We start from the raw sequence: 52,709 nt of genomic DNA, 5'->3' as shown, positions 1-52,709 counted from the left end.
AGCCCACACGCACAGTGCTACTGTGCAGTAAAGTGTCTACACGTGCGTTGCTGCACAGTAACTAAATAGGCATAAATTTGATACCTGCATGATGCAAGTATCAAATGTACACCCAAGTTGGCGTAAGTTGCCCAATTGACTGCGCAGTACAGGTGTGCACATGTAGACGCGTGCCTGTACTGAGCTGTAATTTCAGCCACTGTGCAGTACACGAGCGTGTGTAAATGCACCCACCGGGATGAAAGTCCTGTTGCTTGCACCTTCGAAGAGCTGCACTGGAGCAACCTGTGCCTGAGCCCGCTGGGAGGAATTTATGTCCATGGTCATTAAAAGTGGCATTTTGATTAAGCTGGAAGTGGCTCTGCTGACAAAGTCACTATATTTCACCCTGGGACGAGCCCCTTCCTCTCAGGAATTGGCTGGGTTTAATTCCAGTGCCTGTAAAAATAACATACAGCAATAATTAAAACCCCGTGGAAGCACTCCAGGCAGGCTCAATGAGGAATCTCTAAATGTTAATAAAGAAAGAAACAGAACGGAGGTTGTTTTTTCTCCAATAATGTCCTCTGCTTTTGGTCATTTATCATTGCAAGAGTAACGATGTTTCTAAAGCACCTGTCGGCTAAGGACACTCCTATGCATTTAGTCCTGCCTGTGCTGGGACGCAGGCTTGTTGCACGCTCTGCTCGTTCAACAGGTGGAGAAACCGAGGCACGGAGAGGTTACTGACTGCTGAGTTCATAGGACGGGCTGCGGCGAGGTCCCAGGCTAGCTCCCGCTGAAGTGAATGGCCCCGGTTTCTGGTTCCCTAGTGCAAAAGGGCCGTACAGCTCGCCTGAGTGGCGGGGTGGGAATTCGTCGAATCCAAAAGGCCGTCCCTGGGCACTGGGTAGCTGGCGCAGGGGGCATGGCCGGGGCGAGGGGTCTTCCCCAGGCCTTTCCACCTCAGAGCCAGCCCTCTCAAAGTGGTGGCCCCAGCCTACGCGATGCATTGCACCCGCTGATACAGCCGACTCTGTCTTCCAAGGCACATCCTGGGTTACTCATCAGGACATTAACTAATGTGGACTGCGGTTGGGAGAGGAGAAAGCTGTCTAGAGGGCTGTGGTCTGGGGCGTTTTCTTTGAATTGCCATTTCCATCCGGCCGAGCGTCTGCAATTAAGCTGCGTTCAGGAGCTCCAGCAAGCGGCCTCTCCCCCGTGCTGCAGGACACGTCACACCCTGCCAAAATGCCCCTCAATTAGACAGCCTCCTTTGTCCCCAGCTGTGACAATTCAGCACAGTATATTATCCACCAGGCAAAGCTGCCGTGTGGGTTTTTTCCCCGCAAATGGTATTTGATGTGCTTTACATCTTTATTGGCTTTTGATAAATACCTGTTGGCGCTGACTCTTTTAAAGAGCGACCTAAGGCCTGCTGGAGAAAGAGAGAGAGACCATTAGTGGAAATTAACTGGGGGTTGTCTGGGTCTAAACAGACACAAGTGCTATTATTACTGCCGCCTTTTATGATGCACAAGCACATTTTGTCTGCCTGGTGCCTGGCTTCTCAATGCAACCTCTGTCAGCCCCCAGCTTAGCGGAAGCAGAGATCAAAGCTGCCGAGAGTTGAAAAACAGGATCTAAATTGCTGCTCGAAGCACCCAGGGTCGCTCCTCGGGGGGCACGGAGCACAGGGCCCCGGAAAGGTGTCCATGGGCCAGGCCAGCCGGGGCTTGGTCTCACCCGCTGCTTCAGGGGACAGGACAAGTGAAGTGGATGGAAAAACTTTCCGGGTGGAACAGTTGGACAGGGGTTATTTAAGGCCTTCCTGAAGTGGAGTGGGAGGTTGAGAACCGGCTTCTAATCCACTTGCACTTTGCTTTTGAATCTCTGGCCTCTGGGACTAATTGCAATTGGAAAGCCAGGAAATCTGCTCACCTGACGGCAGCTTTCAACCTTTGGTGGCACCGGGTATTTGGGATGTTTGGGGTCACAACTGTACCCCACTCCCCTAATGAGAGCTGAAAGCCTGGCCATGAGCTGCAGCCCCAGCCTCCTTCCCCTTACATAATGCCCCAATGAAATCGTAGCATGGCGGCTTCTGCGCCATCGGTAACACGTCGTCATTAGTGCATCAATGTGTATATGAAACATCCTGCCACTGCTTTTGTCTCCAGCTCTTCACATGCTATTCAATTTGCCTGTGAATAGAACATTTTGTGTTTCTTAACAATAGTCTTATTTGGCACCGTGGAGCACAGCAACACGGTTGCATTCGATCGGGGGGGGGAAAAAATCGGCTCCTTGTAGTGGGGAGTGAAGTTTAAAAATAAAATGCCACTTGGAAAGTTTGCGCAGAGTCTTTAGCCCACACACGGCGGGGAAAGGAGCTGGATTTTGGTACACTTCCTTTTTCCAGCAAATACAGCTTCCCCTGCAGAGACGGAGAAAAAATATGGCACTCGTTTCAAAAACCCATGTGTCAAACTCCCCGTTCTTTTCCCTTCAGCTCATACGAATCCAGCCGTCCACGGGCTGTTTAGCTTGTCATTAGGTACAGCAGGGAAGGGTTATAAATAGAAGCAGGCTTAACAATAAGAAAACATGACAGTGAAAGAAACGGGAGAGATTAGCCCAAGAAGAAGACAGGGTAGTCGTGGCAGCTGACCCGTGCCAAACGGGAGAGGGTACAGAAGCTCCCCTTCCTGGCAGCGCATCCTTCCAGGGTGGCATTGCTCCCAGGACCAGCCGTCTCGGACTATCCAGGTTGGATCAGGTTTTTTTTTTTATTAATGTATTTTGTATTTCAAGTCAAATCAGTTCCAAATCGTGTTGATGGAGCAGAACCCAATCGCTCCAAAAAACGTATCGATCGAGCAGGCAGGACTCAAACTGTTCTAAACACCACGTACGGCGCTACAACCGGCGAGCATCCTCCACCCCAGGCTCTCACCCTGGCGCTTCACATGCTCCCAAATCCCTTGGCAGGCATCCTACATGCAAGCCCAAGGCTGGAGGTGTTGGGAATCAGATGCCCCCAGAAGCTACAGGTAAGCATCCTCCATCCCAGACTCTCAAGTCCGGGATTTCAGATATTTCCTACACTCAGTCTTAGCCCACAAGATGCCAAGAAGCGATCAGATGCATCGGGTGGATCAGGGTGCTGCCAGTGCCACATGCTTCAAGGGCAGGTGCGCTGTTACGGGATGCCCTGTCCTACCAGGGCGAGCTTCTTCCCTCCTTCCCTTCTCCTCGCTGCATGGCTACGAGCATCAGCACTTCTTGTGGCCTTGAGACCTGCCCCCAGAAAGGAGAGGTCAGGCTGACCCGTGCTGCACCCCAAGATGGATGGACAGCAGCAGAGATCTGCACCTCTCTCTGCAGACGGGCACTTTGACTGTTTCAAATCTTCCCCGTAGGGGTGGATTTGCACATGGCACCCGCTGTCTCCCAATGTCCTCCTTCACCCCGCAAGCATCCTATAATACTTGTAGCCTGTCTACTGGGGAGGTGTCCAGATGCCCGACACCCAGGCAAAATGTCCCTGCAGACCAAAGCGCAGGGAGACAACGGGCCGGGCGTGATCAGAAAGAGTTGTGCCAGGGCTCTTCCCCGGGAGGCTGTTTTGCTTGTGCCCCCCCAGGCAGAGCTTGCTCTTGCCTGTGGCTATACCACCGCAGGCTGTATATGTGTCAGCTCTCATCAGCTGAGTGCAGACGGCACTCGGAGCTGGGGATACAGGTAGAGCAGGATGGAGAGTTTTGTCATCCCGCGGGGCGAAGAGATCAACCCCCCCCAGCTGATGTTGCTGCCGGGGGTTGGAGGCTGTGAGCAGAGGGCTTCTGCCAGTCCGTGGGGTACCCAGGCAGCAGAAACCCCTCTTGGACCAGCACATGGCATGTCTCCTGGACTCGACTTTTCTACGGGCCTATGACACGGCAGCGGGAGGTCAAGACGAGCCTCAAGGTGTGACATTGTCCGTGCTGGACAGAGCAGGTGTCGTCTCCATGCTGAGAAGGTGCTGAGCTGAAAGCCTTGTGCCACGCGCCGGGCTCTGTCATCAGTGGGCCGCCGTGCAAAGCACCAGGGACACGTGGAGGAGCACCACAGCGGCCCCGTCCAGAATTGGCAGCCGATGCTGGGCAGGAACGAGCGAGAGGCAGTCTGAACAGACGCACCGGGAGGTGAGCCGCTTGCTCTGCTCACGTGTTGGTCCGGTGGTAGACCTGGGAAGGAGCCTCCGACCAGTGCCAGCACCCCAGATGACGGTGGTGCCTCGCAGCTGGAAGAGGTCAGGTCGCACCACTTAAAAATAATGACCCAATAACAGGCGCCGAAGTGCAGCTGAGTTGCTGTGTCAGCCCCGGCCTTGGTGAATGCCAAATTAATTCTCTGTGATGAATGGGGCTCCTGGGAGCGTGGTTTAGCGCCACGCGCGCTAGGTGGCAGGGCTATAAATCTGCGAGCGGAGGGAGGAGGCGGCAGCACAGGCCTCTCAGGTGCCGTTAGCGCGTTCGGCTCCTGCTCGGCTGCCTGTGGACACCCTTGCAGGCTCTGCTTCTGGTGGCGGAGGGAAGGAGGCACCGTCTAGCCACCTGCCCTCTGGCCCTTGGTGCCCGGGCTGCATTCGAGCAAGCTGAGAGCCTTGGCACAGCCCCATGTGCAGAGTGGGTGCCACTTATCTGAACCGTGCCCCTCAAGGCAGGCTGGGGCCGTCTCTGAGAAGGGGGGACTCATTTTGCACCCATCTGCATGAGGGACCTTGGCTGGATGCTCCCCACAAAGCGGTGTGGGGGTGGGCTCGCCACAGGAGAGCCCAAACTGGATCCTGTCTGGGGCTGGCATCAGCGACCTGCCCCAGCAGGAGCGACTGCGGCATTCCCGGCCCTCTGAGCCGTGGGTTGAGGCTCTCCGCAGACTCAGGCAGACCTCGCCGCTCGCTTGCCCTCACCTGGTGCTTTTGGGCTTTGCTTCTGCAGTGCAAGGGACGAGGCCTCCCTGACGCGGATCGGAGAAGCACGTGGACTGCAGTTTATCTTGCCTGGGGGTGTTGCCTGTTCTGGCTCTACAGCCTGTGATCTGGATCAGCAGAGGATCTGCTTTGGGTAGACACAGGTGACATGTGATGGGTGGAGTTAGACCTATGAGACACAGCTCTACACTGGTGTAAATCACCCCTCAGGAAGTGAGGAACAGCTCTACACGGCTGTAAGGTCCCCCAGGGCATCCAGGAAGCCTCCCGAGCCCGTTTCACCCTGCCGTAGGCGGGCGCTCCATGCAAGACTTTGCTGCCTCGCGCCCAGAGATGGGGACGGCGCCTGCACCAACAGCCAGCCCGGGGGCCGCGGCTGCGTGCGCTCCTTGCGACACAGTCAGTTGATTTGGGAGTAAAATCCAGGGTAAATCCCTTCAAAGTCGTCGTGTCGTGTGCCCTAGTCCTGGGACCTTCCCGTTCTGGGTGGGGAGGAGATGGGATAGATATTGCCTTCTTGACACGTCCTCAACAGCCTTGTTTTAATCGACCCCTCCAGCTGGCAATTCTAGTGTGCTAATGACACACCATCGTTGTCGTTGTGCAGCGTAACAACTCGGCATCGGGAACCTTTGAAACCCCAGCAAACGAGGGGAAAATACACCAGCACGGCAACAACAGAGGGACAAATTAAAAGTTTTTAAATGGCTTTAGTTGTAGGTTTTAATTCTTCTTCTTTCCCTTTTGACTGACCTGGGTGGGTATAAAGCTGTCAGGTGCTACATTAACTCCAGACTCAATTAAAATTTCATATCCACTAGTTCCTTCAATGTGGAAGCTGTCCCACGCTGGGCTCAGGGTGGAAATATCCCGGAGCAGGGACGTGTTATTGGATTGTTTCATTCCCTGGCACCAGACTTTATTTGTGCAGACAATTAGACCCAGCCCAGGCCAGCAGAGAGTCGAAGATGGCTTGCGGGGGGAGGAGGAAAGGTTGGTGGGGTTGAGGTTGCCTTGCTTCACTGTAGGCAGCACAGTGGCTTTGTGGAAAGGGGCGATTCCTCCGTTGCCTGGTTTGGAGGTTGCATTGGGAGGCAGTGGTATTTGCAAACTGTTTGCTTGTTGAAGGGTAGGCGAAAGGGGTCTGTTTCCATGGGCTGTCTTGGAGCTATGCATACAGCTGAGGGCCCAGCGTGGCTTCTTCCTTGTGCCTCAGACACCCTGCTTTTCTGCCTGGCCTGGACCACCAAACTCCCGCCTGACTGCTGCTAGGATCGGTAATTGCAAGGTGCATGGTGGGGGGAGAAGAGCTAAAGCTGCCTGTGCCCCATCTACCTCCTCCAGGGAGAGAACGAGCAGGGAAGAACGGAGCAAACCCCACAGTTAAGACCTGTGCATGTCTCGGAGGCTGCAGAAAGGGATTTAAATCTGTAAGAAAGGGATTTTAAGCCTGCATAGGAGGAATGGGCCAGAGAAAGAGGATAGTCGGCAGACCCAGAGGACCTTAAAAGCTCCCAGGGAAGAGAGCGGAGGAAGAAAGAAGGCTGCAAGGATAAAGGCAGCATCCGAGCCAGGGTTTTCTCTCTTAGGGTCTGGAAGAAACTGCAGGGTACAGTTCACTCCTTGTTGTTCATGTATTCGTTTGGTTGCTGGTTCATGTTGTGCCCTATGTGGAAGTTTGCCCAGGGAAATACAGACGGTGTTATATGACCTGACAACCCGCTACAGGGCCGAAGCCTAAAGCTTGGAAGACCCGAATTCAGTTCCCCGCCACAAAGATGTGCGTGGGATGGAGCTCATGTGAGGCCATTTGCTAGGTGAATAGTTCCCCTGATTCCTACCTGCTGGCTCCCAGTAGCTCGAAGAGAAAAATTGAGGGCCTTTTACTCCTTTGCACAGGCAGGGAGCCCAGGCTGAGCCCTCTAGCAAAGCTGGCAATTTGTCTTTATTTCCAGCCAGGAGGCTCAGGGAAGTGGGGGCAGGATTTGCCCACCCGTGCCATGCTGGGGGGCTGCACCTTCCTGCAGAGGGGAGGGGAGGGGAGGGGAGAGGAGCGGGGGGCTCGAGCCGTGGGGCAGAGCTGCTCTCCTGAGCCCAGGACACAGTCGAGGTCCAAGGGTCTTGCACATCCCGAGCCGTGGAGCTGCCGCGGATCCCTCATCATTTCTCCTGGCTTCATTAGCAGGTGCTCAGCCCCTAGCAATCAGGCCACGCGGGTGTTTTCAGTTCCTGTCACGGGTGATTTATGGCAGCCGCAGAAGAGGGAGTTTATTCGAAGCTGCCTCATCATCGGGCGCAGTCAGCTGCAGTCCAGGCCCCTTCCGAAGAGGGACGATGAACAAATCAGAAATGACCGCCCTTGATCCATCCATCGATCGACTGATTGACCTCGACTCCAGCCTGTCTGATCTACCCATCCGGAGTTGCCATTGGGATGAATATTTGTTTTATGCCAACCCCCCTTCCCTTCCCAAAAAACCCCAATAGTGTGACAAACATGCCCTAGCTATCGCTCATGGCAGCACCGAGGGACGCCGTGCTTACGTGGCTACTTTTCGGCTCAGAACCATTTTGAAGCCAGCAGGTCCATGACCGCGAGTGCCAAGTCTGATTTCTGATGCTCTGGGTTTGGGAAGGACGGGAGCTGCTTTATTTACTGCCTGATGTCTCGTCCTGACAAGGGAAGTTAGGATTTGGCTGCGGTTCCTGCTTGATCGCAGAGGCACGCAGCCCGGCTTTGGCAGGGGCAATCCAGCTGTGGTCGAAACCACAGGCTCGTGGCCTGCTTGGCACCCCTGCGTTTGTCAGAGAAGAGGTAGAAGATGCTGAGCGCTAACCCTCACCGGTGATTATACATCTCCTGGGGCTTTTCACAGGGCTGGGTGGGGGGTTCGGCTGTTTGCCAGCATGAGTCAGTCCGGTTTGCATCCACCTACCTCCAGTCCCCTGTTCCTGCCGCTGGAGACGGGATCCGTCCCTTCCCTGCCTATCACTGCAACCCTGGCACAGAGATAACCTTGGCAGGGGTTACAGCGGTGCAGCCCTCCCGGGGTCAGGCGGCCTGGCTCGAGTGCCACAGGTCGCGGCCTTGCTCGTGTCCAGGGGAGGTATTCCTGATTCACACCAGTGGGAGATCTGACCCAGGTGCCCGGGAACTTGCACTGACATAACTGAGAGCAGACTTTGGCCATGTAGAGCAGCGACTCTCAACCAGGGGTTGGGGAGCCATGGGGTGCTGCAGGCTCTCCCTTCCTGGCTGCTCCTGGCCCTGAACATATGCAAGTTTTGAAGTGGGGGGATGCTCTATTCACAGTTATGGAGGGGTCTCGAGTCCAACGAGCAGTGTCTTGAGCCTAGCGAGGAGTGCTTTGAGTCGAAAAGGGGTGCGAACGACCGGTCTAGAGACTTGCAGAGGGAACGTTTGCGATCTGTCGCTAGATGCAGAGCGAAGCGTGCAGTTGTGGAGCCTTCCTCGCTACGTCCACCTCCACCCCTCACATTTTCAGAGCGCTTCAAGTCAGTCGCCCTCAAACTAGGGGGTCACAACCCCAGACTGGCTCATGCACTTAGCCAGAAATGAAACGTGGGGGTCAAGCCAGGACCGGGAGTGACACCCTGGTGAGAGCATTAAAAGAACGGGAAGCGCTGCTCAGCCGTCGCACGTTGCAGTTCTCTTCCCTTCCTTTGCCCCGCGACTGACAAGAATACATTGCTTGTAAATTGGCCTCGATGAAAATAGGCTTATTGTTTTGTTTCTAAATGTCAGCAGATCTTCCTGTTTTCATACCTCGTTCTGTATCTACCGAGCAAGAACGATGCCTTTCCAACAGGGGAGTTAAAATTAGAATAAAGTTGTCTATCTGTCACCATTACCTTGGCTGGCTGGAGCTTTTCAACTTTATTTCCCTCGTGTTCTGCACTGGGACGGAGATCTCGGAGGCCTCCAGGTTAGCATCGTGCCTCCTGTTAAACCACTGGGGAAACTGAGGCAGGGAGCAGTAGAGTGATGCATTTAACGGGCCAATGTGAGTCTGTGACAGCTAGAAATTAAACTGCCTGACTAGGCTTCATGAGGGCAGTGTCAAAGGAGCTATGTATTTTCAAAGGGGACCAAGAGGACGAGGTTCCTGACTTGCATTGAACGTCAGTAGAAACTGGGCGCTGCGCCCTCCTCCCGGCCTATTCCTATTCACTAGGAAAACACTGGCGTTGCAATCCCCCACCCCCGCTTTTTTGATATCCTTCAATCCTAACTCATCCCACGCGGGCACCCGGGCTCTCGCGCCGTTTTCCCCCCGCGCCTCCATCTTCGCCTCCCCCCGCGGCTAGTCTAGCTCTGAGCCATCTGAAAACCAGAGCCTGTCTGCTATGACAGACAACCAGCTGGTCCCGAGCTGCGGTCCAGGGAGCATTAACTGCAGGAGAACAAAGCCTGCGGCGCAACTCAAAAGCGGCTCTCGGCCTCGCTGAAGTGCCTGGAGGACGCGTGTCGCTGAAATACGGCCTTCAGCCCGGGAGATGTGAAACCGCCTCGGGATTCATTTCCCCCCCCGTTTATTGTTGCTTAATTATTAATTTATTTCCAGCACCGCTGCCTGATTTCAGCTCTTTCTTCTCTCTCCCGCACAATGAGGCATTGATTGGAGGCTGGCAGCGCTCTCCCGCGTTTCAGGGCCCAGACGACAGGAATTGTTCGGCTGCATGCGTTAGGTCCGTTTGCACAAAGAAAGATCGAGCCGTCCTTCCCCGCGCCCCGTTTGCCTCAGCCTCCTTCTCGGATGTTGCGTTCCTGCTTTGGGCCAGCCACAATGGGAGGATGAGTCATCTCCTAAATGAAACATCTGAAACTGGAAATCAGCACCGTGGATGCTACCCGGGCAGAGCTGAGCGCTGCTGCCTCGGGGACGTAGCACAGGCGCCGTGCAAAGGGAAGAGCCGCGTGGAAGGCCAGCAGGCTCCCCGAGGATGGGGTGACCCCGCTGCCGACAGCAGATTCATCCCAGGTGTAAGTGCACTGGTTTCAGCCCAGGCATTTGGCAGCAGGGGAGAGAGGATGGAGTTGGGAGCGCTGATTCGCATTCCCCGAGACTCACATCTTGACCCTGGCGCAAGTCCCATCCCTGCTTTTGGTGCGTGAAGCACTTGGAGCGCTACGGAGGTGCCAGTGCCAGGTGCAATCTCCGAAAGCACCTCTCCTGCACCGTGCCGTGCACCATCCCCTCTCGCTGACCCATCTCTAACTCACATTGCTCCCTCGTACTTGTGTCAGCATCGGTGGAGAGGGATGAGCCCGCGGACACCTGACCCTGTGCTCGTATCCCCACGCGGGGCTGGGTTACACGTTCAAAACAGGCCCAGCCTTGCCAGGAGGTCTGGCCAAGCCGTGTGTGTAAAGACCCCTCTCTGGCTTTCATGTGCAGGTGATGTGTGTGCACGTACACAAGCTCTGTGCTTTGAAGCCAGGGTTGGACCCGCTCCCTTTGCCCCTCTGCTCCTGGATCCAGGTTGCACCATGCATACAAGTGCATGGGCGTTGCATAGGCAGTAGGACCGGGATCATCTTTGCTAGCCGTTTTCTTCGCAGTGGGTTGCCTAATTAATAAGGACGAGTCCCTTAGCAGGGGGTTTCCTTCCCAAGGCACCATTTCTCTGATCGGTTGGAGCTCATGGGCGGTGCCAGCCAGCTGATGGGAGAAGGGATGCCCTTTGAAAGGAAACCCACAGCAAACAGCTGGAACATCTCCGTGGTCTTGTACAGCTGTTCGCTTGGCTCTGCGCACCCCTGGGCACTTCACAAGCCCTCGTGTCATCCTGCAGCCCAAGATCAAACTGCACGAGCCGCTCAGAGCCCGTTTCACCCTGCGACCTGCTAGCCCTCCCCTGTCTCTTTGGTGGGGTTGAACCAAAAGAGAAAGTTTTCAAAGGTAAAGAAATGTTTCCTTTTGGGGTATGCCAAACCCCCCCCAAAACACAACACAGGACCAAAAAAGAATCTGGATATTTTTCTTTTCATTTTGGGGTTCTTTAGCCCTTTTAAAACACACTCCCTGGTGCTTTTTCTTAAATGGAGCCCTATTTTTATATGAAAAAGACTGCTTTGAAAAGAAAAGTGAAGCAATTGAAGCTAAAAATGGTCTAAATGACCCATTTTGATGTATTTTTTTCAGTTTCTCTCCCGTTCCCCTTCAGCTGGAACTAGTCACTGAATGTCACGACTTGGTCAGGTTGGGGAGAATTCTCCATTTGCTATAAAACCCCCAACCACTATTGCTGCCTGCTTTGCTCTAGGGCAGTGGTTTTCAACCCCGGGGGTCCACAGGCGATGTCGAAGGGGTCTGCAAACAATGACTATGATCAAGCAAAAGGATGTGAATCCCCACACTTACAATTCAAAGGGGTCCACACCTCCACTGGAGATTTCCAAAGGGGTCCGTGAATGAAGAAAACCACTGCTCTAAGGTGATGCTGAAGTTGGGTCCCTACTTGAGTTCAGTCTCTAATCTGCTTGTGTCTCTCTCTCTTCCTTCCTCCGTGCGACACTTCCCTTTCCTTTCTTCGCAAGTGCTGTCAGTGCAAATGGGAAACGTGGCGCTGGCTCTCCAGCACGAAGCCGTTCAGAGACAGTGGTGTGGGGGAGAGAAACCCCCTTTCCATCACTAGCCAAACGATGATGAGCCAGATGCTTGCCTGGAAGTCAGTGATGGGCAGTCCTCAGCCCAATCCTTCAGCTCTCTCGAGTTTATCCCTGCCTGGTACAATGGGGTTTCTTTTCATGCATTGAATCCAGGTCAGCCCTAGCCCAGGTAAAACCATTCCTGTTTCTCTCTAATTGATCCCCGCAATCTCTTGAATTGCAAAATGCCAGACCTGCTGTTCCCCTGCGTTCGCGTTTTGATGTCTCTCGCTCAAGGCTCCATCTTGAGACCTTTGTTCTTTCCTTTACTTATTCATGCTCCCCGAATGTTTGCCCAGCTCTTGATGCTGATGTGCTGATGCAGCATCATTAGCAGGGCTTGAGTTACCTGACAAGATGTCTTCGGTGCTGGAAAGTGCAGTAGGGCTCGTGAAATAACTATTCTTGGTCTGGAAGATGGAGATCTGCACTGAATGCAAAGACAAGGAAATCGATGTTCATTATTATGAAAAGGGCTTTGGATGACAAATTAGATTTGCATATCTCTTCCTTCTGCTCTAGAGTTGCTCAAGTGAAGTTGCTTTTGTGGCTGTCCCAAGGTGCTAAGGAGAGCACTGGAAAAATAATATATGGTTGTGCATGGGTGGGTTAATGGAGTAGTTTATATGCATGATGCAGGTGCATAAATGACAAGCTGAATGTCTGCGTGCAGTACTTACAAAGGGACATAGAGAAGTGGGGCTGGAAGGGACTTCCAGAGGTCACCTAGCCCAACCCCTGCCTGAGGCAGGACCTGCCCTGTGCAAAGCATCCCGGACAGCTAGAATCGAAATTCTACCTAGCAGGAGAATCGGCCCCAGTCAAAGTCCCTACCCTTAGCTGTAGCCAACACCTAGTGTCTTTGGGGAGGCTTAAAACACCCTGCAAAAGACGTTGCAAAACTATAGGAATTGTTTCATCCACCGCTGAATTGCAGCTCCTTCTGGGGTGGAACGTTGCAGGCATTTAGCAGCGCACAACAACACCGCTTGCTTCGAGCATAGCATGCCCTCACCAGCTAGTGAGGAGCAGTCATCACAGTTGGGGCTTGGCTGGGAAATGGGGCCTGGTGCCACGATGATGCTGAAGGACCACAGGATAGTCAAGACTCCTGACTCTTGTCTGGACCGGGGAAGAAAAATGCTGGTGATAACCTTTTTTCTAGGTTTTTGCTGTGGGAAGAGAGAGTGTGCCGTGAGCTGCTCCGGCGCTGAGCTCTCTTAACAAATCAGGGTGCTAAGCGCAAGAAGAGAGAGGCCTCAGCACCTTTGAAAATGTCCCCCGAAAGCTCTGTGTGCTGGGGGCAATCATTCATCTGAAGCCCGCTGGGGATGACATAGTGAATTCGTGCTTCTTGGCTCCTGCAGCCTTGGAAGGCACAGCAAAGCCCCCGCATAAAGGAAAAGAATTAGCAATCACTGAATGGTTTCTAAGAAACATCCAGAGGGAAACAGCAAGACTCATACAGCATTGTCTGTGTTGTCAGTCACTCCCTTCCTTGAAGACGAGAATCACCCCCGGCACGTTAACGGTATCGGGATACTTATCTGCCCCGCTCCCAGCCGTGCCCTTTCAGGGGTACCCTGCTAGTCTGCATAAGGGTGCAGCAGTAGGTGAATTTTATTTGCTCCAACCAAGACAGAAAGGAGTCAGGGCTTCTCTTCGGGTTTGAAGCCATGGTGGTCTAGGGCAAGGGAAGAGCCAGACTGGGAAGGAGGTTTGTGTTGTGCCCTGGTTGTGAGGCCAGCATTGCAAAGTCCCAAGAAGGGGTTATGTCTGGACGTTATACAAGCTGTGTCTTGAAATGCTGGGGGGGATTCTTGTCTTCCTGCAAAGGAGTGACTAATGCAGATAATGTGAGCATCCACAGGCTCTGGTAGGGGCTTCAGGGGGAAGCACTCCTAGGAGCCGACGAGCCTATACTAACGAGTACGATCCCTGCCATTGCATCGACATCACGCCCCTGCGACCATGCTGGCATGCTGCAGCACGCACGTGGCATTTTGGTCCCCACCACAGTGGTGCGGAGGGGGTGCAATGGTGGCTGGGCAGCCTTTGGGTGGATAGTTGCTTACAAAGGCAGGGGACTGGAGGCCTCCTTCCTGCCCCACGTCCCTACCTCCTGTTTGCAGAAGAGACAGCTCAGCTCTCCTCCTGCCAGCCCTGAAGTTTGGCTTCAGACCTCTGCACCCTCACCGTGCACCTTTGCCCCCGGGCTCAGATGCGGCCGAGCCAAGCTCTGACCAAATCCGGCGTCTGCCTTGCAGCAGGTCATGGCTCCAAGCGCTGCCTGGGACCAGGCTCATCTGGGCTGCCTGCCACCCCGAGACCACAAAACCTCCCACCTCAAGGACAGACCCTGGCTCACGGCAGCCTCGGGCACCTTCTCATAGCAAGAGGCCTGTTCTGCCCTGTCTTGCTGTTGCACCTTGAAGGGGGCATTCAGGGGCTGCTCCTGCCCTAGTGTAGTGTAGTTTGCCTGCACCATTACAGCATGGGGTGACACAGAGGCTCCTGATCTCGAAAGCAGGGGTGACAGTTCAGCCAAAACTCACTCGGAGGTACCGGGATAAATAGCATCTCTCCAGACCCTCCTATATCGGATCCCAATCCTGCATGCAGGTAGATTTGTGCCCACGCTGGAGCGCGGTTTGGGTTCAGGATGCTAGTTTAGGGAGATGCTGCAGTGTCCGGGTCACTGATCCCGTCCCCCAGCCCTCCCCGCTCCAGATACAGAGCCGACGGCTGTGCCCAAATTCCTAGCAGCTCATAAAAGGGCCAGCAGGATTTTAATGAGAAGCCAGCGGCTGCTGTTTGTGGGGGCAGGCTACATCTGAGCGCTGCCTGCTTTCGAAGCTTTCTCAGCCCCTGCCCTGCTCTGCACGCTCGTCAGGCTGCCATGTCGGCTTCTGTAGCATTTCCAAGAGCATTAGTAAGACCTGGCACCTTTCCTTTTAGCAGCCTCATCACGGCCGGTCTGCAGATCCACACGGAGACCCCCTCCCAGCACCGTCCTACCTGGTGCTCCCCTCCTAGCCACGCCTGTCCTGGGGTCTGAGCTCACCCCAGGTTGTATTTGTGCCAAGAAATGCGGTGCTTTGAGGCATGCCCAGCCCTGCAGCACAAATGGATTTCAGCGGCAGCATCATGAGCTGCAATAAAGAGCCGTCACCCGGCATCTTTGTCCGCACCTTCGCCCTGCTAGCTAAGGAAAGCTCCCAAAGGGGCAAACTAGCAGATGGGGACAGGAACACAGGGTTCACCCCCAACCAGCAGTTTGATCCAGAGACCACTGCAAGACTGGTTGGCATTGATGGGTATTGGATCAGACCTCCCAAGGGGACCGCTTCCTCACGTCCCAGGCTTATTGCAACGCTATCTGGAAGGGGCTAATTCTGAGACCACTCACTTATAGATACCCTAGATACTCACCTAGATACCCCGCTCTGCAGGGTGCTTTGGCTCACCGGGCCCGTGTTTGAATGCATAAAGGTTGAGATAAGTTGGAAGCGGAAAGCTTGCAAGGGGCAAGTCCTCCGAGCCCCCGGCTCAGGGATTAGCATGAAACCTTTGTGAGGGCTGCTTATCCCACAGTCCCAGCCCGTGTCGTGAGATCCAATTTGGGCTCCACGGACCTCAGAGATGATCCCGTCTGCCACGTCCGAAGGCCAGGGTGTTTTCCAGTGGGTTTCTGTGCTCAGTGCCCTGCCCGCTGCACCACATTGCCTCCCCTAGAGCGAGGAAGGGAGACCACAGGAAAGGCAGGTGATCCGGGAGCGAAGTCCCAGTGATTTAGGTCATGGGACCAGCAGCTTTTAAACTTGGCCTGGACCTTGCAGGCTGAGCTTCTCGGTAACAGCTCCGAAGCAAAGCAGCGGCTGAACCCGTGCTTCCCTCCTCCCGCGCTTTGGAAACCGCGATTAGGGGAAGATCTACGAGGCTCGCGGAGAGCAGCACCATCATTTGTTATCTTAATGAGTCTCCAAACCCCACAACGTGAGATCCCGAACAAACAGCGATGCCGGCGCGGAGCCAGGTCTCGCGCAGCACCGGGCAAAGCCAGAGGCAACCCGCGCTGGATTCAGTTAGCTTCTCCTGGGCTCCCGCTGGGAGCAGAATCGAACCCTCATCATTCGCATCAGGTTTTAATTACCGATGTGGCTGTGGGTATGCATAGCTTTTCTGTAGTGGATTCCCCTGCGGCTTTCATTGCCCGGTACCGGGGAGGTGCGGGGCTTTGTCGGCCTTATCCTGAGACCAGCCTTTGGTCCCTCTTCAGGGTGGCCCTTGATGCATGCACCGACTCTTGCTGCAAATGCATAAGCAACAAGGAATGACTAATGGGACAGCTTCTGCTTTGGGTTAAAACTGGTGTGAATCTGGAGTGACACCAGTCTTTCCCAGGAGGAAATTTCCCACTTGGCTTTCCCAGTAAGAAACCCCACTGCAGGGAGAGCTCCAGTAAAGGAGCCAGACTGGTTTATAACTGCTGGGCTTTGGCCTGCTAATGTCATAGGACAGGCTTGGGGTTTGCTTTGGTGTAGCTGGGGTTGGAGAACGGGTCCCAGTAGGATCCCAGTGAATGGCCCCATATCGGCAGCATCTAAGGTCTGCTTATACCTAGGAAACCTTGGGTCACCGTCAGCCTAGCCTGGACTTCCATGTACCGTGGGCTTGCTGGAAGAAGAGCAGATCCATCTGCCCAATAATAAAGTGTTTGAAATGTGGCCTGGCTCGCACGTTATTAAATAATGCAGGGCAAGAGTGAATGAACGGAGGACTTTAATAAAAACCTCCTCCAGAAAGGAGCGATTCATGCCACCGTTGTCTGAACATAAAACCTGCTGGGGAAGATTGAGCTGCTTGGGGAAACTAATAGCTAGGCCAGGAGCGGCGCGTTCTGGCAGGAGGGACGCGGTCAGGCTCATCCAGCTGTTCCTCCGGGAGGATGAGAGGAGGTCACGCAAGCTGGAAGAGCAGCTGGAAGAGTTTCAACAAGGTCCAGCCCTGAAGCGCAGGTGGTTGCCGCGGTCTGCGTTCATACATCCTGCTTTCGACCACGCGAACACGGTCCAGCCGCACGCGGACCACCCCACGTGTTGGACTCTTTGGAAACCCAGCCCTTGTCTTTGCTCCTGAAAAGGGACTGGAGGTCATGCATGAGGCTGGCTCTTGCCTCCTCTCTGCCTGCGATCTCATGGACAGGAGGGGTGCTGCTACCTCCTGCCTCCTTCCACATCGTCTGCCTTGTCCGTTTGCACCGGCGGCTCGCCAGGGCAGGGGCCGTCTCTCCTCGAGCGCGCGTTTAGGATATAGCACGAGGGAGCCCTAATCTCAATCTGGATGTCGATCTGCAACGGTAAGACCGATAAGCTATAACAGGCAGTAGGTATTCTTGTTATGGTCATCATCAATCATAATAATCATAGTTATTATGACATGATGATATTTGTATTGTTGCTGTTGTGATCTGCATTGGCACCTAATTGCCCTAGGCAGGACTGGGTCGCCTTTGTGCCAGGAGCTGTACAAAAGTCCCTTCACATTTCCTGAGGCTTTCTTGCCTTGTGCTAGGGGCTGAGATGTGCTCCAACCAGATGCTGTGTGGGCAGCTCGGTAGCGGGAGCAGCAGCGGTGCCCGGTGCGGTCTCCGGGTTGGGGGCTGAAAGCCAGCCGTGAACGGCACTGGCGTGGCAGCACTGAAAGCAGTACCCTGCGGGCTCCAGCCCTCCCGAAGCCTGACACCGGTCTGAGCTGTCAGACCCGTGCTATTGCATATCAGCAAGGGAAAAATCAATGGTCCAGCTTCATTTAAAGCCCGTCTGTGAACTGGGAGGGATGGCAGGCCACGGGCAGACCAGAACAGTTGAGGCTGGGCTCTGCCCTGGGAAGGAAGAGGCCGGATGCATCACCTGGCTCTGCTGAATAGTCAAAGCCAGAACATCGGACCTGCCTTACGCTGTCCTAATTGAGCCGTGAATTTAGTTAGCATTGTAAAGCTCTGCTTGGAGAATAAATGGTCGCCCCGACTTTTAAAACTCCGGCAGCCATTGTTTTAAACTTTTCAACCAACTTTTAAACTGACTTTTAAAACTCTGGTGGCCCCACCTAGACAGGCCTCATCTCAGCCTGTCCAGGAGCACATCCCAGGAGCTCTCCACCTGCGCTCCCCGAGCAGTGCTAATCAGCCTTCATCCTGCCCTCGTAGGTGAGTGCTGCTGCGATGCCGGAGTGGGACCCATGCTCAGTTTGCACTGGCACGGCCCTGTCCTTGCGGGTCCAGCAAAGCCTCTGAGGGTCCCTGCAAACCGGCCTCAGCAGCTGCTATGACCTAAGTGATCATTAAAAGTAAAAGCCTGCCGTAAAATGCAGCAAGCTCCCCCAGTCAGATGCTGGCCCGCTCACAGCCCCTGAATCCAGAAGCAGAAGGCCAGACCGCAAGCAGCCGTGGAGCCGGCCGCCTGGGCCCTGGCTGATCCGGCCGCCGCCTTCGAGACGCGCCGTTTGCTTCTGGGTTTGTTGGGCAGACTGGAGACCCGAGCCACCGGCTGGGATGCCCCCGCCGTGCATGCTGTGAGGGGGGGAATGAGCCGCGACATGCCTTCGTTGCTGGGAGGAGCGGGCAGTGCCAGGCTGCAGTGGGGGTAGAAGAGCATCATCAGCCCAGTGGCGAGGGGGAAGCCAGGGGGAGAACAAACGGATGTCCCTGCACATCCCTGCTGGACCCTGGGGGTTTCCCTCTGCTCCGGATTTGGCCTGAGGCGTTCTGGGTCATGGCTGCAGGGCACTGACCGGTGCCGGATGCATTTCTGGGAGCGGGATCGTCCCTCTGGAGCCGCGCCTGCTTCACGCTTTACACCAATTCTCTTCCTGGATCAGTCCCGACCAGCATCTCCCCATGCCAACCCCAGCCCTAGCCACTGCGAGAGCTTACACCGCTCGGGACTGGCCCCGCCGGAGGAAAGGAAGGCAAAACTGTTTGTTGTAAGACAATAAGAGCTGATGATGCCTCTTGTCTTCCACAAGCTCATTACCATTTTTCGCAGCTTCAAAGGGTTTTCCCCCCCACCCTCTTCTTTTTTCTCACCCATTCCCGAAGTCGAGACAGCTGATTTGAGAAGGTAATTTCCTCCCCCTCCTCCCCGCTCTCCCTTCCTTTATTCTCCTGAAAGACATAGAAATAAACTCGCCAGCGTTCAGGGGCAGGAACGATACGTGAGCAGCCAGAGGCTGTTCCAGCTCAGTAATAAGAGAGTCTCTGTCGCAGGGACTATAAAAGAGAACTGAGAGGAGAGATTAAACACATTGAGTTACACATTTGTCCTCGGCTAAATCTAGAGGGGCTCGCGGTTGTCTTTTCTCCCGCCGTTGCCTCTGATCTTCCTTTGTTGCATCGTTTAATGGCCGTGGTTGACGAGCGGATGGGAAAGGATTGAGACGCAGGCGTGGCAGGCTTGTCCGGCAGATAGGAGTGAAGTCAGCCAGAGCCGGACGTCGTCGGAGTCTAACGCACGTGACACGTCCAGGTGGCAAGGACCTGCTCTTGAGACCGGCTCCTTGGCCCACCCCTAGCAGCACCCCTGCCCTAGCTCTGATGGAGAAGCCAGACGTTCCTCTGGGCAGCCCTCCGCCCCGGGGTTGTGCTGCATTGAGAGAGGGACGTCCTCCAGCCCTTGTCCAGGTCCTGCCCGTGCTGGGGTTAAATAGCCTTCAGCCTCCCTGCCTGGCATCTCCCACCATCGCCGGCACTGAGCACCCTCGCCTGCTCTGTCTGCTTGGGACCACTTCCAGCTTCAGCCATGGGCACGTGGGGAGGAGATGCTGCTGTGTGGTCAGCACGAAGCCCGGCAAGCTGCGTGTCCCTCACTCGAGTCCCAGCTGATGCATCAAAGACCTCAGGGTTTAGCTCCAGTGAGTGCCCGGGCCAGGTCCTCCGTGGCTCTGCAGCAGGCCCCTTTCTGCTCCACGTCCCTGGAGCCGTGGCCTCCGTTTCACCCCCTCCACGTCCCTCCAGGCTTTCTGGAGCTCAGCTCTTCACACTCAGGCTGGGTTGCAGATTGTCCCTACCCCACTCCCTGCTCCGGACGGCCCTTTGCACCTCCAGCTGGTACAGGGAGCACAGCCAGCTTGTGCCCTTTGATGGCTTCAACTGGCGGTCAGGATCTGCCCCCCTTATGCTTAGCTCCATTTAGCACCGTGCTCTGCAACCGGTGACACGCCGTGGCCGTGCTGAACCTGCCTTGCCCTTCCCCGTCTCAGCCAGGCCACACTCGGCCGGCGTTGCCCATCTAGCCATAGCACGAACGCCAGAGACATCCGTCATGGGGAGCGGAAGGATGCCAACGAGAGGATTTCCTCATCTGTAGCTTAGCAACCACAACCTACCTGTCTACTGAGGCTGGTGAGGGAAGCTGGACACCGTGGGAGAAGAAGCAATCAAAATGCGATTCCTCCACCGTGCTTTGTATATTATTACCGCCTCTCTTTCTTTAACGACTCTTCAGTTGCCTCTGTGTCTTCTCCAGCCTGGCAACATGGTTAATGAACATCCTTGGAGAGCAGAGGAGAGGAGTGGGCGTGCGGGACTGGAAAGCAGCCCTGAATTCACCCACCCGCCCAGCACCTTTGGGGGCTGGATGGAGAGGAGCCTCCCGAGGAGAGCGGGGGGAAGGTCTCATGAAACCGAAGAACAGAAGAGAAAGAGATTTGGCGCTTGGGATTAATCCATGCCTTTGGCTGAGGTGCTTTGCAAATGCAAATACAAATGCAAATGCAAATGCAAAGCGCTCCATTAATATGTTTATATCTTCTGGCATTTTGCTGTACTCGAGCCCTGGCTGCTTGACGGGCTCTGTTTAAAAGACGGACAGACGGGAGCCTGGCATCTGGTACCTACACATCCCCACACCGCTGCGCAGACACGGGCCTCCCAACCGCAGGCCTGCACGCAGGACCACACAGGCGTGTGCACTCAGCCTAGCCCACGCACAGAGACACATGCGCACACGCGCTCAAGGGCACACGTAAACCAACTCACACACACCATTGCAGTAAGCATGGCATGAAAACCCACTCACGCAGAGACTCAGGGCCAGAGCTACAAAGGGATTTACATGCTTATGTAGGTGCCTCATTTCCCATTGAAGCCAATAGGACTTAGATGCCTTCATGCATCTAGGCCCAGGACAGCTACAAACACCAAGACAAATAGAAAAACTTCTGCATCTCACAAACACTTCTCTTGCACGTGCACACACATACACGTGCGCACATACACACTTTCTCTGAGTTTCAGTGGCAAACTCTTGCTTCTACTTTAGCAACCGTGGGGAGTTTCTGCTTCCAAATCAGCCCGACGAGAAGAGACGTATGGAAAATGCTCACGGCCAAAACGAAGACCCTTTGGCAAGCCAACGTTTTGCTAGACTCCACCTGAATTCCTCCTTCGGCGGATTTGCCAGCTTACACAAGGTGCTTTTGGTGTCCTGTCCCCATTCAGGACGGGGAAAACTTTTTTGACTCCTTGAATCTTTTGCAAAGATGGGGAAAGAAAAACCCCTGTTTCTCACCCACTTCTCCACCTGAGCGAGCGAGTCGCAGGGGTGAGCGTCTGTGCAGCCCCACGGCAGAACAGACCTTGTTCCAATCTCCTTGGGCTTTCGGTGCTTTATAAAAATTGCAAATGCCACCCCCATGGGTGTTTGCCCAAGGCACTGTTCATTTAATATTTCCCTGCTTTCTCTCCCTCCCCACTGGGCACAACGGGCTGTGTTCCCCGCTCCCCCATGGTGCTCCGCAGAGAGCTTGGGGTGGATGTGATCAAGCACATCCCGCACACGGCAAGCCCCGAGGGGTTTTGAACACCACGGATGCACGGCCGTCTCTCTCTTCTGAAAGTACCTGATGTGTTACATGTCACTCAGCGGTGTAGCTGTCACTTGGATCCAGCATCGCGCCTGCATGGAGCAAAACAGGCAGCTTCATCGAGACGAGAGGGGGAATTTGTGCTCTAGGCTGTGTGAATAAGCAGAGCAATATTGATGTCAAGAGAGCGAATGCAACTCCCATCGTCCACGGAAGTAGCTCCACCACGGCTGTCCATGTCGAGAGAGCGTCTAGGGAGGAGAGGGGTAGGTCTGGAGAGTCGTCTTACCCAGGACTAAATATCTTGCACCTACTGTAGGAAGAACGAAGGTCTGGAGGCATGACCTCGAGCAGGCGCCCTTTAGAGAGTCTGTGTCAGAGATGGGCATGAAGTAACCTGGTGGCTAGGACTTCAAAAGGGGTCGTGGTCATGGGTTTCCTCCTCTCATAATGGCACTTACATCTGAGGGCCCCAGGGTGCTTGTAGACGGTGTGCATGGCTCACCACTACAGCCCACGGAGAGGGGTTCAGCGGTCGCCTCTGCTAAGGAAATGCACTTGGTGCAGGTCACCGGAGTCCTGAAAGCAGCCAGAAGCCAGGTCAGCCATGCACAAGGACGCCAATCCTCGACGGCGACTCTAGTGCTCACCCCTCGCTCTCATTACCTTTGGTATTCAAACTGCTTCACAAAGCAGATCCATTTTACAGATGGGAAACCGAGGCCTGGAGAGGTGAAGTGAGTTGCTTCGTCACACAGCAGGCCAGCTGCTGAGCTGGGGGTTTCCTGAGTCTCTCCAGCAGCTCAATGTGCCTCGGGCCTCGGTTTGCTAGACAGGGACTGTACAACAGTCCTTCCTTTCCTCGCGGGGGGGCCGTAAGAGCTGGTCGCTGAAGCGTCCGTGGTGGTGGGTGTTGTGCCCTTCCGTAACTTATGTGCAATTTTCTGGACCAAAAGAAAAACCCAGTTAATTCATTTGTTCACGTACAGTGATAAGGAACAGAAGAGCTGGCGGTGTCTCACTCCGCTTATTCAGGGAAGAAAACAAGCCCATCCGTTTCCCGTGGCGGGCCGTGCTCCTCAATACGCTCGTCCCTATCTCTCCTCGGCAAGCTCCGTTATTTATTCAGCCTGCAAATGGCAAACGCTAATAAATTAAGCATTTGTTCCGTGGCAGGAAGTCAGCCGAAGCCCGTGCGACGGCTCTAGAGGCTGCTCGTACAGACGTTGCTGTGGGCGGATGCGGCTGGGATGTTGCTCTCGCTGTAGGTAAGATCTCCAGCTCCAAGGAGATGAATTTCTAAGTGTTTAGGGACACGGTGGGTAAATGTGGTATCTTTTATTAGACCAACTAAATAATTGGAAAAAATTGTTCTTTTCAAGCTTTCAGGCACAAACGCCCTTCTTCGGGCATAGGGAAAGTGTTTAGGGGGCTTTCACCACTACAGTCTCTGAAGTGCTTCAGAGGGATTTAGGCTCCTCATTCCCTTTGACATCAGTGGGAGTTGCCCCCATATCTCCTATGGGTGTTTCTGCCCAGGCTGTGCCAACCCCCAACCTGCATAGGTGCCCAGATTCAGCAGGTACCTCCACTTAGCACCTGGGGTCTAGGCTGCTTGTTCAGAAGTCATCCAGATCAGCTGCCCAGCTCTGCAGCAATGTAGGGCCTGGCTATGTGGCAGCAAGCTGCAAGGCCACAGCCCTTCCTGGCACCTCTGCCGGGCTGCAGCTCTTGGGGGAGCTCCACAAACAGCTCTTATGACCCCGGGACACTTCTCCATCCCTTGCACCTGGCAAGAAATTGTCAGAGGGGAAAGAAAAATCCCACCAAGAGAGTCTACAGCATAGCAAGGATAGGTGAACCATGCACCCCAGGTTAAAGTAGGGGGAGCTTTGCAGTACGTGCGTGCGTTTGTCCCATCCCCTTCTCTGCTGTGTGTATGCGTGCCCAGAAACACAAGGATATTTCCTAACTGCAGAACTGCTCCAGCCACAAGAGCATCGCCACTTCCTCCAGAATGACACTTCATAGGTTTTGCTCACAAAAAAGCCATTTTTAGAGCTGGCTGAGAAAAGGTGATGGGTTTCTCTTGGCAACATTGCTGAAGTTTATAGGCAGGAGGGAGGGGGAGGTAATAAAAAGCACAGACATGTCCAAAACCTCATTTTACACATGGAGAATCTATACCCTTAACTCTAAAATACTGTCAACTGAGTTCCCCACCCCACCCCACCCGACCATACTATTTCACGTGCGTGTGCATGTGCATACACGTGCACACACTGATGTATATTTGTATGTATATGTATAGCCACTGTATAAATGTAGTTGATCCTACTATTATTAGTAGCAGTAGTCATTCATTGTGATGACATTGGTATTTCCAGGGCTGTCAGCTGAAATGCAGGCTGACGATGATAAATATTGGTATCCATGGCTCTGTCTAGTCCAGAATATTATTGCCTTGAAGATTTTCTTCCAGCAGGACATGCACAGTGAAATCAAAATCCTGCTGGCGCCGGTACCTTTACAGAGACAGGTCACAAACGAGGCTGAGGTATAGCGCAGAGTTCACAGGGGCGAGCTAACGAGCTGACGGGAAATGACGTGCTCACCAGTTCGGCTGGGGGCTGCAGGGGTTGGCACAAGAGGAGACTTAGTCCCACGGTGTCGCCAGCTGAGAACCCCAAAATGGTACCTGGGGCTTGCTCCGGGTTGCACGAGGGGGCTGGGATAGAGGCAGGACTGGATCCCAGTACCCGTCTATGCTTCGACAGCAAGGCCAACCTCGTACCGGTTGCTTCTGTCGGGTACCAATGGGCGGCCAGTTGTTAATTGTATGATAGCAATGGGTCAGGCGTGCCAGGAGGAGGCCTGAGATGAAAGCTACGCTGCAGCACGGGCATTGTGTCCCAGGCCTTGGCTCTGTTCATCGTGAAGGGAGCTGGGGGTACCATCTTGGGCTGCTCAGGGGGTCTTCCACCTTGTGCAACCTCCACCTGTGCCTCCTTGTTCAGGAATCAGCACCACACTTATTCCTCATCTACTGCTCCTCCGCCGACAGTCCCAAGCTGGTGGTGACAGGAATACGGTCCCTGCCCATGTTATACAGGGGACAAACCAAGGCACAGAGGTTTGATGTGGTTGACACTGCACATCATCTACCGCCCCTTCCTGACAGTGATATCAACCATAGTTGGGACTTTCTTGTGGCAGGCGCTGTACCTACACGGAGTAAGAGACTGCCCGTGCCTTCAAGAGCTTGCAATAAAGATACACCTGGCAAGAAAGAGATTACACGACTTGCCTGAGGTCATAGGAAAATAGGGCTGGCACGGTCCTCAGATCACATCTAGTCCTATCCCTGACTCAAGGCAGGAGCATGCATATGGACCATCCATGTAGACGGCTGCTGGCAGAGTTGGAAACAGAGCGCAAGGCTCCCATCTTCCGGACCAGCGCCCTCTCCATTGGCAATGAACTTCTCCACTGAGGGAAAAAGAAATCGCTCTTTGCTTCAAAGCCCTGCTTAGTGTATTCCTCTCTGCAAAAGGCGCTTGCATCTGTCTGGGTCTGGATTCTCCTCCCAGTCCCACGCCTCTTCTATGAAGACTTTGAAAGTGCTGCTGTGAATCACGGTTTCCAGGCTCGGCGAAGGCAAGACGCGAAATGGAGCTGCAGTCCCTAATGTGCATCACTGTTCTGCATTAGCACAAGGGGCTTCACGGCATTTCTGGTAATCCCCCTGCTCTGGAGGGCATTTGTTTGTTCCTCCTGCTTGCTTTTATTTCGTTTGGTTCCTGGAGGCGTGCGCAGGGACCGCGGGGCTTAACGTAGACCCCAACGGCGGGTCCATGAATTTCACCCCTTTTCAGATCAGCAAATTGCCTGTGAGCAGGATCCTAATGGATTCACATGCACTTGGTATTTGGCATAATTGGTTTTCCGGTGTTTGCACTTGGTATACGGCATGATTGGTTTTCTGTAACCAGCTAGGTCGTGCACTGCATCAGCTGTGATGGAAGTGCCCCTAGAACGGCGCTTCGGAGCAGGGGCTGGAGGGATACCTGCCTTCTGCAGGTTCTCCGCAGCTTTTGGCATAGGGGATGCCCTGGGGAAGTGGGTGGGACGTGTTTAAAGCCAGAAGCAGCCACTGCAGTCCTCTGCACCAGCCATAGAGCATCGCTTTCAGCTGGCAGGAAGGATGCCACGAGGTCGAGCAGCTGCCAGGACAGCTCTAACCTACCCCCAGGCCCAGCTTCAGTCCAGTATGAGCTGCCCACACCATGCCGAGTCTCTTGAGCAGTCCAGCAGGCAACTTGACCTTTAGTCTTGGCGTTAGGGACCCAAGTCCAGGCTCCTGTCAGCCACTTCGTGCTTCAGACACAAGCTGGCTCATGCCACTGATGGAGGTGGCACAGATTATGCCGCTCACCCGACTTTAGTCCCTTGCAGTGCAAGAATAAGATGGATGCCCAAGGGCAATTTGAATTCTTTCCCCTTCAGGCCACCCACTCACACCCACATCCACACCCACATCCACAGTGGCTGTAACACTGCGAGCGTGGCTGTGGTGGAGATGAACGGCCCTCTCTGATGTATCACACGCGGTGTGGACAAGGGCATTGACGCCTACTATTGCTCCATACAAGGGAGCTGGAAACTTAACTTTTGAGTGCATGGGGAAGTTGCTAATTATGGGGTGCATGTAATTAGCTCTGCCGGCTCCCTGCAGTGCTCTGCAGGGGACAGGGCTGTGCCTGCAGCATCTGGGAACGGGGAAGCCAGGGCCTATGGAAATGGCTTGTGAGATGCCTTTTGCAAGGGCTGGGCGTTTCTCTCCCATTGCCATGCTGCAAATCTGATCTCAGGGGTTCCCAAGGCAGGAAGTTGAAGTCCTGACCTGTGTTGACAAGCATGGGAGATTTGCTAGGACTCCTCCTGCTCTCATTAAGACAAGGTGCCAGTTTTGGCCTTTTGCAATGTTTTGCCTTTCAAAACCCCATTTCCTTCCCTGCTTGCGCTGTTCTGTTATCCCTCTGTGCAATGCACTGGGAGACAACCAGCTGCAGGAAAAGGCAGCTCTCCCCTGCCCAGGCAGGTCCAGATGGTGGATTAGGTGTCGTGCCAGGTGTGGAATTAGTTATTGCTGCGGCAGATGCCTCGTGGCAGGAGGGGGCACCCAGAAGAGGATGCCCACAGCTCCCACCACCCCTACTAAAGGCTTGATAGCGACAGCTCCATTTATCTGGCCGACAGAGCTCAGCTCCCCGTCTGAAGGACATCCAGCCACCGTCGATGAAACGCAAAGGCTGGGCCAGTCCCAGAGAGCAGCAGCCATGTCATCAACAACCGCACCGAGAAGGAAAGGCGTGTGTGTGTAACCCGATAAATGCAATGGCCCCAATTGGGGGAAAAGAGTAGGGCCTGTGTGGATTTACACCTTATTATTGCAGGGTGCGTGGGTTTGGAAGCCCTGGCGGAAACCACTGTGCTCGCAAGCCAGGTGGAGAAAGATAAATCAGACCAGAGCATCACGGTGTAATGAGGAAATTCAGCAAATTAATGGCATTTTTTCTCCTGCTGTAGATGTTGTCCCCATGACAGCTCCCTTCTGCTGGCATGCGCTTGTTTTACCAGGCCAGGGTAGCGGAGCCAAGGGCAGAATGAAGCCTTTGGGCAGGCTGTCGGAAGGGCTCAGCATCCATGAGCTCTGGCTGAGGATGCTGGAGAACGCCTACCCCACGGAGAAGGATGCCAGCTGCTCTGTAGGAGCGTGCGAATGCTGCCTAGTGGGCAGGGCACAAGTCTGGGAGTCAGGAAACCCGTGACCTTCAGCCAGTCCCTTCCCATTGCCCTTGCCTGCCTTGTCTAGGCAGCTTACAAGCTCCTGGAGGGAGACAAAGCCTACATGCAAGAAGCCCTGATCTTGGTTGGAACCTGCTTATTAATTCCTGCAATGCCTCCAGGATCTAACCTGCTGTGTGCAACCAATACAATCAGCACAGAAGTCCAAGGGAAGGGGTGGGGGGTGCTATGCCAGCCCTTGGCTCCCCATGCAGCTCTGCCAGTGCCCCTCTGTCTTGACCGGCAGCTCCTTTGACTGCGTGGTCGTTCACCGCTGGAAACAGGACAACATGAGGGACTTAGACAGGTTGCAAAGCCTCACTTTGCTTGTAACCTCATCCACATTTGAGCCCAGGGCACTAGAGGTGCAAAAAAATAAATAAGAAAAGGACGGCTAATGCAACACTCCTGCTGCACCCAACACCGAGACTGGGCTAGAGCACCAATAACTGCAGCGGTACACACGCATGTAGGCAGCGGCTCTGCCATGCCAGGAAAAGCCCAGCTGCTCTCCCCATGGGCGTGCACAGTCACCACGGAGGCTGTTGATCTCGGCAGACAGTGCCAAGATGAGTCACGTCAGAGCTGAGCTTTGGCACAGCCAGGGACACGGGACAGCTTTGTGCACCACACCTGGGCTTCTGATTGCCCAGATTTGGATGTCTGCAGGGCATTTGGGACGCTCCTTGGACACGTAGCCTCGCGCCTACTGAACGAGCAACAGCTGCGGTCCTACAAGTGTCCATATGTGGATGCAGAGCCAGCTTAGATGCCGAACAATGGGATCATCTGCAACCCGTAACTGCTGGGCTTAGACGCAGGATCCGGATCTACTGCAGTCATCCAGCCCGTCACCGGTCTGATTGGGCACAAGATAGATTTTGGTTGTGTGTTCACGAATGCACAATGCTCAGTGCCACGAATGAGACCCCAGCTCAGCCTCTTAATGACCAGGCCACCCTTCCTCTCTGCTGACATATGTGCTTTATATTCCCGAAATATGCTCTCTCCATAGGACGGGTGCTAATTACATGCCTAACCACTTCGTCCATACAGGTTATTAATCCTCAAACATCCTTTGGGGAGGGAGTGGGGTAGGAGGTGCTACTAGCCCCATTGTACAGATGGAAAACTGAGTCCCCCTTAGATCTGAGGCTAAGGCCACATGGTAACCCTATGGCAGATCAAGGAATTGGCCCCACAGCTCCCAGATCCCAAGCAAACATGATACGCACTGAGCCAGCCTTCTCTCCACGGACAGCGAGGGCTCGGGCGTGGAGGTTTTTAACTGACGAGCGACACTTCGTTCAGCTGCTGGTTTCTGCCTGATCCAACGTGCAAGGCCAAGAGCATTGCAAAACATCTGGGATACCAAAGCCAAGGCACAGCCCAAAATTGGTCATAAAAACCCCAAGGCAGGGATTATTTTCCGCAGTTTTGCATCTTTCACAACTAGGGACGCTCTTTAGCAAAAAAGCTGAGCGCTAACAACACTCACCACTACACCTCTCCCCATCTCCAGGAAGATCATCAGGCTGGATTCATCCCGCTAAGATGCACCAGCAAGCATTTTTCTCTGAGCATGATTAAAATTTTGCAGCAGCATCCATCGCTCTTGGAGGCTTTCATGTTTTATCAAGTTCTTCCATTGGCTGCATCTCTGCCCGAGGACACGTTGCTGTTTAGGAGGCGGCAAGTGCCTCTTCCCGTCTAGTCTGGAAGGATCAGCTCTCAGACGGGAGCCCGTGCTAATTGGGAGATTTACAAAAAGTGATTGCGCGAAAGCCATCTCCTGATGTGGGGAATATGTTTCCATCCGCGATGCGATCCTCCTCGCTTCCTCCAGCCCTATCTTGACATTCAGATCAGTCACCCTCACAATTTGCAGAACTTGGCATGCAATTTTCTCCATCTCATCCGTTATAGCTCCCTTTCAAGTATTCAGCAAGTGCCTCAGATCAGAGCCAGATCTGCTCTATCTATTTGGGAGATACAGATCCGTCCCCTTCAGATCGCAGCACCACTCCTTTCATGTTCTCTGACCCCGGCATCACATCTGCATCTTCCCCACCCCCTGTTTCAGGAGCGAGGCGATGGCATTGGGGTTTGCTGCTGTGACGTTCATACATTTCTTTCATAAGCCCCTGTTGTCCCTGCAGGCAAGGATGGGGTGCCCTTTTGTCCCCCTCCTTCACCCCTTGAAGCACTGTCTCTCTGCAGCTGAATGGTGCATCGTGCGAAGAGGGTATTTTTTGTGGTCAAGGCGCTCGCTTTGGGCATCGGTTTCCTCCTTGGAGAGGCCAGCCAGGGAACCTTCCTCCCTCGGGAAAGCCTGGGGTCACACTCGGGGGCTGATTTTTTGGAAACACGCAGTCCTCCCCCTCCCATGGACCTTAACTAGCAGTGCTGTGTGGGGGGAAAACCTCACAGATCATCCAAGTATTATTATTATTGCAATGGAAGAAGCAGGAATCATCTGAGCAGCCCCGTACCAATTCAGACTGGTTTCCACCCAGCTCCAGTCACACGTCGTCCCAGCCTAAAAGGTATGACATCATACTCAGCCAACCAAGCGGGAGAGAAATATGACATCAGAACATCCTTCCCCCGCTGACCCATTTGTCACACGATGACCTCACTTCACCGTGCACCAGTGCGAGTGCCGAGGAGTCCCGCCGGTGTCAGCGGACGGGTTACGGACGGCCCCACGTGCGAGGGACGCGGAGGGTGGACGCAGCCGCCCTCAGAAAGGCAGGGCTGTTCTGCATCAGGCACCGCCCGTCTGCCGTATAAATATTTGATATTGTTTTAAAGCCCGAGTTTTACAGCCAGCTTTATAATGAGGTATCGATCTCTGGGCCTGGAAACTTAATGCACGGCTCTTTCAGGAGCCAGATCCTCAGCTCAGCAGAGCTCCAGCCGAGTCGGCGGAGGTAGGTCCACCGGTGCCCGCTGAGGACTGACAGCCTAGACCTTCAAGTCATCTGGTTTCCAACCTGTGGGCCGTGGACCCCTTGTGTCTAAGGGGCCCATGAAAGATGACTATGATTAATCAAAAGTATGTGAGCACCCACACTTACCGTTCAAAGGGCTCTGCACCTCCAGTCGATGTATTTTTTTTAGGGATCTTCATATGAAGAAAGGTTGAAGCCCCCTGCCCTAAGAGGTTGTGGTGCTAGAAGTCATGCAGCCCCTGGTTTCACGTTGAGAAAGCAGACAGGGCACGGGCAGGGGGGAGGATGGCATTTTTGCAGGGCAGTAATGTGAACTGATTTGTGTGCGTGGAAGATATCTACTGCTGTGACTCCTTCGGTGACACCAGACGTCTTTTTCTCAGCAGGTGAGAGCGGGGAGAAGTGATTAATAACCCACTTAGGAGCAGAGGCCTGATCCTGATCTCGCTTCCCTGCTTTTGCAGCCGTGTGACTCCACTGACATTACAGATGTTATTCTCACTTTATGCTGGTGCAAGCAAAACCAGACTCAGGCACATATGTTGTGTGTGGTTGGGGGGGGCTGGGATTTTACAGCTCGCATTGCTCTCAGTGCCTCTCCTAAAATAACCCTTAATGCATGGACAGACATGCAGGATCAGGAGGACGGGCAACACTTCCAGCTTGGCGAAGCATGGTTTTTTGAAGGCACAAGGTATGGCTGCACTGGTCCAGCAAGACAGTGTCCTCTGCTTGGATTTCAACAGAGATCCCCTCCAAATGGAAGGCGCCGCGTTGCCGTGTGAAAGGTACACGGCACACGTGTGTACAAGGAGGGTGCCAGGTATCCAGGCTGTAGCCATGGTTGTAACCAAGAGAAAAACGCTCTTGGTCTAGAGGAAAAAGCAGTCAGGACTCATGATAGAGGTGATATCTTTTATTAGACCAACTAGATCTTTGCAAAAAAAAAATTCCTTAATTGCAAGCTTTTGGGCACAAACACCCTTCATCAGGCATCGGCCAAAAGACTGTCAGAGTTCTCCTGCGTATAAATGAAAGTTCATATTTCATAGGAGAGTTGAAGGTGTGGTATAATCTCCTGTTCAGAAAAAAAAAATCATTTTATATGCAATTAGGCTCACAGAAAAGTTGGCATAGTCTGTTTACCTCGAAGTTGTTAGGTGGTAAGCTTCAACTCTCCTGTGAGATCTGAACTTTCACTTCTACCCAGGAGAATTCTTCCAATACTTTCTCCGATGCCTGTTGCAGGGTGCTTGTGCCTGAACGCTTGCAATTAAAGAATTTTTTTTTGCAAAAAATCTAGCTGTGCTAATAAAAGATATTGCCTCTATCACCAGTAGTCATGGGGGACCTAAACTATCCAGACATCTGCTGGGAGACACAGACAGCAAAGTCCCACCGTTCACACATGTTCCTATCCTGCGTACAGGACCTCCACCTGACACAGGAGGTGCATGGTCCCACTGGGGGGAATGCCATACTGGACTGGTACTGGCAACGGGGGACGACATGGTAGGGGACCTCCAGATCAGTGGTCACCTGGGGGACAGTGATCACCTAATAATAGAATTCACCATGAGACGTCGAGTGGGTAAGGTAACTAGTAGGGTGAAAGTGCTAGACTTTAGGAAAACTGATTTCAACGCACTCAGGCGATTAGTCAAGGACGCACTGCAGAGTAGGAGTTTTGAAGAGATGGGAGCCCAAGAAGGGTGGCTGTGCCTTAAGGAAACGATCCTTCGGGCACAAAGGGAGATGATCCCAATGCGAGGAAAAAGAGGGAAAGGGGCCAGGAGGCTTCCCTGGCTGACCAGAGAAATCCAGGGCAGCCTGCGGGCCAAAAGGGGAGCACATAAAAAGTGGAAACAGGGAGAGATCACCAAAGACGAATATACCTCCTCTGCTCGTGCTTGTAGGGAGGCAGTTAGACGGGCCAAAGCTACCATGGAGCTGAGGATGGCATCCCAAGTAAAGGACAACAAGAAATTGTTTTTTAGATATATAGGGAGTAAAAGGAAGGCCCAGGGAGGAATAGGACCCCTGATAAATGGGCAGAAACAATTGGTGACGGACGGGGGGACAAGGCTGAACTCCTCAACGAGTTCTTTGCCTCCGTGTTCCTAAGCGAGGGGCACGACAAGTCTCTCACTGGGGTTGTAGAGAGGCAGCAGCAAGGCGCCAGACTGCCATGCGTAGACCCTGAGACGGTGCAGAGTCACTTGGAAGAACTGGATGCCTTTAAGTCGGCAGGCCCGGATGGGCTCCATCCGAGGGTGCTGAAGGCACTGGCCGACATCATTGCAGAGCCACTGGCGGGAATATTCGAATGCTCGTGGCGCACGGGCCAGGTCCCGGAGGACTGGAAAAGGGCTAACGTGGTCCCCATTTTCAAGAAGGGGAGGAAGGAGGACCCGGGCAACTATAGGCCAGTCAGTCTCACCTCCATCCTAGGCAAAGTCTTTGAAAAAATTATCAAGGCTCACATTTGTGAGAGCCCGGTAGGACAAATGATGCTGAGGGGAAACCAGCACGGGTTCGTGGCAGGCAGATCGTGCCTGACCAACCTAGTCTCTTTCTATGACCAGGTTACGAAACGCCTGGACACAGGAGGAGGGGTGGATGTCGTATACCTGGACTTCAGGAAGGCCTTCGATACGGTATCCCACACCATACTGGTGAACAAGTTAAGAGCCTGTGACTTGGATGACTGCACAGTCCGGTGGGTGGCGAATTGGCTGGAGGGTCGCACCCAGAGAGTCGTGGTAGATGGGTCGGTTTCGACCTGGAAGGGTGTGGGCAGTGGGGTCCCGCAGGGCTCGGTCCTTGGACCAATACTCTTTAATGTCTTCATCAGCGACTTGGACGAGGGAGTGAAGTGTACTCTGTCCAAGTTTGCAGATGACACAAAGCTATGGGGAGAAGTGGACACGGCGGAGGGCAGGGAACAGCTGCAGGCAGACCTGGACAAGTTGGGGAAGTGGGCAGAAAACAACAGGATGCAGTTCAACAAGGAGAAATGCAAAGTGCTGCACCTAGGGAGGAAAAATGTCCAGCACACCTACAGCCTAGGGAATGACCTGCTGGGTGGCACGGAGGTGGAAAGGGATCTTGGAGTCCTAGTGGACTCCAAGATGAACATGAGTCGGCAGTGTGACGAAGCCATCAGAAAAGCCAATGGCACTTTATCGTGCATTAGCAGATGCATGACGAATAGGTCCAAGGAGGTGATACTTCCCCTCTATCGGGCGCTGGTCAGACCGCAGTTGGAGTACTGCGTGCAGTTCTGGGCGCCGCACTTCAAGAGGGATGCGGATAACCTGGAGAGGGTCCAGAGAAGGGCAACTCGTAAGGCCAAGGGCCTGCAGGCCAAGCCCTACGAGGAGAGACTAGAGAAACTGGACCTTTTCAGCCTCCGCAAGAGAAGGTTGAGAGGCGACCTTGTGGCTGCCTATAAGTTCATCACGGGCACAGAAGGGAATTGGTGAGTATTTATTCACCAAGGCGCCCCCGGGGGTTACAAGAAACAATGGCCACAAGCTAGCAGAGAGCAGATTTAGACTGGACATTAGGAAGAACTTCACAGTTCGAGTGGCCAAGGTCTGGAACGGGCTCCCAAGGGAGGTGGTGCTCTCCCCTACCCTGGGGGTCTTCAAGAGGAGGTTAGACGAGCATCTAGCTGGGGTCATCTAGACCCAGCACTCTTTCCTGCCTATGCAGGGGGTCGGACTCGATGATCTATTGAGGTCCCTTCCGACCCTAACATCTATGAATCTACGAATCTATAAAACCAGTCCTGATTGCTTTTTACAGGAAGGGTGGGTATATATGGAGACTGGGGCTAAACTAGTTGTCCATTGGGGCAGGAAAAGGAACAATGGTCTTAAATTGCAGCAAAAAAGCCTTAGGTTGGATACTGAGAGGAACTTTGCTCCTCCGAGGGAGATTAATAACTGGAGCCATGACCTAGGCAGGCTGTGGAGGCCCCATCTTGGGCTGATTTTAGGAGTGGATTAGATCAACATGGTTTAGACAGGGCTGATCCTGCCTGGAGTAGGGGGCTGCACCGGATGCGCCCACCTGAGGTCCCTTCCAGCTCTTGGATTCCATAAAATCCATAAAGATGTCGAGCCTCGAATCGGTCCAGCTTTTCGCTTGGCACAGCTACGCAGCAGGGTCTGACCCATCCGACGGCAGCAAGAGGATGGCACAAATAGCAAAAGCAGCGGTGGAGAAATCTCGGCTCCAGTCCTCAATGCCGCAGCCCCCTTGGCAGCAGAAGGAAAGGGGGCTGAATTCCCAGAGCAGAGCAGGACCGCGCTGCCAGTTCTCCAACACCCATAATCCTGGCAGGGTCTTTCTTGTAGAGGGATCCACAACCCACGTGCCAGGCCATTTTCAAAAGCCAGCTGTTTGCTGAGTGGAAGCCAAGCTACGTGGGAGATCTGGGCCTGACTACAGAGGTAGCATCTTTTTTTTTTGCAGATTCCAGCTCCAAGCAGGTCAACGCGGCTACAAAAGCGCTGGTAGATGACTCAGTGCATCCGTGTGCCCACATGCAGGGCTAAGGGATTGGGTATCTGTCTGAAACCATGCCCCAAATCAGCCCCGAGACTCGGATCATTGCAAACAAGCCATGCTTCTCTGTCCACAGATGAAAGTCTCTGCCTCTCCGCTCCCTCCCGCCTCCACGCAGTGAGTCAGGCTTTCGTCCACCCTGAGTAATCAGTGAGATGGAAGTAATGCTCCTAGCCAGTACTACCCGGATGCCCGTCAGAGGCAATCCTGAGGACTTGGCTTTGCTTGAAATCGCTCTCTGGGTTACTGGATCTGACAGCAGCCCCGGGGGTCAGGAGATGTTGCCGGCTTTAATCTCGTTACTGCTCTGCTGAGGTTTTGGTGCAATTCAAATCTGAAGCAGATTGCATGGACCTAGCCTTAACGGGGCACCCCAAGGGTAGGGTTACTGTAGGGTTTTCCTGGACGTGTCCTCTTTTTGGATCCTCTGATATCAGTCTGGACAGGTTGGTTTTTTTTAAATATGATCAGGTGTCCAGGAGTTTGGTCAGCTCACCTTCAAAGTTTTTCCCAGCACTTCCTGGCTTGCCCCAGCAAGGAGCTGGTTGGGGCTGGGGGTGAGAGGCAGGGGCACATGCACGTGGCCGGCGTGCGCCTGGCAGAGGGTGCAAGCAGCGCCCGCACCTGGATGCAGGTAAGTGGGGGTTGGAGGGCCAGGGCTTGGGGGACTGCCTGGGATGTGTGTATGTGTGTTGTAGGGTGTGCAAAGGGGGCAGGTGCCCGGTAGTGCTGGGGGAAGCTCCTGCCCCTCTAGTGGGAAAGGGGCCGGGGGAGCCCTTCAGGGACAGGGGCAGCTGCATGGCTGGGCCAGTGCCCTTGTTCTTAGGAGGGGGGCAGCCTAGACATGCTGCAGGGCTGGGGGGGCAGGGGCAGGGCGCCAGTCTATCACTGCCCCCCATGCTACAGGTGGCCTCTTTTTGGGAACTGGAAATACAGTAACCCTACCCAAGGGTGCCTTGCTGAAGAGCGCTCAGGGACAGCAGCACTGCCCCGGCATCTTCACACCGAAGACAATTTCCAAAGTACAACCTGAAGCCAGAGGGAAGAGGGAGAAAACAAGGCTCTAATCTGTACTAAGAGCTATGGATGTGTCTACACATGCATTAACACGCTTTAGTTAATGCGCATTAAATCTAGTCCTTCCATTGAGCGGTACTAAGAAAATGCACATTAGCCTGTCTTAATTCACATCAACTAACGAGGGAGCACTTTTACATATGTTCTGGGGGTGGGCTCCAAGAGCTGCTCTAATTAAAGCGCTACCACATCTCTGGTCTCTTGTCCTTGCACATAAAAATAGTGGCAGGGGCACTTGAACAAAAGCTTGTTCAATGAGCTTTAGTTCAAGCACTGCCACCACCATTTCTGAGCACAGGGATGCTGATCCACGAGACACGGGAGGCTGCTGGAGCGCAGCCATTAATCGAGTCTGCTCCAACGTGCTGGAGCTCCAATGTGTCGAAGCAGCCTCGCTGCTTGTGTAGAGGCACCTATGTTTTTTAAGTGACACTAAAGGTGCATTAGCCTATTTTAATGCACGTTAAATAGTGACACTTTAACATGCATTAAAATAGGCTAATGCGCATTAAAGTGCATGTGTAGACATGCCCTATGTGAGCAGCTCCTTTGGGTTTCTGTGGGAACTACCTAGCTCTGACCGATGAGAAGGGAATCGGGGCTTCCTTACAACTGAAGAAGTCCCCGCTGTCCATCTTTGGGCTCGGTTTCCCCACGTATCTTCTTTCCCTGCCTTGCTTCTAGGAGCAAAGGAACTGCCGGACCAGATCAGGGCTCCGGCCATTCACTCCATCCTTGCATTTCCAGCTGTGGCCAGGACCACGTGGAAAGTGCAAGAAACCCTTTGGGATAACAGCTTTCCCCAGAGCAAGATTTTTTTCTTTAATACTGTTAATACCTGGCTGGCCTGTGCCCCAATACTGGAGGGCTCCTATTGCTTATGTGGGAGATAATTACAGCTATTCTTGGGCTGGGGTTGAATCAATTAACACAGTCCCATAGAAGCGGATGCCACTACAGCGATTTACAGCAGCTGAGGACATCTGCATATTAGGAGACAGCTCTGTTAAACCTTATGTGAAACCCTGAACCATAATTGCAGAGGTTCTCCACAATTACCCATACCCCGCTGCCTAATTGCATCCATTCGTTTGGAATATGTGCACACTTGTCCCAGTGAATACACATTGCAAGTAAACCCTGGACGTTTTGCTGAATTGCCGGCTCTACCAGACTTGGCCACGAAATACAAGCCGAGAGCTGCTGCAGGAGCTACGTTAGCAGAAACAGTATAAACTTATTCTCTGTCTCAGAGGGAAAAAAATGCACCGAGGATCTAATAGGCCCACGAAAATTCGCGTTGGGCCAAGCCTTCTGCTGGTGTAAGCTAGCATGTCTCCAATGTAGCTGCACTGGCTTCCATGGCTTTGCTACAGCTGAGACCCCAGCCCGCAGCATACACCTCTCCAGGAAGCTGCGATTTCCCTTATTAAATAAATCCAACCTGAAATTTTGACAAGGGAATCAACTTCTTGAAAGTATATTTGCACCTGTCGGGACAAAATAGACTCTGAGACCCCAAGTGAACCATCCTGGGGAAGCGTATTGGCTCAACCTATAAAGTCCCGGAAAAACAAGTCTCCTATGAATAGTCAACATTTCTGTTTATCCGTCTGAATTAATGAGCCCAGTAAAAAAGGACTGAATTTTGGGAAGTTTCTTTTTATGAAGATGGAAATGCCTGTTCATGAAAGGTATACCTGTATGTTGGGTTACTGCCAGCATCCAGCTGGGAAACCTCCAAGCAGATTCAAAGCGCTGTGGGTTAGGTGCAGCATGTTAAAAAGCCACATAGCCAAGCCATCTGATTTACACTTGAAAAATACCATCACATAGAGAATGCATTTGATGTCTTCACATGGCCCATCCCGTAATATAGCCGATATGCATTTTAGTTGAGCTGTATATATTTCCTCTGCATTCGTTCCAAGCAGGGTTTTTAACCAGCCATAGGGAGTTTCGCAGGGGAAAACAATATACTGACCCGGAGAGTCAGGTTTCAGGGTTTTTGTTTAATAGCAGCTACTATTTTTTGTACTATTGCATTAACATAAAATGCATCATAAAATTTGAAATGACTCCTCTGTGTACGTGCAAATCTGCCACATGTAAGCCAGGCTGCTTAGTCTAAAAGGGTTATAATAAGATATAACAATGAAGCTGCCAGCTTGGGCATTTACATTTGCTGATAAAGAGGGTTTCTTGCTTTGACTTTAAGCGCAAAGCAAAGGCACTTTGGTTCCTATTTCCTGTCATTTCTCTACCACCCCGGGAATCTCCTGATCTTTGCACTTGATCTCTGCCACAGTGGGCGTGTCTACACGTGCATTTACAATCAGCTTAAATTTACTGCGCAGTAAGTGGGAATAGGCCGGTGTCTACATGTGCAGGCGTTAAAGTGTATCTATGCTGTGTGTGGACTGACTTGGGACTAAAGCTAGCCCCACGTCAGTCCGCACACAGTGTTACTGTCCAGTAAGGCAGCTACACATGTGATGATGATGATGCAGGTATCAAAATGTATGCTCAAGTTGGTGTAAGTTGCCATATTTACTGCGCAGTACGGGTATGCACATGTAGATGCACACCCATACTGCGCTGTAATTCAGGTTACTGCGCAATAAGTGCACACGTGTAGATGAACCCACTATCTTGTAAGTGGTAAGTACTAGCAGAGCCCCATCTGCTCCTCTCTTGTTACAGCACTAAGGAGATGTACACCGCCCTATATTTTCATTCTTAGAAGCTGGTTCAAGTCAGGCTTTTCACCCTTTGCACCACAATTGCACAGTGCAAGCAGCTAATTTCATGGATGTTAGGGCTGGAGGGGACACCGGAGGATCATCGAGTCCAGCCCCCTGCCCCAATAGTTATGCACGAGGTGCGCACTGCTGCATAGGCACAAGCTGGGGAAAGGTCTCACAGTATTATTTCAGTGTTCTGTATCTCTCCTTCCCTGTTCAGTTGTGCTGTGCTCCTTGCCTGAAAGCAGAGAAGCAAGTTGAAGAAGGCTGCCATAGAACTGAATAAGAGAGTTGGCGCCATGGCACATAGCCGGCCTCCGGTCCATTGCTAGAAAGGCTTCACGATCAAAATGCCCGGTGCTATTCAGGCCACAACAGGGTCCATCCTCCCTGGTGACCAGGCCACAAGAAACCTGACATTGCTCCAGCACCTTGCACCAGGTGTTGAAGTGCTCCTGGAGGCTCCTGGCTCTGGAGATCGGGCATCCCGGGTGGGCGAAGAGTTGTGAAGGCAGGTGAAGAAGCAACACCCCTGTCCAGCCCAGCCTCTTGCACGTTTGTCTCTGCTCCCTTCTCCCGGGGCCGATGGAAAGGACAAGTGGGGGAAAGGGTTTGCAAAGGCAACACAGCTGAGTGGGCAAGGGGAACGGAGTTGCCAAGGAAACTGCTGAACCGTGAGAGCTATTTTGCCAAGGCTGGAAGTGCGGGGGAGAAGGGCACTACAGGCTTGGAGCAAAGAGGCTGGGGGAGTGCGGCAGCCTGGTGGGGGAAGGCAGGGGGATTATGGATACACTCGAATGCAAGCCGGCACCGAAACACCTTCAGGAGTATCCCGTGTCACCGGGCGTTCACGCCAATGTGCTCAGCTCGCCGACCAAAGGAGGCAGGTTTGTAGAGCCAGGTGGTTCTTCTTTGCGGGCCGGTTGCAGAGGAAGGCATTACCAGTATACTTACGTACCGAGTATAATGAGAGGCAGGAAGGTCCGTCCTAATTCAACTCAACCGGAGGTGAGCATTTAAAAAAGGCCATGAATCATAGGATCAAAGAACATGAAGGTTGGAAGGTCACATCTAGTCCACCCCCCTGCTCCAAGCAGGATCACCCCAACCAAGGCTTAAAAACCTCCAAGGATGGAGAGTCCCCCACCTGTCTCCGTAACCCGTTCCAGTGCTTCACCACCCTCCTTGGGAGAAACTTTTTCCTAATATCCAACCCCAACTTCCCTTGCTGCAACTGGAGCCCATTGCACCTCATTCTGTTTTGCATCAGTCCACTTGAAATGGCCATGTGGAGGCTCTCCTTCTATATGAAAGGGATGGCTGTGCCTCAGTTTACTGTCCTGTCCTCTGGAAGACGGCCATTTCTGCCCACTTGATATTTTATTGCAACCCAAGGAATATAAAGGCCCCACTGGACTTTGTTTCGGCTGGAAAGGTAATGTGGGTGAAGGCAGGGTGTGAATTAAACCGGAGCAGCTATCCTGGAATAGCTCCAGGCCCCCGCTAGCTCGGTTACTTCCTTACGGCACCTTATGTTCTCCGCAGACGGCCTCTGGGAGGGGACAGACCAGCAGATCCGTCTCATCCAGAAGGATCCCAAAGCCCGTGTGTTTTAAACTAGAATTGCTTCCCCCCTTACCAAGATGCAGCCGCCCCGGGGCTGTTTGACAGCATGCAGCAAGTACTGCACAAGGGAAGGCAAAAAGCAAAGGATTCGGGGCAGATGCAGAAGGTCAAGGATTTGGCTTAGAGCAGGGGCTTGTTGAGCACCCAAAGCTCCCACTGAGGCCAGCTGGAGACGCAGGAACTCAGCATCTCTGAAATACCAGCACCAGGGCTAACTGAAAGGGGCTAACTGGTCAGAAGAGCCTCAGGACCAGAGCCTCACACCCCACCTCAGATCATTACCTCCCAGCCTTCATCCCATGCCCCAGTGCTGGCAGAGATGCGCCCCTCCCCTTCCATCACACCAGATGTACATTAGATTTACAGCAGACAGACGCTCGAGATTGATAGCGGCAGCTCTTTGCCAGTCTCCGTTCGAAAGGCACCAGATTAGACCATCCTTTTTATGTTAAAATTTTTTTTTTTTCCCCTCTGGGAAAGAAACCTACCGTGCAAAAAAATTATAGCAGGCTTCAACTTCCCAGCCATAAATTAGAGCATGCACTTGTAGTGATGAAGTACTTACTCACATCCATTTCAGCTCCAAAAGTCATTAAAACCACTTCCAAGTAAATCACCCTGCACTGCGCGCACCCTTCCAGATTTAAAATGTCAGAAGGCTGGAGGGGAGCCAGCGATCGGTTTTGAACCGGGAGGAATCCCAAGGCTGCAGGAGAGCCTGTGCTTTTTTCCCTTACCACTGTGATTGAGTTGTCTAAGAAGGTTGATTTATACTGGGGCAGACCCATTTTTCCAGTTCAGAGCAACAGGCTCAGCATCCTTTTTTTTGCCTCCCAGACAGCATGTAGACGAAGAGAAGAATTGCCAACCTGGATCCTACGCCTAGATGACCATGCAACTATTGTGGTCGCACAGATCCCAGCCCTGCACAGAGAAAGATGCCCCGAGGCAGTAACAAGCCCTGTAACTGCAGGGCGCACAGTTCTTCCAAGACGTGGGCTTCCCTGCTTCTCAAAATTGAAAAAAAGGGTTAAAAGTAAGTAAGAAAAAGGCAAAAGTAAAACAAAAATGAATGGAAAGCACAGGGTTACAATAACAGCCCAGAGGCTACGCGCCGCTGGACCGAACACATTATGTGCCAGGGATGTTCTAGCTTTTTGCACGAAGACGTCAGCGTGTAAAATCCTATTTCCACCACTGCGCTGTGTCATCTAGTGCATGTGGCAGCTGTATCCCCCGCAGTCTTAGCCGTGCTTCAGTGCCTCTGCATTGGCCACTGACGTGCAGCCTTGCTACGGTGCTGGGAGAGTCTCATGAAGGAACAAGTCAGAGGCTGCAGGCTTAAAAGGACAGCCCGACACCCCGCCGCACGCGCAGCGCTGAAGCAAAACGGCCTGTAACAGATTTAGTCTGGGCAGCTGGTGATGAGGCTAAAGTATGCCTCCTTCTGCATGCTAGAGGAGCAGGGTCAAGCATCAGAGACACCCCCACGATGCCCGGCAGCAGAGCAAACAGCTCCTTCTCAATGCAAGGCCTTTACTGCACATAAGCAAGAAGGCTCACTGCCTCCAAAGGATGAAGCTGTGCCTTTGCTCCCCATCCAACCTTCGCAGCCCTCGGCACCCCAAAGCTAGCTCAGCTCTTCCCTTCCAGCTCTCCAACCTGCATGCTCCTATTCAGCTGCTCCATCTATTGTTTCATGCTCATCTCTCTCTCTCTCCTGATGCTTTTGCCTGGTTGTCTGTCAAGGCCCACCCGAGGCATCAACAAGGTTATTGCTGGTGGTGCATTGTGTAGGTAGGCAACTCGGGGCCCCATAAGGACCCTACTAGCTCTTCTTTCCCCCGTGCAGGGTGCAAATTACAGGGGAGCTCATAAGAGACAAGAAAATCATAACCTGGGGAGGGTCTGATTGACTTGCTCCTTGCAATTTTTTAATTTTTTTTTTCAGATCCTCACAGCGCAAGAGTCAAAGTGCAATTCAAACCCTGCCCATGTATGAGCTAGTCAAGGAAGCCGAGGCGCGCAGCAGTATTACCACACACAAGTATTACGACACAAGCATCGTCTGCCATGCCGGGGCACAGAGCAACACAATGTAGTCGCGAAGGGGGCTGCGTGCCAGAACAGCCTTCCTTTTGGGCAAGCCCAACTAAACTAAACTATGTCTGAGCAGTTTTACTTTAATGCACCAAAAATACTTTAAAAAAGTGTTGGGAAATCCCACTCGTGCTAACAGACACGCAGCTGGGCAAATATCGTGGCATGTACATGTACCCATTAAATCTCCCTCTGCTTTGACGCCTCAAAATCAGGCACAGACAAAAAGAGCAGCAAAGACAGTGAAGCATCTGATAAGCAGTGATAAATCCTGGCTCCCCAGGCCCTGGAAAGCCCAGCAAGTCCCCCATCAGCAGCAAATGAAGCATCCTGAAGTGCAAATGAAGTGTGAGGATCTTCCTTCAGGTATCCAGCCTCCCTTTCCCACATTAGCTCCCTGACCAGGAGGCCTGAACAGTCCAGCTCTGATGCTCTGGGAGCTGGGGTTGTTAGCAGAAGGGCATGCAGGAAAAGCCCGCTGAATTACATTTCCAACTGGATCAGTCAAACTGAATGGCTTCTTACGGCTCACGGATGCGGCCTTCCTTCCATTGAGCTTCCCAGCTGAATTAAGCTAAACAGAGTGGAGGCCACATTCATTCACATGAAGAGCATTGCACAGGACTTCAGGGAGTTGAGCTAATCCAGGTTTTGAGATCATCTGGTTTAAAAGCTCATTCCAATGAATGTGGCCACATGCTGCCCTGTGGACCAGCTCGGGGATGTAGATTAGAGGTATTTCAATCACAGTGGGCTCCTGGCAGAGAGGCTTTGGAGCAAGCAGATGGGCAGACCCTTCTCACTGCTAAAAGTGGGAACTCCAGGTCAGGGGTTTGTAGGAACTAGTCCAAAGCCAAGGACCATCTAGTCCAATATCTCAACTCTGACACTGGCCAGTACTGCTTATTGTAGGGTTCCCTCTGAAGAAGCCAGATGGTTTAGCTCTAGCATCAGCATCTATAGCTCACCATAGTCCTCACAGTCTGGCCTCGGTGCTTTCCCTCTGCTGTGCATCGAATAGCCTCCAGCCCTGGGTTTGGAAGCATCTCTTCTGCCGGCTTCCTTCATCCTAGAGGCCTATCATGGTCCCTCTTTATTATTTCCTGTCTAAGGCAACAACCCAACCTCCACCTGGATTCACTAGAGATGTTTTTGGAGCTCATCGCCATTCCTGTGGCCCTTCTCTGGTTCCCTTCTAGTCCTGCAATGCCCGCTGCGAGATGGGGTTGAGACTCATGGGCTGAGCTCCACCGGGGGAAGCTCAAAAGGCAGCAATTGTCCTGAATGCATCGCTTTCCACCCGTTTCCCTACCACATGCCCAGCAGAGTAGCTTTCACTTACAGCTGCCGGGGGCCCGTTTCGTATCCATGTCAATCGCTCCTGACGATAAGCCTCCCCTAGCCCAGTGTGCTTGTTAGCTGAGACTTGACTGCCTTGGCTGTAGCACTGCAGCAGTATTGATTATGTTATAACCTTAGGCTCAATGTCTGACCTTTTCACTGTGAGCAATTTCCAGGACTAAACAGCAGTGACAGCCCGGGCATGACAGGGACATCAGGTCTCAGATCAGCAGTGGACAGGACAGTGGGGGACTACTAAACAGAGCAGAGACCCTTAAAAACTGCATGGTAAAGAGGAGAGGAAGGTGCTGTTCTCGGCGACTGGCTGGGACAGTTAGTCCGTCCTAGACAAATAAGAGAGAAGAGGGCCCCACGCGATTGTCTAGGCCAACTCCCAGCTCAAGGCAGCATCTTAGAATCGAGAAAACGAGGGTGGAAGGGACCTCAGGGGGTCACATCTAGTTCAAGCCCTGCTCCAAGCAGGACCAGCCCCAGCTACATCATCCCAGGCAGAAATTTCACCACCTCCCCCTTAGCCACTGCGAAAGGTCTCGATGCGGAGGTGAACGCCGGATCTGGGCGTTCAACCTGGGACAGCAAAAATGCACAGGACAGAATGAGACCCGGTGTCCCTTGCAGAGAAGGGGCTCCCTCCGGCCCCCTGTATTTGCAGCAAGCCTGCAGATCTGTGCATCGTACCCATGGGAAACCTAAAGGCAACAGCTCCTTTGAAACAGTCACACGTGTCACTAGGGGAAAAAAAATAATCAGCTGGGGCTTGGGGGGAAACATTACGGTCTAGGGGGCCACATCTCTCGCCCAGGACATGTGCAGTGCTTTACGTGGATAACGTACCCCGATGGGGGGTGTTAGCAAGCAAGGAGGCTGGGGCTTTTGCATTGGTGTGAGTGATGGATGCAAGGCAGGGATGAAATCAGGCCTAACACTATTTTTCATCCCTTTAGTTTGGATTACAGCAGCGATGATGGCAGCCCCTGACAGTGATCTCCCTTTAATCTCATGCTCAAAGGGCTCTTGAGGCAGTGTCCCTTGAAGTGCTCAGAGGAGACGTTTTCCCAGGAGAACCGCGCTCCGGCAGCAGACTGGAACCACCCTCCTCTCTCCCTCCCCGGCGTGGGTGGGTCCCTACGAGCCACCGACTCCGCAGCCAAATCAACAGGGGAAAGTGCCACCGAGAAACCACGCTGGCGGCTTTAAAGCTGCGTTTGCTGCTGCACGGTAATGAAGTGCTCTGACAACGCAGCAGCACTTGGTTTTGAAGTGGTCTAAATACACGTCTCTCGGCACCGAGTGCCTGGATGCAACAGGGCAGCTGAAGGAATGCCACGGCCTGGCTCGTGAGCTCTCAGGAGTGACGCGTCCGGCTGGCGGAGTGAAAATAACCTCTTATTTCACTTGCACACATACAGATACAAAGGTCTTCTCGGGGAAGCCCGTGCATCGCCCTCAGAGAGCGAGCAGAGCTCGCTGGTGGAGATTTCGGGTCCAGGTTCATGCCTTGAATGCATGCTCCAGCTTGTGGAGACAGGCCTTGGTAATGGTGCCCCCTTTCTACCTGGAATAGGCCCGGGTGAACGGCTGCAGTTGTGAAGCACCGAGGAGAAGTTCTGGTGCAAATCTCGTGCGCTTCCTTCGACGTGCAAGAGAGAGCTCTGGTGCTGATTAGTGGGAATAAAAGCAACTGCTGAGTGTGTCTTCTCCTGCTTTTGCCCTGCTGGATGGATGTCCACAAATGGAAGGGGGGTGAGAGAAGCTAAATGTCCCCTTTCAAGCAGAGAGCTCACTTTGCTGGTAGGAGCAACCCAATCCAGGGAGGGAGATGGAGGGCACTGCTCCTTTTACAGCACCTGTCCCTTCAGGACGTGGTCAGACCGAGGGCAGCACTGAGCAGACGCCGTCTCGCACGTGTAGTCAGGTAGCAACCCAGCTCTGGCATTACCACGAGGCTCTGAGGGTGGAGAGGCCTGGCCCCGGAGCATGCCAGCTCAGGGAAAGGGTCATACCTGTTCAGCCAGGGGGGACAAATCCTGCCATGACTTTCAGAGAGCAGCAGCTTGCTTGCTTCCCCAAGACATCCCTTAGATGGATGGATCCCCAACAGATCTAGCCTGGGGACCCATCTGTGCAGCGTTTCCATCTCACTTGGGGACTCTTCCCCGCCATCACCCACCACGGCCCAGCTCTGATGGATGTTACGTCATGTATCGTCTCCCACGGGCTGCCGCTAACCTGTCTGGCGATTCGGAGCTCGCCGGGCGCTCTCTCTCTTTGCATTTGTTTTATCACCTGCCTTTCCCCAGTCAGTCCTTCCCTGGGTTTTCATACGCTCCAGCCTCGCTTACTGCTCGCTTCTCCGCAGCTGTTGCCGATATTCCCTCGGCTGCCGGCTCCTTTGTTTGCAAAACACACAACGGTGCTAGCGCCGAGCAGCTGCTGCGTGTGTTATTTATGGCCGTGTTTGTGATTTCTGCTTCCACCCCCCGCACGCACATAGTGCAATTGCAAGCGAAGCGCTCGCAATAAATCCTCAGCTAAGCAAAAACCTCCTGGACACGCAAGGAAGGATCTCCAACACGACAGACCACCCCTCCGCCCCCGAGCCAGTTCTGCTTGTAGACCTGGGTGCTGCCCAGGTCCATACGGGGAAGGGACCCATCACACCGCGAGAGAATGCAGCACCTCGCACAGTGGGCTCTCCACTTCACATAGGCTGTATTTACTCACATGCAACATGCACCTTTCCCCCCCGAAAAATTAGCCCTCCAAAACTGGAGCGTCTATCTTAAGCAGGGAAGCTGATGGAATAGAAGCATGGAGACGCTGTGCTCCAATGGCTGCCGCCTCTCGCTGGCCCAGCAACAGCAGGGCCAGCGTCTGGCATTAATCCTCTCACAGCTGCTAAGGAATTGGCAGCAGCTTTTGGCTGAGCACCCGCTGCGAGAGGGTTTGCACTACCGCTTGTGGCTGAAGTAGCCGGCGAGGGCGAGCGAACGGCTGCTTGCAGGCAGCCACGAGTCTGCAGACGTCCTTTATTCGATATTCTGCCTTCCACAAACAAGGTGCCAGTTTTATTTGTGGGCATGGCAGAAGTTTCATAGACATCAGGGCTGGAAGGGACCCCGCGAGACCATCGGGTCAGCTGGAGTAAACGGCTGTCACCCATTCAAGCTCACGGAGAGGGGGACGCCCCGGGATGATAAGGGTGACCGGCAGCTCTGGGGACCCCGGACAGTTGAACCCTGCCCCTGGCGCTCTTGGCACGCGGGCACAATTAGCATTCTGCCGGCATGGCTCCCTGTGATTAAACTCTTCACATCGCACTCACTCGCTGTTCCAAGTCACTTGGATGTTTTATTCATTTCCAGCAATCCACAATATTCCTTAATTGCAGATTATCAAGCCGCACGCATTTGACAAATGTAAATAATTGCCTCGGAGGTTTATTAATGACTGCAGCACGCTAATGAGCAGCAGAAGCGGAAAGGGAGTCAGATCCTGCCGGCGCTGGAAGGAGAACCAAGAGGGGAGAGACCAGCCAGGCCCAAACCCTTGGATTCAAACAGGCCAAAGTTTACAAACCAGGTGGGCAAAGCAAAGAGATTGCCATTGCCCTTGTACTGATGGGGAACGGGGGAAACCCCCCCCCCCCCCCAGACATCCTCTTATTTAAGAGAGGAAAAAAATAGGTAAGACTGCAGCCAAGCCTGGGATTAAATCCAAGTCTTCCAAGTGCCAGTTCAGTGCTGGAAACCCAAGCCTCACCTTTTATTATCACAGCAGGCCACCCTTTAATTGCAAGGATAGAAACACAGACACGCACATGCATATACATGCACGCCCTTGGGGAACGCAGCCCGATTTGCTTTCTCTTCATATTTCATTTGATGGCGCTCGCAGCGCGGGAGCGCCCAGCCCTGCAGCCTACAGGGACACCAGACCCGGTACCTGGGCATCTACAACAGAGCAGGCTCCAAAGCTGGCTCATGAGGCCAATGTGGGACCGACGGACCCTGCTGCAACTTGGGCACGTGTTTCCGTGTCTTGCTTGCCTCACGAGTGTGCTCAGGTGGACAAGTCCCCTTCCTCCCACCCAGCTTGCCGCCTGCCTTAGCCAAGTAACGTCAATCGTCTTGGTGCGCTGCGAGAGTGAAATACACCCAGGGAATACCTCCCGCTAGCAAAACCCGATAACATGTCCAAGTGCCCAGAGGCTCTTCAATAAGCTGGAGAGCTCTGCCATCCAGGCCCTTGGATGCAGCTCCAAGTCTCCCTTCCCATGTGCATTCGGGTCAGGGACGGCGCCTCGAAAGGCAGATCTATTCCCTTTGTCGCTCGCACCCAAACAACCAGCCCCGCTTAGGCGGAGGAGCCGAAACACAGCTGCTCTCCGCAGCCCGTGCCAGCTGCTCAGCTCCGTGTCAAGGTGACAGCGACCTTGCCTCCACGGCTCCCCTGGCCTGCCACGTCTCCCTGCTTTTAATCAGAGCCACTGCAGCGAGAGGAGCGGACACAAGATAATTGAGCAACACTTAATTCATTACTGCTAATAATCCTCCTCATCAGTGCTAGGCAAGGCTTTTTGGAGTCCAGCTGCCTGCACTTTGCCTCTGGCAGGAGTCGGAGAGAAGGATACATCATGGCAGCAGGACTGGCTGAATCCTCATGCAAAGCATTGGAAGTCTCCGCTCGCCTGCTAGCACGACTGCCAGGAGCTTTGTCCTGCAGAGCCGCAGGACCCAAATGCTGCGGAAAAACCAGAGGATCCGAACCCCTCTGAAGTTAAAAGGAGACGTGGCCGTGGGTCGGAGGAGCTTTGGTGCAACGGGACGCTGCTGGAGGTCAGCGAGTCAATATATCCGGGACTGCTCCCAGCCACTTGCCATCAGGGTTTGTCTTCACAGCTGGAGCCATGGCATGGCCCTTCGCCGAGACACTGATTTTGTCTCTCAATGTTTCAGCAGAGTCCTTCTGGCAGTTTCCAAGTGACTTTTCAGGTTTGGGGGCATGGAGCAACTTAAAAAAAAAAAAAATGATGTTTGTTTTTTTTTTTTGTTGATCAGCCCCAAAAATGGGCATCTCCTTTGGTGGAAAGCCTGATTTCTATCATCATTTTCTTCCTCTGACCCGTGCTATTTCCAGTGTAGCAAGAAGAGTGCTCGGTCAGAGCAGAAGTCTGAACAGAGGCTGCAAATGATTTCTGCGGACGGCTCCGACGGCAGGGACAGCCGGGCACCTGCAGAACGTGGCTGCTGTTCAGGTGCTTTTCCTGGCACTGCCGGCATCCGGGCACGAAGCAGAAGTGATTGGAGCTCAATGCCTTCCCCAGCGAGATGCCAAGACGGTTGGAGGAGGAGGGACCAAGGCAAGAGATGGATACTGGCCACAAACTTTGTTGGTGTAAATAGACCTGATGCCACAATTCACACCCGGTCCCTGTGTTTGGAAGAGGTCGGCTCTCCGATGCTAGGAAGTCTATTTGTTCTGCAGGTTGTCTTTAATTCATTCCTGGTCACCCTGTTTCTCTATCACTGAAGTTATTTGCACCTGCTAGCTACTGGCTCAGCCCGATATTGCTTGTTCACATCGGCTCTATGAACAAGGTGCGTGCAGCAGCCTTGATCGGTAGCAAAGCAAAATGCTCCCAGCCGCTCTGGAGTGGCACGCAGAGGTTTGGACAGGGCAGGTCTCGGACCCCAAATCAAGGCAGAACTTTAATTCTTATACCCCTGCAAGCTTCAGCCCTGGTGTGGGACCCACTGATGTACAACAGAAGCTCTCTACTGACTTTGGGGGTCCTTTGGCTCTGCCCTTCATATAGCAACCTTTCAGTGAGGGAGTGCAGGCGTTTGAGCCCTAACAAAAAGTTAGAAGAAAAGTTTCTTGCAAGAAGAGACAAGCCCAGGAAGATGCCGGGATTGTTCAGCAGCCTCTCCTCTGACCTCCCGTACCATAAAGTCTTCCAGAAGCAAACAGCAGACAAAGCCAGGCTGCCTTTCCAGACCATCTGGCAGTCAGAGGCATGAAGAGCAGGACTCCCATATGTTTCCCTGGCAGGTCACCTATGGACTGCTGCTGCAGGAGGGGACTGCATTGCAGGGGCAGATAAAGCCATTCCTGAAGGGGATATAATCTGACCTCGTCTTTAGTTCTCATAGGCACTTGTGCCACAACGCTGTGACCACTTTGCTACTGAGCGGGCCCTTTAGGCAGACACAGGAATCCTACAAAAAGCTGCCAAGTGAGGTCGCTGGGCGCATTGGGCCAGATCCCGTTCTGCCTGGCAGCTAAGCGCACACCTATCCCACCCTGCTCAAGGCCCCGAGAAGCCCTTCACACACGTCTGCTTCTATAATACACCCTCATTTTGGCCTTGAACCTGAACCACAAAAAGCCCACCTGCCTTCTGCATGAGCTGCTTTCCCAGGGGCTGGAGCCCGTGGGGAATAGGCTGATGCAGACACCTTAGAAAGGCAATATAAGTTTGTACCATGTAGATTTAGACAGGACCTCATTATTTTAGAGGCATCATTGCTCATTGATTGATACCAATGAACGACCTTAGATTTCTCTGTAGTGGAGGGGGGATGCCAGAGAGAAGATGCTACCTACCGGTGTCAGATTCTTAGTTTCTTAAATAGTTTCCTACAGAACAGGTCCAGCCCCCCTGCACTTGGGCAAGAAAGACCGCAGGACTCAGATGAGCCCAGCAAGATGGGCATCAAGACACTTTGAGTTAAAGGTATTGTTCTCGACTCCTTTTTGAGGGGGAGAGGGTTGGACTAGATGACCTCTGGAGGTCCCTTCCAACCCTACTTCTCCATGAAGCCCTGCATGCGTTAGTGGTGGAGATCTGCTCTTGCCCAAAACAACGGGGAAAAGTTGGGCTAATAGAAGAGATTGCAGCTAATGGGGATAGGGGTGCTGTTCTCAGCCCAGTCACTTCTGGCCATCACAAAATCATATCGTGGCCTGACAAATGAGGGAGCATGGACCCAGCAGAGATCCAGGGCCAGATGCTGCTGTAGGCACCCAAGCTGAGGGGTGGGAGAGGTGCTGAAGGAGCAGGACTCGGATGCATTGAATTTCCCTGCCTCGGCTGAGCTGGGAGTCAGCAAGGACTGATCCAGTGTAGAATATGAGCAGCAGGAGATGGTGAGGTGGACCTCTGCGCTTGGTCTCCCCGGCTCCCTCCTGGGCTACACACCGATCTCATGAGCAGCCCTTGAAATAAGCAGTCCCTCAGCATCCTGTCATCAGCTAGAGAGAAAGCAGCCTTGAGGGAAGGGTGGGATGAGGGAACATCAGAGCAAGTTCAAGGTGGGAACAGGATGCACAGAGCATTGCCTTCTGCAAATGCTGGATGGCAAATGAGGTTTAATGAAGGGAGGGGAGGGATCTCCGACACAGAGAGTTCAGAGGCAAGGTCCTTGGGAGGACACCAAAAGCAGAAGACTGAGAATGCAATCAGGACTCGTGCTAAAGGTGATATCTTTTATTAAACCAATGATATTATAATAATAATAATAATAATAATAATAATAATAATGGCAAGCTTGCAATTAAACTTTTTTTTTTTTTTGCAAAGATCTAGTTGGTCTAATAAAAGAGATCACCTCTACTACGAGTCCTGATTGCTTTTTCCTCTAGACCAATACGGTTACAACCTGGATACCTGAAGACTGAGCTTGGCTTTCTCCGAGACGTATTACCGGATCTACAAGAGTGTTTCATCGCCACGCTCCTGATGGAAAGCCAGCGGCTGCGATTGATACGGGCCCAGAGCAAGCGTCTGCAAAACACAAGGGCCAGCCTCGGCACAAGAGCCATGAACTTCCTCGGGGCGGCTGCAGGAATAGTCACAAGCTTGGACAACGAGAGCAGGATGTGCCAGGCGACCGAATGCACCCAGGCAAGGGCATGGGCAGCACGAGACCCTCCAGGCATCAGCCATGCCCAGGTGGAGGCAACGAGGACTCGAGGCTGGGAAACACTCAACAGCAACAGGTATCAACACTGTGGTTTCATCGCTCACGCAAAGGGATGGCACCTCACCTGACCGGTGGTTCGGCGCTCGACTCCACTAGCCCAGCATTTCCTACGAGGTCTCCTATTGACTTGCAGGCCAGATTGAACACTCCTCAGCTTGCAGCATCAGACAGGAGCTGCCCTACCCTGCTCCTCAGGAGGGTTAATTAGTCTGAGTGGAGCATGACGGCAACAAAGCTCTGGTCCTGCAGCTGCCAGGCTGGCTCCTGGCTTGCATCGCATCACGTTGCGCGCACCCAGGAGCGATACCCCGGTAATGGAGGGCGCTCCGACCGTCTCACACAGCCGAGGAAAAGGAAGCCGGAGAGAACAGGCATGCTTAAAAAGAGCCGTCTACTACACCATCACCTTTCCCCAAGAATCCTCTTACCTCTCCAGCCAGCCCAAAATGCCCTGGGGGAGATGTGCTGCACCCAGCTCTTCCGAAACTTCTCCCTCCTTCTCAAACCGAGCATGGCTCTTGACTCTTATCCAGAGCCCGAGCCCTCCCACTCCTGGCAGCCCCCGGGAAGACTTGATAGCTAATTGCAACCAGCTGCTTCAGGTATTTGTCTCCCTCGGTGTGGCAAGGAACTTCAAAATCCCCCCATCCCCCTGCTGCAGGGTCAGGCACACGGGTGAAGTGAGATAAATACCGGCTGCCAATAAGTTTGGGGGCTGAATGGGGAGTTTTGCTCCTCCACGGACCCTGTAGGACTTTGGCACCCTGTCCTACAAGCAGGACTTGAAACCCCTGCCCATTTCTGGGTGGTGCAACACTTTGCTAGCACAGGGCCTCATGGAAGCAGCCATGCACACGCACGTGCCACCGTGTATTATATGTATTCCCCCTCTTCCCGGCGCTAAACCCCCTCCCAGTCAAAAGCATCAGCTTCTGCTACCAAATC

At 53.3% G+C, this 52,709-nt stretch overlaps 1 long non-coding RNA gene across 1 annotated transcript; it reads right to left on the bottom strand.

Moving 5' to 3' along the window:
* Window positions 1–16,392: 16,392 nt before the first annotated feature.
* Window positions 16,393–52,340, bottom strand: LOC132251110 (uncharacterized). The gene is made up of 2 exons (XR_009462906.1): window positions 52,193–52,340; window positions 16,393–16,978 (listed from the first exon to the last, which is right to left on the bottom strand). It is a non-coding gene; the product is annotated as an uncharacterized LOC132251110 (long non-coding RNA).
* Window positions 52,341–52,709: the final 369 nt, after the last annotated feature.

Source organism: Alligator mississippiensis, chromosome 6 (genome assembly GCF_030867095.1).
Source record: "Alligator mississippiensis isolate rAllMis1 chromosome 6, rAllMis1, whole genome shotgun sequence".
Lineage (NCBI taxonomy): Eukaryota > Metazoa > Chordata > Crocodylia > Alligatoridae > Alligator > Alligator mississippiensis.
This window is presented reverse-complemented; position numbering and strand designations above follow the sequence as displayed.